The sequence below is a fragment of the Geotrypetes seraphini genome, chromosome 9 (assembly GCF_902459505.1).
Source record: "Geotrypetes seraphini chromosome 9, aGeoSer1.1, whole genome shotgun sequence".
Classification (NCBI taxonomy): domain Eukaryota; kingdom Metazoa; phylum Chordata; class Amphibia; order Gymnophiona; family Dermophiidae; genus Geotrypetes; species Geotrypetes seraphini.
The window spans coordinates 139,288,100-139,360,188 of record NC_047092.1 but is presented as its reverse complement, the minus strand read 5'-3'; positions in this window follow the sequence as shown (position 1 = coordinate 139,360,188).

Here is a 72,089-nt window from a genome sequence, read left to right as displayed (position 1 = left end):
TAGGTGATAAACAAGTGATGAAGATGAGATAAGATGTGAAAGCAGTGAAGGAAAGACTGACAGAGGTTCCCAGGAGAGATTTAGCTCAGTGTAAGAAGAGTAAGATCAGACAGAAAAAGAAAAGGGAAGGAATGAAAAGGAAAGATGCAGAATGAGGGGGATGAGGAAAAAACAGGAAAGGAAGAGAGGGTCTAACAATCCCAATTTTCCTGTATACACCCCTCTCCTGCATTTCTTTCACTGTTCTGTACTACTTCTTTTACCGATCCCTCCTTCAATAAGCATTCCTGCTCTCATACACCTCTCCCCCCCCCCCACACACACACACAATGATACGCCACACCTTATCTTGCACTCACATTCAATACATATCCCAATACTCAAGCATGGCCAACAAACACCTTCAAAGAAAAGGAATAGTGGAAAAGGGGCTGTACACATCAACCTGGGATAATATATTCTTGTGTATTAAAACGTCAATTCAAATTTATTAAGACAAAAAAAAAATCCAGTATTGAAACAGAATTTAAAACTTGTATATTCCTTATTGGATCAAATAGTCCTAAAAAGTGCTGAAACCAATCTGTTTGGTGGATGCAAAGGCATATGTTGTAGATCAGTGTTTTTCAAGCTTTTTACACCTATGGACCGGCAGAAATAAAAGAATTATTCTGTGGACCGGCATCGGTCTGTGGACTGGCGGTTGAAGAACACTGGGCTAAGTCGTGGGCCAGACCCCTCCCATCTCTACCCAATCTCCACCCTAGACCCCGCCCCATAATAGTACTAATTGCACCTTGCACGTCCCATGCCTCATCTGGAAGCCTTCCCTCTGATGTTGCAAAGTCATAGAGAAGGCTTCCGGTTCAGGCGCAGGATGCCCGTAGAAGCCACTGCCTTTGGCTTTGTGCATTGAATCAGTTAGGAAGAGGGAGCTGGCTTGAAAATAACGCCGCATTGATCGCACCGTGGACTGGCGGTTGAAGAACACTGTTTGGGGCCTGATGCACGTGCTGGGCCTATGGACCGGCAGGAAATTTCTGTGGACTGGCACTGGTCCATGGACCGGTGGTTGAAGAACACTGTTGTAGACCACAGGTATGTATTGTAGATCTGGCACGGTCCATGTTTCAGCACAAAGGCCTCTTAGACGCCGAGGAGAGGAGAGAACTTTCATGCACATCCTGAGGTAGCTGATTCTGGTGAAACGCTGGCGATCGTCGATGTAAAATCAAGTCCACATTGGATAAGTATTCCTTTCATTGAATCAAATTCAGAAATGTTTTGATTATATAGTTTTGGATTATCTCTCCCTGCATTGCACAAGGCTTTTTTGGATGTCACCCAGTTAAGAAGGTATTTTTATGCCGACGAGGTAACTAACCCCGGTTGTTTTTCAACACTTTGTTCTATTCAGGTTGGTGTGGGTGGGGTTCTGAGGCTTTTTCCTTCGTTCTGGGTGTTTAATACATCTCTTGAGTCTTGCATTGTCAGAGATTGATATATCAGACTCTGGCTTATTTCCTCTTCTACAGAGTGTGTTATTTTGTTAAAAGGGTGTTGGATAGTTCTAAAATTGTAAGCCAGAATAATTGCTTCAATTTCTAAATGTGAAGACATATGCTAACATATTTCAGAAAGGAAATAAAAAATGTATGTAATAAGACTGCGGTGAAAGATCATCATAAGACCTACCGAAATTACTATAACTATACTGCAATCAGTAATTCTAAATAAAGACAAATCACTACAATAGAAAGCAAATACACAGGATAATGTGTTTAGCAATCCTTTTGGATTGAGGTAGAAGGACAGTTTGTCCTTTGCTAAGTTCCTGCAGGCTTTTCTCAGACCTATTTATCGTTTGGAACCTAACAAGATGTGCTTAGAAGAAAACAGCTTATTAATCACAAGGCCTGATACAGAACTTTATCTGATATGCTGCCATTCATTCTACAGTTTGCAATCCAATGCACTTTAATTTCCTAGAAAGAGAAGCTTTATCTGCATGTTGTTTTCTCCAGCTTGGCTTCCTGTCAACTTGATCTTGGAAATGACAAAAGCACTCCCTTGCTCCACAATAGATCCTGACGCTCAAAGAAGTCATCATTTAAGAGAAGGACCGCTAGAGGCAAATTAACCATAGGGGACCAGTTACATTATCTATGAGTTTGCTGTTGTCTCTTATCCATAGTGCTTCTCTTTCCATGTCTAGAAAATTACTGCTACTACTGTTTATTTTTTTATTTCGTTTTGTATCCCGGTTTCCCCAAAGAGCTCAGAACAAATTACATGTTAAACATACATAAAATACAGTTCACAGGTTACGATTATCCTAATTACAGTATAAGTTTACGACACAAGTTTTTATCCTAACTCGATACATACTATGGGTCTAATATCAATTTGCATAATATATCGTTTATAGGTTACAATTTGCCATAGTTATCCTTACAGTGTAAGTTTTTTCAATACAAGTTATGATTCTAACTTGGCTCGCACTAGGGATCTAATTCCAATATACATGATGTACAATTTACAGGTTAAATTTCTATAGCACTGCTATACGTTCGCAGCGCTGTACATTAAACACGTAAGAGACAGACCCTGATCGATGAGCTTACAATTTAATCAATTGCCTACAATTTAATCAATTGCCTTGGGTGTTTCCTCCCTTTCATATTTCTGGGCATGTAAGAACAGGAAGCTCTGTTTGCTAAAACACCAAGTGCTAAACGTGGAATCTTTTGTAAAACACACATTAATAATAATAATAATTTATTTTTTATATACCACTAAAAATACACACTTAAGAGGGCATAATCAATAGAAACATATAAGTCCAATTTGGACATAGGGTGCTAATTGCCCAAAGTCAACAGCGGCAAAATGTCCATTCTTGAAAAGTACATTCAAATTTAAAAAAAAAAAAAATTGTCTACATCCACGTCCAGCTGTTTAATCATCCAGACTGCCACTACGTCTATCTTTATACCACATTCTCATCCCAAAAACGTCCAAGTCCCAAACGCCCAGAACATGACCTTTTGGATGTGGGAAGGACCAGCAAAATTACATTACATTACATTAGTGTCTTCTATCCCGTCAATATCTTTCAGTTCTAGGCGGTTTACAACAAGAGTTGGTCTGGGCATTTCCAGGGATAATACATGGTTAATAGATGTAGTATGCGTCGGGTGGATGAGGTTTAGTTAGATCATATGATAAATTTCTTGAATAGAAAAATTTTAAGTTCTTTCTTGAATGTTTTGTAGTTGGGCATCATAGTTAGTAGATTGGAGAGGTGGCGGTCTAGTTTCGCTGCTTTGGTGGCTAATAGTCCGTCGTATATTTTTTTGCTTTGTATACCTTTGGGGGGGTGAGTAAAACGTGCATGAGTTCTCTTTGGTCTGGATGTGTTTTTCCTGATTAGGCAGTTGCTCAGATAGCTTGGTCTGTTTCCATTTAGGGCTTTGAATAGGGTGCAGTAGAATTTGTATTGTATGCGTGCTTGTACTGGGAACCAGTGTGAATCTTGGAAAGCAGTGGTGATGTGGTCATATTTTTTCAGCGAGTAAATCAGTCTAAGAGCTGTATTTTGGACTGTTTGTAATTGTTTTAGCATGTTGGTTGGGCATAACAGGTACAGGATGTTACAGTAGTCCAGGAGTCCTTGGATTCGCGCTTGTTCGTTGTTGAAGTATTTTCAGATTTGCCTTAGGTTGCGCATGGTTGCGAATGCCTTCTGGATCATTTTGCTGATTTGAAGTTGCATGATGCAGCCTTTGTCTATCATTATTCCCAGCAGTTTTAGGCTGGGTTGCATGGGGTATATGATGGAGTCTATTTCTAGGTTTGATATGGTTGGGTTTTTTTGGGTTTTTTTAGAACTAAGAATTTGCTTTTGTCTTAATTCAGATTTAATTTGTGGTCTCTCATCCATTTTGAGACTGTTTCTAGTGCACTGTGTAGTTTGTTCATTGTGTTGGGGTTGGTTTGGTCGAAAGGCAGGAGGATGGTGATGTCATCTGCATAGCTGTATGAAGTTGTGCCTATTTCATCTAAGCGTGTGCCAAGTGTGGCTATGTAAAGGTTGAAGAGTGTTGGAGATAGCGGGGAGCCTTGGGGGACTCCGCAGGGGTTGTTCCAGGATTCTGACTGTTCCTTGTTTGCTTTAACTCTGTATTTTCTTGAGCGGAGGAATCCTTCAAACCAATTGTGGACTTTGCCTGTGATTCCTATTTCCTCCAGTGTTTGTAGTAGGATGTTGTAATCTACTAGGTCAAATGCCGCTGTGAGATTGAGTTGTATGAGTAGCATTTTTTTACCTTTACTTAGGTGATGTTTGGCTATGTCTAGGAGGGAGAATAGTAGTGTTTCTGTGCTATAGTTGCCTCTGAAGCCTGATTGTGAGGGGTAGAATATGTTGTGGTTTTCTAAGTATTCAGTGAGAAGTTTTGCTACAAGGCCTTCCATTAGCTTTACGTAAAGCGGTATGGAAGCTATAGGTCTGTATTTGGATGGCTGATCTGTAGTAGAGAATGACACGGGGAAAAATCGGCCCACCATCCTCTGCACCGCCCTGTCACCGCCGTTCCCTTCACTGCCCCGTCACCGTCACTGCCATCCCTTTCACCGCCCCGTCACTGCCATCCCATTCACCGCCCCGTCACCGTCCCCGCAGCATCCATATAAGCCTCAGTACTGCGAAACACCATGAAGACAGAAGAGAGTTCTGCCACTACTACTACTGCACTGAGAATCTGTTTCAGTGCCTCTGCTCTGTAGTAAAAACTGAACATAAAATAAATCAATTAACTTGTCCTCCCTTTCAATGACGTGTACCCCTGAAAGGTCACTTGGACACACAATGTCAGAGGCGTGAAGAAAGTACAAGTTTTATTCACAGCATGCATGCTGGACTCATGAGCTCCAAGCTGGCTCAGAAGTGCCGAAACCAGGAAGTTACAGAGATATTTATTCATTTTTCTGGCTATACAACTGAATTCTAGAAAAAGCTTTTCACGTGTTACTTTTCTTAACACTCATTGGTTCTAAGCTCACACTAGCAGGTCACTAGCAGGACACTTATCTAACTCTTACAGTTAAATGTACAGAAGGGCAGGGTACATCATGGCTCAAACTCTTATCTATTCAGCTTACAATGTGGTAAGGTAGGGACATACATTTTAGGCAGATGAAGTCAATAGATTATACACTGTTTTCAGCTATGTAGACCAGAGCAATATTTTAAACAACAGTTAACCATTTCATGACCCTACACCCCATGTTCACCTATAGCTCGAATCAGGTCAATTGTGCACACTAAAAATGCAGGAGGATCTGGAACGTGAGCGCAGGCAGGCAGTGATACAAAAACAGCAGACACCTGACCAACTGCAGTGTTCCGCCATCTCCCTCCCTCCATCTCACCTTAGATGTAGAGTATGCCAGCTTTCTTTTTCGCCCAGCCATATGTGCGGGTATTCATTTGTTCAATATTCTCCTCTGATGCAACCATAAACAGGAAGTTGCAAGAGAGGAGAAGATTGATCAATGTGAGTGCGGCTTGGCGAAAAAGAAAGCCGGCATACTCTACATCAGTGGTTTTTAACCTTTTTACATCCGTGGACTGGCAGAAATAAAAGAATTATTTTGTGGACCGGCAAACTACTAGGACTAAAATTTTAAAACCCTGTTTCTGCCCCCATCTCCGCAAGCTCGGTCACCTCAGTAACTATAGAAAAATAGACAAATATAGACAGCAGATATAAATTCTCAAAACTGACATATTTTGATCACTAAATTGAAAATAAAATCATTTTTCTACCTTTGCTGTCTGGTGATTGATTTCATGAGTCTCTGGTTGCGTTTCCTTCTGTCTGTGTATCCTTTCTTTCATTTCTTTCTTTCTGCACTCAGGCCCAAGAATTGTCCCTTTCTATTCCCTCCCTCTTTCCTTCCTATGTCCTTAGTGCCCCCGGTGCCTCCTTCCTATGTCTTTAGTGCCCCCGGTGCCTCCCTCCCATGTCCTTAGTGCCCCTTCCTGTCTTTAGTGTCCCCAGTGCCTCCTTCCCATGTCTTTAGTGCCCCATTGCTTCCTTCCCATGTCCTTAGTGCCCCCAGTGCCTCTTTCCCATGTCTTTAGTGCCCCCAGTGCCTCCTTCCCATGTCTTTAGTGCCCCAGTGCTTCCTTCCCATGTCCTTAGTGTCCCTTCCTGTCTTTAGTGCCCCCAGTGCCTCCTTCCCATGTCCTTAAGTGCCCCTTCCTGTCTTTAGTGCCCCCAGTGCCTCCTTCCCATGTCTTTAGTGCCCCCAGTGCCTCCTTCCCATGTCTTTAGTGCCCCCAGTGCCTCCTTCCCATGTCCTTAAGTGCCCCTTCCTGTCTTTAGTGCCCCCAGTGCCTCCTTCCCATGTCTTTAGTGCCCCTAGTGCCCCCTTCCTATGTACCTCTCACTGCCTTCCACAGTTTGTCCCACCCCCACCCCCAAAACTTGCCTGCCTGCCTGCCTGTGCCTGTCTACCTTTCTCCCTCCCTAGCCAAAGCTAGCCTGCTGCCTCCCTGCAGCTCAAAAAAAAAAAGCCTCCGTCCTTTTCCCCTTCTCTTACCGCCATGCTACAGCTGCTAAAGCCGGAAGTCTCAATTCTGAAGATGGAGAGGACGTTCTGGGCCAGCCAGGCAGCGATTGGCTGGCCCAGAACGTCCTCTCCGATGTCAGAATTGGCGTCGGATAGACTTCCTATCGGCTTTAGTAGCTGTAGCATGGCGGTAGGAGCAGGAGAAAAGAAGAGGCTTTTTTTTTTTTTTCTTTGCGCGGACCGGCAGAAATTCAACCAGCGGTGCTCTTCCAATTCAAAGGTGAGGTGGAGGGAGGGAGATGGCGGGGACCGCGTGATCTTGATTGCCTCACTGCGGGGACAAGTCCATTCACCGCTCCACGGGGCGGTGAATGGTCTTGTCCCCGTCCCGCAGAGGCCACTATTTTTTCTTCCCCGTTTTGGTGGGTTACCTGCGGCTAAATGCGGCTAGCCGCGGGTAACTCGCCACCGTGTCATTCTCTAATCTGTAGCTCCCTTTGGGTCTTTCAGGATAGGGGTTATGATGATTTCAGATAGGTCTTGTGGAAATTGGCCCTCTGTTAGCATGTAACTGATCCACCGCAAGAGGTGGGTGCGGAATTTAGTGCTGGCTGCTTTTAACAGATATGGGGGAGCAGTGATTGGGGTTGTAGGCTGCATGGCACCTAAACATGGCAACGCAGCAATGGGGCACCTTATAGGGCTCTACTGTGAACTTCACAAAAAGGGTGCCACATAAACATCTCATCAGAACTCCTCTGCAGGTCATGGTGAGCCCCCCAAAACCCACTTTACCCATTTGTCTATAACCCCAATAGCCCTTATGGCTGCAGGTGGCACCTATATGGCAGTACAGTAGGGGTTTGGTGGGTGCACATTTTCCACCATGAATGTAGTGGTTAGAGTGGCTTATGGGCCTGGGTCCTCCTCCCTATGGTTCAGTATACCCCCTCCCCCAAACTACTTAAGCCACCTCTGTGCAGCTTTACTAGGCTTTCCTATGCCAAGTGCTGATGTTCCAGAGGCAGGTATGTACATTTTTATTCTGAACTTTGTGGGAGTGCAACGAGGTCAGTGAACATGGGTGTTTGTGTGTGTGTGTGGTGGGGGGTCCTTGCAGTGGTTATCTGGTTACTTTGGATATCTTTTGGGCACTTATACCTCATTTTAGATCGCCTAAGTCACAACGTATAAGTTCCGTCTAGGCAGCCTCATCAGACTTTCGATTATCCCTGCAGTACGACTAAGTATAAGTCGGCCCACATCCCGCCCTAACCACTCCTCCAAAAATGCCCCTTTCAGCTCTGGGCGCACAGCAGGATTCAGAGGCCTAAAAAGTCTCCGGATACATCTAAAAACCCATTTCGATTAACGGCACTTAGTCGAACTGTCTTTTAGACATTGTGGCCCAGATTCTCTAAAAGTGCGTCCCGATTTTAAGCAGCTGTAGGCGTCCTACAGCTGTCTAATCAGCCAATCGGGATGCACGTTTTAAAAAAAAAAATGCTCCCCAGGCAGGCCTGAAGGCGCCTCCGGGAGCCTAGGGAGACCCGCAAGATGCCTAAGCTCGTCTAAGGGCCTTAGGCGGGCCTTAGGCTGAACCTAGGTGGCCCTACGCGTCTCCCTAGTAGATGAGAAGCTTAAAAATGTAGGCCAGCAAAATGCTGGTCTACATTGTAAGTAAACGCGGCCGCTATACTTATCGCGGCAAGGGATCTCTCTGCCGCTATAAGTGTAGCGGGCCGTGGCCCCTGACCGATCACTGGCAGGAGGGTGCCCAAACCCTCCTGCCCGAAGACGCACCCCCCCGACACTACCGACCGCCCCCCCCCCGACATTACCGATCCCCCCCCCGACAATATCAGTCGCTGGCAGGAGGGTGCCCAATCCCTCCTGCCCGAAGACGCACCCCCCCGGCGCTAACAACCCCCACTCCACCAAACCTGTTCTTACAGATGGGTCTTGCACGTCGAGCAAGCAGGCACGCCTCGTTGAAATGAGGCGGGCCCGCCCCTTCCCGGCCCATCCCGCCGAAGCCTAAGGTCTGATTGGCCAATCAGACCTTAGACTTAGTAGGGATGGGCGGACCCGCTATTCCTAAGGCCTGATTGGTCCAGGCTTCTAGAGCCTGGGCCAATCAGACCTTAGGCTTCGGCGGGATGGGCCGGGAAGGGGCGGGCCCGCCTCATTTTGACGAGGCGTGCCTGCTTGCTCGACGTGCAAGACCCATCTGTAAGAACAGGTTTGGTGGAGTGGGGGTTGTTAGCGCCGGGGGGGGTGCGTCTTCGGGCAGGAGGGATTGGGCACCCTCCTGCCAGTGATCGGTCAGGGGCCACGGCCCGCTATACTTATAGCGGCAGAGAGATCCCTTGCCGCGATAAGTGTAGCGGGCCGTGTCTAATCTAACCCGATTCTCTAACCCGCGTCTGTAACATGGACGCCGGTTACAGAATCGGGGTTTAGTTTAGGCCGATTCTGAATAGGACGCCTCTCCTGGGCGTCCTATACAGAATCAGGGCCTAGGTGTCTTGCGGGCCTCGCCTTCAATATAGGCGGCCTGCCTGGGGAGCATTTTTTTTAAAAAAAACGTGCATCCCGATTGGCTGATTAGACAGCTGTAGGACGCCTACAGCTACCTAAAATCGGGACGTACTTTTAGAGAATCTGGGCCTGTGTGTCTCCCTTTACACATAATCAAGAAGATGATATTTCACATTTCATCTTTGATATACCACTATTGTTTATTGTGAGCTTCTATACAACTACTAATGACTGGTATTATACTTTTTTGCATATTTCAAGGGAAATCAGCATCATGGAAGAAATCTGTGATTTTCAGTCACTCTCCTATTATTAATAATACATGGATTTGAGATATTTACCTCTATGTATGTTTTACAAAAGTATGCAAATGAATAGACATTTTCAGGGAGACTAGGGGCTCCTTTTATCAAGCTGCGTTAGCGGTTTTAGTACACGCAGCATTTTAGCGCACGCTAAACCCACGCTATGCAGCTAGAACTGATGCCAGCTCAATGCTGGCATTAGCGTCTAGCTCGCGCGCTATTCCACACATTAATGCCCTAACGCGGCTTAGTAAAAGGAACCCTAGATATTGATTTAAATTGATATTTTAAAACTAGTATGATAGAAGTCTATAAAATACTGAATGGAGTGGAACGAGTAGATGTGAATCGCTCGTTTACTCTTTCCAAAATTACTAGGACGATGGAGCATACGATGAAACTACAAGTAGTAGATTTAAAACAAACCGGAGAAAATATTTATTCACTCAATGAGTAATTAAACTATGAAATTCATTGCCAGAGTATGTGGTGAAAATGGTTAGTTTAACAGGGTTTAAAAGGGGTTTAGATAATTTCCTAAAAGAGAAGTCCATAAGCCATTATTAAGGTAACTTGAGGAAATCTACTGCTTGTTCCTAGAATAAGCAGCATAAAGTCTGGTTTTCTCCTTGGGATCTTGCTAGGTACGTGTGACCTGGGTTGGCCACTGTTGGAAACAGAATGCTGAGTTTAATGGACTTTTGGTCTGTCCCAGTATGGCAACTCTTATGTTATAAATGTTATTTACTGGGAAAACGATGTTTCTCCCAGTGAGACTCTCAAGTGTACTATTGTTTTCTGTATCTCTTGACACTCTGTGCGACATCTTGATATCTTGTTATATGTTGTGTTTTTACTTTACTTCATATTAAGTAAATAAAACTTGTTGAACTTTAAAAAAAAATGTTTACTGAAACATGTTACAGTGTGCAATTAATATGTTTTACTTTATGTTCAAATCAGGTGTTACTTTATGTTCAAATCTGTTTTTATTTAACAGAGACAAAATACATAGCAGTAACAACTAGCAATAACAATATCCATAAACAACACAATCCAAAGAACAAAATCCCCCCAACCCACACCCAAGCCCCCCAACGACTTGCCACCCACCCAGAAAAAGAGATAAAGAGTGAGGGAAGGAAAAGATTTAGAACAAAACCAGAAGCGACCAGAAGGCCGTGAGCACTCCAAGGACCCTTACTCTTGTGGACCTTGGGACCTCAAAGCTCCCTCCTCACCCAAAAGAAAAAAAAAAAAGGAAGAAAAGGCAGTGTCCAATCCCAAGGAAAGCAATTAGTCCAGGAGACTCCTTAAGAGATAATATTCAGAAGCAGGCTACGGCCTCAAGGCAATAAGGAAGCTAAATAAGCTCCCCAAAAAAGAAAAAAACCTTTACGCCTACACGCCTCTCACGCCTCCCATGAGGCCAAGGAATGCACTAGTGATATCCAACCCCTAAAGGGTGGAAGCTCTGAAGCAGTCCAAGATTGCATGATACATTTACAAACAAGGAGACACCTTATGAAGGCCTTGAAAAGTACCCAGTAGGTCGAGAACTAATTGCTCTAGTGTACCTGGGAGAGCACAGCAGAAGAGACTTTGTATATAATGCACTATAGACATCCAAAATGATTGAACCATCCAACAATCCCAAAAGGAATGAGCAAAAGTATTAGGGTCCAGGCCACATTTCAAACAGAAAGGAGAAGCCACACCCCTGATTTTATGTAATTGCACTTAAATCCAAAGGAGTAAATTGAGTCTCTTCCTGCAGCCAATCTTTCAAATGATGCAATAAACAGGCTTCATTATAAAGACCAAAGTGAGGGATCCCTAGGCCCCCCTGTAACCAACCGGCCACCAAAAAGTGATATCTGACCCTCGGTCAATGGCGATGCCAGTAGAAACTAGAGAGTAAGCGAGCCAGACGAACAAGGTCCCTTTTCAATAATCTGATGGGGAGCATTTGCAGTACATATAACCACTGGGAAAGATCACCACCCCTATAACAGCAATACAACCCAGTAGGGACAATGGAAGATCCCCCCCAGGCTTCAAGTTGAGATTTAGTATTGGAAAGAAGTTTAGTAACATTAACAGAATAGAGGTCAGTTGTAGTCGCAGGTAAATGCACCCACAGATACCTAAAAGAGCCTGATGCCCACCGCAATGGAAAAGAACCACCCCATTAGGCCCCAACTCTAGCTTTGATGGCAAAGCCTCCAATTTAAGAAGGTTTAAGTGAAAACCAGCAAAGTCCCCTTAGTCCATAATAGTCTCCAAAAGGGCATCCAAAGAGCGGCAAACATCAGTCAGGTGAGCAAAAAGGTCATCCGCAAAAGCAGCAAGTTTGAAATTATGGCCCCCAATCTATATACTAGGTGTTACTTTAAGCATATATGTCTCAAAGATTGATGTGACTGTGTCAGATGCTTCAGTTATTCCCTTGGTAATTATCCCTACTCATTACATTTGGTGGGATAAAATATTTTGCAGAAGACCATAACCTAATTTAACCCCTCACCCCCTTTTAGTAAGCTGCGATAGAGGTTTCTACTGCAGCTCAGAGTGCTAAATGCTGTGACACTCATAGAATTCATATGAGCAACGGAGCATTTAGCACTCCGGGCCGTGATAGATACCTGTACCACAGCTTAGTAAAAGGGGGATTTAGTTGGAGCTTTTCGAGAGCTGCAATTTTAAAACTAATGAGATTGAGCTCCATTTGTACACACGTTCTTATTACAAACACTGTCAGACAAATGGATTTGTGTTGGTTTACATTCCATCAAAGGACTGAGATATTTAGAATTTGTTGGCTGTATTTTCTGAAAATTACAGTAATGAACTCACTTGGTTTGTTCATTTGAATATATGGTAATTTGGATGTTATTCTTTTCATCCTGCCAGGAATTTTGCTTGTTAATGAATACTAAGCAAGGCAGAGAAGTTAACTGTTCATCAGACAAAATTATAGTGTATTTATTTCTGTATTAATGGGCAATTTTCAAACTGTCCACTACACACCAGGTTTACAGAGGGAAAGGTAACCCCATCATTCCTGGATGGAGACAATTTAGAATAATTTATGTGAAGTAAAATAGAGAAAAAAATTCCATCTGTTTAATCTTCTTAAAAATGTAAACACATTTATTAAGCCTTTCTGTATTTATCTATTTATTTACTTATTTATCTAGTGAACAATAAAGTTGGTCACAGTCAATGAAGAGGTGTGCGTAGTTTATTCCCATTTTAGGTAACTGGACATCAGGTCTCAGAGACAGGAGATAGAAAGGTAAGAAAAAGCCTACTTTCCTGAAGAAACAGCAGCCAGAGTCAAGGGAAATACCCAGTGGAAGGGAGTAATGTGATTCCTTGGGGGACGGATTGCTGAAAGAAAATATCAAGAGGCTAATAAGCCTCCAAGGTGGGTGTGGAAGAGAATAGTGCTACTCTGCTAAACTCTGGAAACCTAAGTTAAAACCAAGCAGCACAGAACCTCCCTTTTTGAGAAAATTAGTTGCTCAAATCCTGGAGAAAATCCCATGATACAGAAGTTAGTAAAAGTTCTACCTGAAAAGGCCAGAACCAGGACCTATTGAAAAGGTGTGAATCAGAATAAGGTGAACCTTTATGGAGGTGCAGACAAATTTTGTTTTATTTTTTGTATTTATTCTTTACAAGAACATAAGAATTGCCGCTGCTGGGTCAGACCAGTGGTCCATCCTGCCCAGCAGTCCCCTCACGCGACGGCCCCAAGTTCAAGACCAGTGTTCCAAATGAGTCCAGTCTCACCAGTTTAGTATGAACTTGTCCAACTTTGTCTTGAAACACTGGAGGGTGTTTTCCCCTATAACAGACTCCGGAAGAGCGTTCTAGTTTTCTACCACTCTCTGGGTAAAGAAGAACTTCCTTATGTTTGTACGGAATCTATCCCCTTTTAACTGTAGAGAGTGCCCTCTCGTTCTCCCTACCTTGGAGAGGGTGAACAATCTGTCTTTATCAGCTAAGTCTATTCCCTTCAGTATTTTGAATGTTTCGATCATGTCCCCTCGCAGTCTCATCTTTTCAAGGGAGAAGAGGCCCAGCTTCTCCAATCTCTCACTGTACAGGAACTCCTCCAGCCCTTTAACCATTTTAGTCGCTCTTCTCTGGACCCTATTGAGTAGTACCATGTCCTTCTTCATGTACGGCGACCAGTGCTGGACGCAGTACTCCAGGTGAGGGCACACCATGGCCCTGTATAGCGGCATGATAACCTATTGAATTTTCATTTTTTAATGATAATACAATCATATTCAAAATAAATAGTTTCCACCACAAATCAAATTATGCTGAAATAATTTTTGTAGGACAATAAAATAACATTATTTCAACTGTTTTGTAGTCCAGAATCACTGGAGAATGGATTTCAACAAAATTGAAGATAGTTTACCCAAAGACTTATTAGGGGAAAAAAAAACCAGATACCTGAATTGATCCCAACTTACTAACTTAGAGCTTATTCAGAAACAAAACATCTTTATATATAAAAAAAATCAACTTCAATAACCACTCTCTATCTGAATCTAGAGCAAACTGAACAAACAATGTGGCAAAAGTAATTTGTTCTGAATCTGACTTCTCTAACAAATTAGTCAAGTCCATAACCTCTATAGCTGGTTCCTGGAGTTCTTCTGGAGATTTCTTCTTTTCCAAGGAAATGTAATAAATTTTTGAGCAGACAAATTTTGTCAATGACAAAGACAATCTCAGCCCTTTTGGACAGTGATTGTATAGGCAGGCTGGGAACTATAGTTCCCGGCTCCTGCAATCAATGGAATTTGAGTAGCTCATACATCCTCCTAGGGAACAGAAGATACTGAAGTTCCAAGACAGTCATAAAGAACATTTTCAGGGGAGCAGGAGATAGCTCCTGAAGAAAGATAGAGACTTACACTGAAGTTGACTTAGACTTGATTATCCCTTTTCTAAGGAAATGGAAATTAGATGATAAAAAGACTTCTTTTTTGGAGCATAAGGTCTGAGTGTTTGGCTGCTACTTTCTTTGCAGAGCTGCTGAGGTACCTAGGTCCAGAAGGATAACTTAAATCACAAAGCAGTGTGGGATTTGCAGTGCTGATTCTGCCCCTTGGAATCAGTGTTGCAGGTCTCATAATGCATCAGGATACGGTTGTCTGAAATCTTCTTCTTGGAAGTGGGTAACTTGGAAGCTCTGTGTTTGGGAATACTTTTGGCAGGGGCCATTTGGCCTTTATCTGCCATCATGTTTTTATGTTTCAATGTTTTGGCCAAAGAGGCCGTGTGGGTAGAAACTTCATCTTTGCCTGCTTTCTCACTGAGAGCTAAAGGTATATACAAGGGACATGGCAGAGGCTAGCAGAGTGAAAAGGGTATAATGTTCATACACTGCAGCCTAGCACTATATGCTGAATGCAGCCAGTAATCTGAAGAACTATGAAAAGGCAGAAAGAGTAAAGGCATTTGAAGCTAGCCAAGAACTGCAGGTTGTTTTGAAATTCAATAGGCTTATAGAGAAAGCTCTGCATTTGCAGGAGTGGAGGAGCACCTTAATGGTTAGTGCAGCAGCCTGAAAATCTAGGGAATTGGGTTGATTTCCACCACAGCTCTTTGTGACTCTGGGCAGATCACCTATCCCTCTGTTGCCCTGAGTACAACATTAATACCTATATATAAGTACATGTAAACTGCTTTAACTGTAACCACAAACAGTGGCGTAGTAAGGGGGAAGGGCGGGGGTGGTCTGCCCCAGGCGCCATCTTGGTAGGAGGTGGGGAAGAAGCGTGTGGGGGGTGGGGGGGCAGAGAAGAGGGCGGGGGAGAGACGCCACCACCCCGGGCGTCTCTCACCCTTGCTACACCACTGACCATAAAAAAGGTAGTACATGATATCCTATCCCTTTTTCTATCTCTCTTTTTGAAGCAGTTGTGAGTGTGGGAGAGCACCAGCAGAGACTGAGTTTGAAAAGTACCATAATACCACAGCTTGCAGCATTCAGCTGGAGTAGAATGGGGAACAGAACTTTATCATGTTAAGCACCTTCTAAGTGGGAATGGTGAAGAATAGAAGGATGACTGCAAGTCGGAATGTATTTAAATACAGATGGATAAAAAGGCTGTGCAACATGGATGCTATCCTGACATAGAATGGTGCTTAAGTGAAAATTTTTTAGGAGAAACTATTACATATTAAACTGGGAATTTAACATATTCAGCTTTTCTGTTCAAGACTTAAAATACTATCAGTAGAAGAGCGGTAGAAACAATATACTCTTGAAGAAAAGCATGACTTTCTCACTGAAAAATACCCTGTATTGTGGCAAAACGGGTCTCGTCAGCCATTGGATCGAACCCTGGATCTAATGCATGACCCTCGGATATTTGTGGACTTTCTATTCTAGAATTCTCAACAAAAAATGACAGCAACAAAGAGCTTAACTACAAAAGATAAGTAGAGAGATCTGATGCTCTTGCTTTTTGCTCCTTTCCTGTTATGTTAGCATATAAATGAGAAACTCAGGTTAGCCTTTTTTAGGCGAACATGAAAGAAAAATCAGTTTGATTAAGTGACTTTTGGATTCTATCATGTGAATCACTATTGGGAAAGGCGCAATATATATTTTTTCTTGAGTCAATATTTTTTTTTTAATTTGAAAAACTAAAAAAAAATTTTGTGATTATCGAGTAGATAAATAAGAATTACATTATAGATTGAAGATTTATACAATCACATAAACGGTGAAGGTTTTTGATCAATGAAAGATACCCTTAACCACAATTAACCATAGGAGAAATCAATGATCCTGGGTGCGGTGTTCAGAGATCTTTTCCTTCACTTAGGGCTCCTTTTACTAAGCTGCGTTAGCGTTTTTAGCGCACGCAGCATTTTAGCGCACGCTAAACTCACGCTATGTGGCTAGAACTAATGCCAGCTCAATGCTGGCATTAAGGTCTAGTGCGCGCAACAATTTAGCATGCGCTATTCCACGCATTAAAGCCCTAATACGGCTTAGTAAAAGGAGCCCTTAAGCATGCACATAGAAACCTTAAGCATGCACATAGAAACATAATGACAGATAAAGGCCAAATGGCCCATCCAGTCTGCTCCTCTCCTGTCCCATACTTTCTTGAAAATCTATAAACTACAGAAGGATGCCTGAGCACGCCCCACGGTAATGATTGTTTAACCTGCAGTAAGCACACATTAGAGCTTATCACAGCTCAGTGAAAGGGCCCTCAAATCTTTTTACATTTACCCCCTATATCAATGTTTCGCAAACTTTGCAAAGCCGCGGCACACTAAAGGCGATGGACGTGGCTCAAGGGCATCCAGAAGTGCACAGATATTGATGCAATGTCACATGCATGCACAAAGGCCCTTCCCACAGGGGACCAGCAGGGGGTGCTAGAAGGGAAGAGGTGCAGAGAGAAGGAGAGGTGCTGGCAACCGGCTCACTGCCTACAGGATGTGCCTCTCTCTGCGAGAGACACGTCCTAGAGGCAGTCAGCCGGTGCCAGTGTCTCTCTTCCTCCCCTTCAAACACTTAATAATTATGATGAATCCAAAAAAGTCTGTTCAGTTTCTCAGTGGTGTAGCAGTCTCATATAGTTATTAAAGCTTAATGACTATGGGTTGTCAGACTGACCACATGAGCTGAACTAGTTCAACGGGCCTTTCTATTCTTCATTCATCCCTTCATTTTATTACCTCTAATAAATAATTCATAAATAGCTAGGGTAGCTTCGATAATTTAAATAACTTAGCTTTTTTGCAGTGTACTGAATGTTATTTCATAATTCAGCTAATCTTTTCCAGCACTTCAATAGTTCTCCCCTATACCAACGCGTTTCGTATCTCTTTATCAAGGTTGGGGATAAAGAGATACGAAACGCGTTGGTATAGGGGAGAACTATTGAAGTGCTAGAAAAGATTAGCTGAATTATGAAATAACATTCAGTACACTGCAAAAAAGCTAAGTTATTTAATTATTAAAGCTACCCAAGCTATTTATGAATTATTTATGAATTATTCATTAGAGGTAATAAGATGAAGGGATGAATGAAGAATAGAAAGGCCCGTTGAGCTAGTTCAGCTCTCTTCCTCCCTGGCATCTTGCGGCATACCTGGAATCTCAGGTGGCACACAGTTTGCAATACATTGCCCTATATGGTTAAAGGTATGCATTCTTAATTGGGGCAGGATGTTCCAAGAGTAGGCTCAAAAATGATACAGCTGCTCTCCATCTTAAACTTTCTGCTTGCAAGCTTGAACACAGAAATAACAGAGGAGCTTTAAAAGAGAAGTTATGTATTGTGATGCTTGCAGCATTTCCAGCATTTATACTTGATTGCATAGCCTGGCTGAAAAGCTGCATAAAGCAATAAAGATAAAACATTTCTATTATCTTATACACTGACCATCCCACTGAATATTGACCTCACCATGTTTTCTTTCAAAAGCTGTGTTAATGTTGTATTCATTTTAAAAGAATTACTCAGCTGTGTGGTTACAAGCACCTAAAGTGGATACAGCAATCCCTAGGGCCATCAAAAGAACTACAGTTCCAGTTGTAAGAGAATTCATGTTTAGAAATCCAATGGACTGTAAAGCAGGTATGCCTTCGGGAACATTCTTAAGCAAGAATATTGAGACTTCATTATTGCACATTCCAAATGCATTGGTAAGGAAGCAAGCAATATTGCAGGAGAAATCGCTAGAGCAGGGGTCTCCAAAGTCCCTCCTTGAGGGCCGAATCCAGTTGGATTTTCAGGATTTCCCCAATGAATATGCATGAGGTCTATGTGCATGCAATGCTTTCAATGCATATTCATTGGGGAAATCCTGAAAACCCAACTGGATTCAGCCCTCAAGGAGGTACTTTGGAGACACCCTGCTCTAGAGTATAGCTATTGCAAAACTGTCCACCAGTCGGAGTAACAGCAATTTATGCAATAGATGTTACATATTATTTTTATTATTATCTTCGTCATCATTTGGAAAGTTCTTGATAGATGTAAGTAGTGTTACATAGTGTTGTATAGAACATTTAGGTCAGGAATTCTCTCTCATTACCTAAAACCATTAAAAATGGCACATATATCACCATTATATTTAATTTCTCTTTATTTTTATGCATGTTTTGCTAAGACAACTGTGCCTATTGCTAAGAACCCATCTACCTGTCTCTATATGCATAGGTTTGTTTGCATCAGTGTCCTTTCTAAAATCATGATTACAATTAATGTAAAGATGCAGCATAATTGAAGTACCGAAGATCTACAACTGATACCATGTTAAAAATTTATGGACTTTCAGGACTCTTTTCCTTGTACAGGCTTGTATTTTTATGGACAGTGGTGTAGATGCACTACAGTCGGTAATACTGACTAGATCACTGTTGGCCGATTCTCTGGCCGATTGTGGAACAGTGATGGATGTGCTACCAAGTTTGCATGCAAATGATTTGCATGGAGCAATTGACACATGTGCAGAGCACTAAACAGCAGTGACAGGGGAAGCAGCCTCCTGTCACTGCTATTAGTGTTTCCTTTTTTTTTAATAGCACAGATGTTGTGCGTGTGTTACACACGCACAATCTGCCCCATTAAAAAAAAAGAAAAAAGCACCCCTGTGCTGATGGCCCTCCCCAATGAACCCCCCATGAACCAGCACCACAACCTTCCCCCATGGTAGCAAAAATTGCAGGAGGGATGCCTATTCCCTCCTTCCTGGCTGAATACCCCTGCGCTATACCCCCACCTGGTCCTGGACCCTCGCATCACCAACCCTCCTCCCATACCTTTGCTAGACATTGGGAGCTGAAGGGAAGCATGTGCCTCCAGCTCCAAGCTCTGCCCATGGAAAATGATGAGCCTTCCCCTCCCCAGTGCACTATTTGATGAAAGGAGAGGGGTCTTAGGTGTCTGAGCCAATCAGGGCCTTAGCCTCCTCCCTCTGTATCCCATGTGATGCACATGTAGGGGCCTAAAGTCTGTTGTCTGAACAAATCAGGGCCTTAGGCTCCTCCCTCTGTATCCCAAGGTGCACCAGGGAGGGGAAGGCCTGACATTTTCCATGAGCATGGCTTGGAGCTGAAGAGATGTGCTTCCCTCCAGCTCCCAATATCTAGCAAAGGCACAATGGGGGGGGTATGGGGGTGTTCGGAAGTGTGTGTGTGGTGTGTGGGGCGGTTCAGGGATCATCCGTTGGCAGGAGGGAGTGGGCATCCCTCCTGCTTTTTTTGGGGGTAAGGGGTCTCCATTGACAGGAAGGAGTGGACATTTCTCCTGCCAGTTTTCTCTCATGGGGGGGGGGTTGGATTCCTGATGCTGAGTTTGTCAGGGATCATTGGAGATGACTGTCATCGGCAGTGGGGGACTTTTTTCTTTTTTTTCATGTGTAACACACGCAAAATATCTGTGCCATTAAAATGTTTTTTTTTTAAACAGACATAACTGTCGGTAACTAGACCAGTCATTTTTTTTCCGATAGCAAAAATCCATGTGTTTTTTTTGCATAGCCAAGTGATGTTAGTGCATCAATCACTTGGCTACATTGCATGAGGCTTTAGCTAATTTGCATGGCTGGATTGGAAAATGGGCAATCAAGGGGAAAAACAAGCGGTAAGCATCTCCCGCTTGGCTGGATTGGAAAATGGGCAATCAAGGGGAAAAACAAGCGGTAAGCATCTCCGCATGGGGACGGTGCAAATGACCATTGCTAAAGCTGTGAAAACAGGTTTAGCGACAATTGCTGACTTTAATGCATCTAGCCCAATGTGTGGCCTAGTTTACAAATGATGCATTATAAATAATAATAATGGGATGTTTATGTTTATTAAAATTTGATATCCCAACTAATCTTATGACAGTTCTCAGCAGTCTTACACTAAAAACATTATTAATAAGAGAGAGAGAAAGGAACTCAAAAAAATATAGGAAAGACCTAATCTATTCACTTATTCTTAATTCAGTAACATAATAATAAAACACATTTGTGTACCAGTGAGGGAATCCGTGGGATTATTGGATAATCAAGGAGCAAAAGGGGCACTCAGGGAGGATAAGGCCATAGCAGAGAGACTGAATGAATTCTTTGCTTCAGTCTTTACAGAAGAAGATGTAAGAGATCTACCAGAACTGGAAATGGTATTCAAGGGTGATGATGCAGAGGAACTGAAAGAAATCTCTGTGAATCTGAAAGATATACTAAGCCAAATCAATAAGTTAAAAAGTGATAAATCACCTGGACCAGAAAGTATACATCCCAAGGTACTAAAGGAACTCAAACATGAAATTGCTGACCTGCTGTTAGTGATCTTTAACCTGTTGCTAAAATCGTCTGAAGATTGGAGGGTGGCCAATATTATGCCGATTTTTAAAAAGAGTTCCAGGGGAGATCTCGGAAATTACAGACTAGTAAGCCTGACTTTAGTACCGGGCAAAATGGTAGATACAATTATAAAAAATAAAATTGGGTAACACATAGACAAACATGATTTAATGAGACAGAGTCAACATGGGTTCAGCCAAGGGAAATCTTATCTCACCAATTTGCATTACTTCTTTGAAGGTATGAATACACATGTGGATAAAGGTGAGCCAGTTGATATAGTGCATCTAGATTTTCAGAAAGCTTTTGACAAAGTTCCTCATTAGAGGCTCCTGAGAAAATTAGAGTCATGGGATAAGTTGCTCTTTTTTTTTTTAAGCTTTTTTAGCGCCACTATTTCTTTCTTGAGATAAGGAGTCTAGAATTGAATGCAATACTCCAGGTGAGGTCACACCATGGGAGCGATACAGAGGCATCATTTTGCACTATGACCCCCTTTTACTAAACCGCGATAATGTTTTTTAGCGCAGGGAGCCTATGAGCGCTGGGAGCTGCGAGGGGCATTCAGCGCAGCTCCGTGCACTAAAAACTGCTATCACAGTTTAGTAAAAAGGGGGGGGGGGGTATATTTATCTATTTTTGTATAGTTGTTACTGAGGTGACATTGCATATTTTAAAGTCATCTGCCTTGACCTCTGAAAACCCCCCAAATACAAAATGTAATTAACATTTTATCTGCGTACAGTGTGCTTTGTGTTTTTAAAAATGTTATTGTTGGTAGATCATTTTGACTTAAGAACATAAGAAATGCCTTCTCCGGATCAGACCTAGGTCCATCTAGTCCGGCGATCCGCACACGCGGAGGCCCATTTAGGTACTCCTTTATGGAGACCCGGTTTTCCCGTAACCCTCAATATGATTAGCAAGAAGGTATGCATCCAACTTGCGTTTGAAACCCAGAACAGTAGTCTCCATCACAACCTCCTCCAGGAGAGCATTCCAAGTGTCCACCACTCGATGTACGAAACAGAACTTTCCAATGTTAGTCCTGAACCTGCTGCCACTCAGTTTCAGGCTATGACCTCTTGTCCGTGTCACATCTGAAAATGTTAGTAATGAGGGTTCCTGATCTATTTTGTCAAATCCTTTTAATATTTTAAAAGTCTCTATCATATCTCCTCGCAGTCTTCTCTTCTCGAGGGTGAACAGTCCCAGTTTATTAAGGCGTTCTCTGTAGCTCAAATTCTCCATACCTTTGACTAGTTTCGTGGCTCGCCTCTGCACCCTCTCCAGCAGAGTTATATCCTTCTTAAGGTATGGAGACCAGTGTTGGACACAGTATTCTAAGTGTGGTCTAACCATAGCTCTATAAAGTGACATTATAACTTCTTACGATCTACTTGTGATTCCCTTCTTAATCATACCCAACATCCTGTTTGCCGCCACCGCACATTGGGCCGATGGTTTAAGGGTTCTATCAATCACTACCCCCAGATCCTTTTCTTGTTCGCATTTGGTTAAAGTCACCCCCCACATCCTATATTCATGTTCTTTGTTTTTCTTTCCCAAATGCATCACCTTGCATTTGTCTAAGTTAAAATTCATCTGCCACTTTTTCGCCCACGTCTCCAGCTGGTTGAGATCTTTTTGTAGATTCTCGCAGTCTCTTAAAGTGCTGACCGCCCAACATAATTTTGTATCATCTGCAAACTTGATTATATTGCATGTTGTTTCCTCTTCCAGGTCGTTTATAAAAATATTGAACAAGATAGGCCCAAGAACCGAGCCCTGAGGCACGCCGTTAGTTACTTTCTCCCAGTCCGAAAATTTCCCATTTATGCACACCCTCTGTATTCTGTTTTCCAACCATTTACTGATCCATCTGTGCACTTCTCCTCCTATTCCATGATTTTGTAATTTAGTCATGAGCCTTGCATGCGGGACCTTGTCAAATGCCTTCTGGAAATCCAAGTAAATTATGTCCACTGGTACCCCCTTATCCATCGGTTTGCTCACCTTGTCAAAGAATTGTAGTAAATTTGTCAAACATGACTTCCCTTTCCTGAAGCCGTGTTGACTATCTCTTATCAGGTTGTGATCCTCCAAGTGTTGTACGATGGCATTTTTAATTAGTGCTTCAATTATCTTTCCAGGAACTGAGGTGAGACTCACGGGTCTGTAATTTCCTGGTTCCCCTCTTGTTCCCTTTTTGAAAATTGGGATGACATTTGCTATCTTCCAGTCATCCGGTATTTGCCCTGTTTTTATTGACATGTTAGCCAAGGATTGTAAAAGTTCCCCAATTTCTACCTTAAGTTCCTTTAATACTCTTGGGTGAATTCCATCCGGTCCAGGGGATTTATCACTTTTTAATTTGTCAATCTGGACATATACCATGTCCAGCTCCACATTTACTGTTGTTAGGCTTTCCTCAATGTCTCCGGTGAATAAAATCCCTGTGTCTGGCATTGTTGTTCTGTCCTCGTTCGTGAAGACAGAAGCAAAGAATGAATTTAGCCTATCGGCTACCTGTTTGTCTTCTTTAATTGTCCCTTTTCTTCCTTGGTTGTTGAGAGGGCCCACTGCCTCTCTTGTTGGTTTCTTTCCCTTCACATATCTAAAGAAGGGTTTGAAATTTTTTGCTTCCTGGGCTATCTTTTCTTCATAGACATTTTTTGCTTCTCTTACCACTTTATGACATTTTTTCTGGTCGGTTTTGTGACAGTTCCAGGCGTCCGTTGTTTTTTCCCGTTTCCATTTTTCAAACGAGTTCCTCTTTTCCCTCACTGCATCCTTCACTTCTTTCGACAACCAAGCTGGTTCATCTTTTTTCTTTTGTCGCCTTCCTTTGGTAATCCTTGGTATGTAAAGATTCTGTGCATCTGTGATGGTTTTTTTTCAGCAGAGACCATGCTTGATCTACTGTCTGGATTTCTGTTTTACCTTTCTTCAATCGTTTTCTAACCATGGTTCTCATACTGTCGTAATTTCCTTTTTTAAAATTAAAGGTTGTGGCTTTAGTCCTGATTGGTTTCCCCTTACCGATGCAAATGGTAAAATTGATGATATTGTGATCGCTTGTCCCCAACAGGGCTGTTACCTCTACATCTGCTGTCTTTCCAGTAATGCCATTTATAACCAAGTCCAGGATTGCTCTACCTCTAGTCGGTTCTCCTACAATTTGCTCAAGGAAGCAATCACCCATCAGTTCGAGGAATTTTGTCTCTCTGACGCAGGTTGACATTCCCAGTTTCCAGTTTATCCCCGGAAAGTTGAAGTCCCCCATGATCGTCACATTTCCTGATTTACATCCGTGGTTAATTTCTTCCATCATTGCTATGTCAATTTGCTCAGACTGTTCCGGGGGTCGATAGTAGAGGCCAATTTTTGTGTCTGCTTCTTTTTGTCCAGGAATCTTTATCCAGAGGGACTCTGGTTTATCATCTACTTCTGACTCTCCTTCTCTGTTAGATTCTATGTCTTCCTGGACATATAGGGCAATACCTCCCCCTTTTTGCCCAATCCTATCTCTTCTGTATAGTTTATATCCTTGCAATGCCGTGTCCATTCATTTTCATCATTCCACCATGTTTCCGTTATTCCTATGATATCCAGTTGCTTTCTTTTTGCTAGCTCCTCCAGTTCGCCCATTTTGTTACCTAAGCTTCTGGCATTCGTGTACATACATTTAAGTTCTGATCGTACTAATTTCCTGGATTCATGAGCCTTGCATGCGGGACCTTGTCAAATGCCTTCTGGAAATCCAAGTAAATTATGTCCACTGGTACCCCCTTATCCATCCTGGATTCAGTGGTCCTCATATCCCTTCCTTTATCCATTTGATCTTTTTCATGACCTCCCATAGATTCATTATGTTCCACCTCTATATCTGTTCAGTTGCTTAAAGTTTCCTCATCAGGATATCCTGGTGTCCGGGCCATCGACATGTTGTCGACTGTCGGCTCTCCCCTGACCTTTAGTTTAAAGCCCTCTCAAAGGACTTCTTCATGTTCTCAGCCAGGACTCTCGCTCCCTATTTGATGAGATGTAGGCCGTCCTTTCTATAGTACCTGCTTTTTCCCCAGAATGTTGACCAATTTCGTACGAAGTCAAAACCTTCATTGTCGCACCATTGCCTCATCCAGGCGTTTACTGCTCTCAATTCATCCTGTCTCCTTGCGTCTGCTCTCGGTACCGGAAGGATTTCCGAGAAAGCCGCCTTCACCTCCCTGACCTTCAATCTCATTCCGAGTAGTCGGAGCTGGTCCTTTAACTCTTCCCTGTTGTATTTCCTTCCGCTAACATCGTTGGTTCCCACGTGGATGATTACGGCAGTATCCTTTCCTGTTTCGTCGTCTATGATACTGGTGATCCTGCTGGCCACATCCTTCACTCTTGCACCAGGCAGGCAGGTGACCAGTCTGTCGTCCCTTCCTCCCACAATGTGGCTGTCCACATTTCTTATGATGGAATCCCCGACTATGATCCCAATCTTCTTCAGTTGGAGGTTCCTCGAGGGTCTTAGGACTTGGTCATTTAAAAAGTAGCTCGCAAGCCCAAAAAGTGTGGGCACCTTTGATTTAGAGGTATGACTGTAATTGTTCTCTTTCCCATCAAGTTATTGGCATTCCTGTTTCTATTCTCTTAATATTTTATTCTGTAAGCCACCTTGGCCTCTATCCCATATAACATAGGTTATCACATTTCAAATAAACGATAAACAATTATAAGTTCTGCTCCGCCACTGATCATAACCCATATTCTCTCTGCCATAACTGAATATATAATGATGCAATTTTAACCCAAAAAACCGGAGCATATTGGAGCTGAAAGGCACAGAGCAGCTCTACGGAAGCAGCTCTGAGGTGTCAGATTTCCAAGACTTTTAGCATGAGTGGCAAAGTTCAGTTGTGGATTAGGAATTGGTTATCGGATAAAAAACAGAGGGTAGGATTAAATGGTCATTTTTCTCAATGGAGGAGAGTAAACAGTGGAGTGCTGCAGGGATCTGTACTGGGACCGGTGCTATTTAACTTTTTAAAAAATGATCTGGAAATTGGAACGACGAGTGAGGTTATTAAATTTGCAGATGACACTAAACTGTGTAAAGTTGTTAAAACGCATACAGATTGTGAAACTGCAGGCAGACATTAGGAAATTGGAAGACTGGGTGTCCAAGTGTCAGATGACATTTAATGTGGACAAATTCAAAGTGATGCATATTGGGAAGAATAAGCCAAATATCAGTTACTGGATGCTAGGGTCCACTTTGGGGGTTAGCGCCTAAGAAAGAGGTTTGGGTGTCATTATAGACAATACGATGAAACCTTCCTCCCAATGTGCGGCAGTGGCCAAAAAACCAAACAAGATGCTAGGAATTATTAAAAAAGGGATGGCTAACAAAACTAAAGATATTATGATGCCTCTGTATCGCTCCCATGGTGTGACCTCATCTGGAGTATTGCGTTCAATTCTAGACTCCTTATCTCAAGAAAGAAATAGTGGTGCTAAAAAAGCTTAAAAAAAAAGAGCAACCAAGATGATAAAGGGGATGGAATTCCTCTCATATGATGAGGACAAAAAAGGTTAGAGCTTTACAGCTTGGAAAAGAGACGGCTGAGGGGAGATATGATTGAAATCTACCAAATTCTGAGTGGAGTAGAACGGGTACAAGTGGATCAATTTTTCACTCTGTCAAAAATTACAAAGACAAGGGGATATGTGATGAAGTTACAGGGAAATACTTTTAAAACCAATAGGAGGAATTTTTTTTCACTCAGAGAATAGGTCTGGAACGCGTTGTGATAAGAGCAGATAGCGTAGCTGTTTTTAAGAATGGTTTGGACAATTTCCTGGAGGAAAAGTCTATAATCTGTTATTGAGAAAGGCATGGGAGAAGCCACTGCTTGGCCTGGATCGCTAACATGGAATGTTGCTACTCCTTGAGTTTTGGCCAGGTACTAGTGACCTGGATTGGACACCGTGAGAAAGGGCTACTGGGCTTGATGGACCATTGATCTGACCCAGTAAGGCTATTCTTATGTTAAAATAGCTAGTTTTGAGTTGGGTGTTAACTGGACATTTTCAGCAGAACTGTGAGGGGAACTGCTAATTGCTGTTGAATATGGCTGGTTAACACCAAATAAGCAATTCAACCAGCCAGGGGCTGTTTCTGGTCAGTTAAATTGCTTAGAAAATCGGCCCCTTGGAGTTTCTACAGCAGAAAGAACATAATCAAAAATGTTTGAATAAATAGTACCTTCTAACAAAAGTATACTGAGATAGCTTAAGTTTGTGGTAGTTATCTATGGCCGTTTCTTGTAGATTATGTAATTTTTGTAAACTGCATTGAACTTATGGTTATGCGGTATAGAAATGTAATATTATGTTATGTTATAAATCTTGACTGGACTTAGTGCATTCTGTACATATTTTCCTAGGTGTCAAAAGTTCCCCTCACAGTGTAGGGATTTGAGATGATCAATGTATATGTAGTAGCAAAGGCTACCATCATCAATAATTTAATACATTACAACTTAATAAATCAACTCAGAACAGGTAGTTAGTATTGAATGCACCACATCAACATTTGTATTATCTCACCACCTGCTGTCAATCTGTCACAGGTTTTTTTTTTCTCCTGCCATCTCTCAAAAAATGATTTACTAACTATACATGACGTTCAATATTATCTTTCTCACGTTTTCTAAATCTGTTAACTTAAAACAGAAAGTATCCTGGAAAATCTCAGATGAGAGTAGAGGGATAGCCTAATGATTAGAGCAGCTGGCTGAGAACCACGATCACTCTTCCCTCTAAGCTGAGCGAGAGTCCTCCATTTACAGTCCTGCCAGTGGGGGGTGCTGTTTCACTATCACATTTTCTTTTCTTTTATATTTATGAAACCTTTATCACATACATTCAGAGAAATGCATAAACAGTAATCTGAAATAAGATCACATGTATTAAAGATGAAAACAAAATATTAAACATTATACATTAGCTCACAATTGGTGAGTCAAGATTACTCAAGAATAAAGGAAAAACATATAGGGCTCCTTTTACTAAGCTGCGGTAGCGTTTTTAGCTTGCACTGCAAATTAGCGTGCGCTAACCCCCGCGCTATGCGGGAAAACTAACGCCAGCTCAATGAAGGCGTTAGCATCTAGCGTGCGCGACAATTTAGCTAAAACCGCTAGTGTAACTTAGTAAAAGGAGCCCATAGCCTTTAAAGAGTTGCCCAATGGTTTAGAACAGCTGGTTAAGGTGCGATGGTTAAGCATTAGAAACAACTGGACTTCCAGAAGTTGTTTCGGCTCCAGAAACAAATATGAATTAGTCTCAAAAATTACAAAACAGCATGAAGGAAATTTCAAAATAAATGTTCCAGGTAGAAACAAAACTCTTGGCCTCAAGGCAAAAAAAGTTTCTTCTTCTAACTTGGATCACTCATAACAAGACAAGAAAAATTCTTATAATTGAGCCACAAAAACCCATCTGGTTCATATGCCTGAAGTATTAATTCAGCACCAAGTTACGGTCAGGCTCCAACATAAAAGTGACCTCAAGAGGTGACTTCCCTGATATCAGTTCCATTGATGACTCGAGAAATTCAGTTAAATTCATTTGAAAGCATACAAACTCTGGGTCTGAACCAAATCTCAAGTTATGTAGAAAAATATGCATTGAATTTAGAAAATTGAGAAAACAGTACCAAATAGGGTCTGTCCAGGCTTTAAATTGCTTCCCAAATTAACTTCATTGTTACCTCTGTCAATAGTTTTCCAGAAGGCATCCCTGCTCTGGTAGCCACAACAGAAGCTCCTTGAATAGCTGCCTCAACCAATACATTTGGCAAAGAAATGGCAGCAGGAGTTCCTCTAGCAGAGATAGCTAAATCAGAGGCAGATGACTCCCATTACACAATGCTTCCCGATGATGTTGCACTTCTGGACCATGAGAGTGGCAGACAAATCTCAGGGCTTAACAACACCCTTTCCAAGCTAAGCTCCATGATGTCCATGGAGCCACCCAAAATTCCAGCTGATGTGCCTGGCTGTCCGAGGCCACAATCTCCCAACATTGACTGCCTCAGGTGGGGGGATAGAAGTCCAAACCAGAGGGTATGTTTGGAGTCTTTCTCTTCTCTTCTCCATCGTAGTTAGTGCCACTGGAGAGAGCAGCCATCTTCCTGCTCTCCTCTTCAAGTCACCATATCTTGAATCTCATAGTTTTGGGACACTCTTTGTTTGGTTTCTTCTCAGAGGCCCCTACAGCACAGACCTCCAAGTCAATGAAACCCACAAGCCCCTCCACCACTACAAGGTGGTATTCCTTTGGATGGACAATATCACATTTTTAATTGTGAAGGACAGACAAGTTCTGCAGGACTCCAGGGAACCTGTCTATCCTTAGGGATTGAAAACACAATATTGAAGTACCACTCCCTACTGGTAGCAATGCAGTTGGAAGATAAACATCTGTCTCCAAACTATGCTCTTTGTGACCTTAGGCACCTAATTTCCCCCTTTATTGCTTGAAGTTGAAAGGCACTCATTTACTAAGTTTGTTAATGTACATCATGGGTATTTACTGCATGCTACATAACACAAGCTCCATTATTGTCATAGGGTTTCTTTGTTTCATTGAATCAATGTGTATTTCTGTACATTAAAGCATTAACACCTCTTAGTAAATGAGGGCCTTACATTATTAGCCCTCTGGGGACAGGAAAATAGCTATAGTACCTAAATATAACACATCTATGTATAATTCAAATAAAATTTAAGAAATATGTTGCCTGCAAAATAATTGTACATACCTGTATCCTATATAATAAAACCCAAAGCGCGCATGCGCACTTAGGATTTCGTGTTCCCTGCCGCTGTGTTTTGTGATCCGTGGCCGGATTCTATTTTAGAACGCAGTGGCAGGTAACACTCTGGCCTCCTCCCGCCCTCACTCACCAACCGCTGGAGGAAGCGCAGGCAAGCTCTCTACCTGCCTGCGTCCTGGCCGCCCCAATTGCCCTCCGTGGCTGTATTCGGCTGCTTGAGGCGGTGCGGAGCGGTGCTTCCGGTGGCTGCCGGGAGGAGGGCTTCGAGCCGCTGAAGACTATTCACAAATCGCAGCAGAGGGTCGGGCACTGCTTCCGTGAGGATTGCGTCTGGCTGTACCAAACTTCGCAGGTCGCACAGCACCTCAGTAGAATGTTTCCTCTGATGTACGCGATCGCGTCAGAGGGAACGTGCTACCGAGGTGCAGAGCGGCCTGCAAGGTTTGGAAAAGCCGGCCGCGATGCTCACATGGCTACATACTGGACCGGGGGAGCAGATAAGGGGTGCTGCTGACTGGGGGAGCAGGGAAGAGGGACCAGGGGAGCAGGGAAGAGGTGCTGCTGAGCAGGGGAGCATTGAAGAGGGACCGGGGGAGCAGGGAAGAGGTGCTGAGGACCAGGGGAGCAGGGAAGAGGGACCAGGGGAGCAGGGAAGAGATGCTGCTGGACCAGGTGGGGGTGGGGGGTAAAAATGGGTTTGAAGCTGGGGCTGAAAATAGGGGACATGTGAGGGAAGGAGGCTTTACTAGCACCCGTTAATGTAACGGGCTTAAACACTGTGTATTGTGCTCAGTGTTGTGCAGGTAAGTTATAGAATAGAAGCAGTTAAGTGTTCAAATTAAACACTTTATTAATCCTTAATTGGCGCTAAAGGGCAATAATTAACATAAAGTTACTTTGGAGTCCTTTTACAAAGCTGCTGTAAAAAGTGGCCTTAGCATCATGTTACGCGAGTCTTTTCCACACGCTAAAGCCCTTTTTATCTTGGCCCTAAAATGAACACTTTTCTAATTTTTTGAATGAATGATCATGTGCTAATATTGCAATTAACATGCAGCCATTTTTTCAGCTTGCAAGCAGCATGGAGATTTGGAACTTACTGCAGTCCTGTGTCCCAGTAAGCGCTTATGGCAGCTAAGTAATAAAAAGCCTCACAAATAGAAAATGGAAATAAGGTGACATATTTTCATTAAACTAATTTTATACCTTTCTGACCGTTGGAGACTGAAACCCCCTTCCTCAGTATAACCAAGTTTTCAAGTTTTATTAGGGTTTGATATCCCGCCTATCATAAAATGTCTAAGCAGCTTATTAAAAAAAAATAAATAATCAAAGCACAGGAGTATGTGAAGACATGACATGGATGTGAAGGGGAGAGGGAGAGCTACAATATGAATAGAAAAGCAGGGGAGGGAAACACTCTCCTGAACTGAGGAAGGAGGTTTTGGCTTCTGAATGCTAACTGAAAAATATGTTTAGTCCTATAAAATTGGACTGGTATTGTACTGTGGCTTCTCGGGGATTTAGAAACATGATGGCAGAAGAAGGCCAAAAGCTCATCTAGTCTGCCCATCTGCAGTAACCATTATCTCTTCCTCTCTCTAAGAGATCCCACATGCCTACCCCACTCTTTCTTGAATTCAGACACAGTCTTTGTCTCCACCACCACTTCTGGGAGACTGTTCCATGCATCTAACACCCTTTCTATATTTCCTTAGATTCAGTGGCATACCAAGGGGGGGCGGGGGGGTGGTGCGCCCCAGGTGCCAGCCCTGAGGGGGTGCTCCCGGCCTTGCCGTTCAGTCCCCCCCACCCCCGAAGGACCGCTCGCCCCACTGACCTTCCTGCACCACCTGTGAAGCAGCCCGCAGCAGGATCGCGACATCAGCGATCGCTGAGCTGCTTGGGCGCTGCTTCCTGCACCGCGGTCCTGCCCCTCCTCTAACGTCAGAGGAGGGGCGGGACCGTGGCGCAGGAAGCAGCACCTAAGCAGCGCAGGGATCACTGACATCGCGATCCTGCTGCGGCTGCTTCATAGGTGGTGCGGGGAGGCCAGGGGGGCGAGCGGTCCTTCAGGGTGGGTCGGGGCATTAGGCCTTCAGGGTGGGGCGGGTGGGTAGGCAGGCAGGCTTTCAAGGGGGAGGGGGGTGACAGGCAGGCAGGCAGGCCTTCGGGAGGTGTGCAGACCTTCAAAGGGTGCAGGCCTTCAAGGGGGAGGGACAGGCCTTCAAGGGGGGGGCAGACAGGCCTTCAATGGGGGGCAGGCAGGCCTTCAAGGGGGGGACAGGCCTACAAGTGGGTGGGACAGGCCTTCGGGGGGGGTGCAGGCCTTCGGGGGGGTGCAGGCCTTCGGGGGGAGTGTAGGCCTTTGGGGGGTGCAGACCTTCAAGGGGGTGGAAAGGCAGGCAGGTCTTCAAGGGGGGACAGGCCTACAAGAGGGTGGGACAGGCCTTCAAGGGGGGACAGACCTTCAAGGGGGGGAAAGGCAGGCAGGTCTTCAAGGGGGGGACAGGCCTACAAGGGGGTGGGACAGGCCTTCAAGGGGGGACAGGCCTTCGGGGGGGGGGTGCAGGCCTTCGGGTGGGTGCAGACCTTCAAGGGGGTGCAGGCCTTCAAGGGGGGGGTGCAGGCCTTCAAGGGGGGGACAGGCAGGCAGGCCTTCAAGGGGGGACAGGCCTACAAGGGGGGGACAAGCTACAAGGGGGTGGGACAGGCCTTCAAGGGGGGGACAGGCCTTCAAGTGGGGGACAGGCAGGCAGGCCTACAAGGGGGGAGACAGGCCTTCAAGGGGGGATAGGCAGACCTTTAAGGGGGACAGGCCTTTGGGGGGGACCCTGGTTTAGAAGTACACGGAGGGAAGGGGGGTGTTCAAAGAGACGTGCATATGCCAAACTTTTGGGGGGGAAGAAATAATGGGTCTGAAAATAGAGGAGAGGGAGAGAGATGATGGACCATGGGATTTAGGGAGGGAAGGAACAGAAAGGGAGAGAAATTGGACACAAGAGATGGTGTGGAGGAGGGATAGAGATACTGGATAGGAGGGTAATTAGGAAAAGAAAGGGAGAGATGGTGGACTCTGGGGTGGTGGGGAAGGAGGGAGAGATGCCGGATGAAAGGGTAGTTAAGAAAAGGTGGATCTGTGGAGGGAGATGAAAAAAAGGAAATATACCAGACTTCCTGGGAAGGGAAGGGAAATGGAAAGGGAGGACAGAGTTGGCAGTTGGATGGTTAGCATGCAGAAAGAAGGAGACTCTGGCAAGCAAGTTATCAGAAGAAAACCAGAGCCTTGGACCAACAAGATTTGAAATATAACCAGACAACAAAAGGTAGAAAAATTAATTTTATTTTCTGTTTTGTGATTATAATATGTCAGATTTGAAATGTGTATCCTGCCAGAGCTGGTGTTGGACTGCAAACGTGAGCTAGGATTTAACAGAGAGAGGAAAAGTCCTTTTTGTTTCTTTATTTTATTTACACCACAGTGCCAGTGTGGTTAGGAGAAGCCAAAGGGGGTGAAAAAGCTATAAAACACACCAGGAGTTTTGAAAAAAAATCACCCAGCTGGGCAGGAAAATCGAATTGAAAAACCAATTCAATAGGCTGAATCGAATCGAAATTTTTTTTCCTGAATCTGGCATCATTAGTTTGTGCTACTGTCTTAGACTTTAGGACCTGGGATTGGGGAGAGATGGCATCCTCAGTACTTTATAATGCAAGTGAAACGAGGATTTGGTCAGACTTTTGAAGGGTCTGCAGAAAAAAAATATTGTATAGGCCGGGGACATGAGACAGCAGGAAATGGGAACTTTCTTCCTTCTATTTTTGTGAATGGAAAGGCTGAGGATGTCAGAGAGTTCAGTTAAAATATGTGCTTTATAAGAAAATATAATAATGTGTTTTATAAAGTTTATAGCATAGCTGGTCTACCCAGTGAGGTGTTCCTAGTGGTGATGGTGGCAGCGTGTCAATGTGTTGAGAGGAAGAGGTGGTGTGGGAAATTCTGCTGAGCAAACTCCGGACCCATTTCCACCCCCCAGTTAGTCCACTCCACTCAACTGGTTCACACACTGAGTGGGTCTTTGGGTGTTGTTTTGGGATCTCTTCCAGTGGTTTATCAGTATCTCCTTCTGGTCCAAGGAAGGAAACTTTGTTATCCTTAGCATTGACCTACAGAATATATTTATAACAGCACTGCTTGTGTGGCTTTAGGCTATGTAGTGATCGAAAGAAAAAAACAGACCTTTGCACATTTTTGCACTATATGGTGGGTGTATGAGGAGATTCACATTTCCTGCACAGCTAAGTCCATGTGAAGTTACCTTGTGCTGTATTTGACATCTAGCAAGGTCTCTGTTTGAAAGGAAAGATCTAAACTTAAAAATGAAGTGGCCAGAAGTTATGGTAAAAGCAGATAGTGTAGCTGGTTTTAAGAAAGATTTGGACAAATTCCTGGAGGAAAAGTCCATAATCTGTTATTAAGACATGGGGGAAGTGTCTGCTTGCCCTGGATCGGTAGCATGGAATGTTGCTACTCTTTGGGTTTTGACCAGGTATTAGTGTCCTGGATTGGCTACCATGAGAATAGGCTACTGGGCATGATGGACCATTGGTCTGACCCAGTTAGGCTATTCTTATGTTATGTTCTCATCTGTAGGGGCCTTTGTTTTCACTTCTTATTTTAATGTATTTTTTTTCTGGGAACTTATCAGTGTTTTTTATAATGGGAACAAAAATGGAAGAGAATTAATGTGTGTGGGATGAGGGGGTAACTAATTTCTTCAGCTAAATAATTCAATCCACCTCAAACAGACATAGGAGAACTCGCACACCATTCACACACCCTCCAACCAAAAACGTCAAAAGAAAAAAACTGTTCGACAACCTCCTAGCCATTCGAGCTGCAACACTCGACCCCCAACTCTACAACCAATTGACATCGACCACAGACTGCAAAACCTTCAAAAAGAAATAAAAACCCTTCTATTCAAAAAACACATAAAACCGAACTAACACAATCAGAACTGTCCCAAGTATCACCTGCAACTACTCCATATGTACTTCTGATGTCATGACAATTCAGACATAATTTATGTTATGTTATGTTTGGAATATAAAAAAATTTTCACTGCCTGTTTCTATTCTGACCATTTATTCCGTTTCATGGTCATTACAAAAAATATTTTTTTACATGGGGGGGAGGGGTGTCAAAAAATGATGGGCCCCGGGTGCCACATACCCTAGGTATGCCACTGCTTAGATTACTCCTGAGCCTATCACCTCTTAACTTCATCCTATGCCTTCTCATTCCAGCGCTTCCTTTCAAATGAAAGAGACTCATGCACATTTATGTTACATAAGTATTTAAATGGCTCTCATATCTCCCCTCTCTCATCTTTCTCCAAAGTATACATATTGAGATCTTTAAGTCTGTCCCCATATGCCTTATGACAAAGACCACACACCATTCTAGTAGTCTTCCTCTGGACTGACTTCATCCTTTTTATATCTTTTTGAAGGTGCGGACTCCAGAATTGCACATAATATTTTAAATGAGGTCTCACCAGAGTCTTATACAGGGACATCAATACCTCCTTTTTCCTACTGGCTATATCTCTCCCTATGCATCCTAGCATCCTTCTAGCTTTCACCACCTTTTCAACCTCTTTGGCCACCTTAAGATCATCACATACAATCACACCCAAGTCCCACTCTTCAGCAGGGCAGGATTAATTTCTCAAGGGCCCCAAGGCACACAAGTCAAGTAGGCCCCCTGCCCCACCCTACCCCCTACCCCACCCTATCCCTTCCCTCCACACTGTGCTCCAACCCTGCCCCTCCCCCATTTATTTACCCATTTTCTTATTTACTTCTTTATTTCCACTTTATTTCTTTTATTTTAAAATTCAAAACAAACAACAAAAATTACCATACCATTACCAGTGTACCGTTTTTCTTCTATGCAACCTCCAAACATCTCTGAACAAATCCCCCCTTCCTTCCTAGAGGAATGATTTTCAGCTGGCAGGGCTTTGGGAAGCCCACCAATTTATATTTTGCATTTGGGTAGGAGGCATGGGGCACGAAAATTTAATGCCTGTCATTTTATTGGACTAATACATTTCTCAATTAGATTTCAGAGGCTAAAACCTCTTTCTTCAGGTCAGTAAACCATATTGCTGTTATAGTATCCCATCCTGACCTGAGAAAAGGAATTATGGTCTCTGAATTAGTAAAAAATGTATTAAAATTAGTCCAATAAACAGGTTCACCTTATTTCCATTTTCTATTAATAAACAATTATCAACGCAACTACAATAATATTTTATCCTACAGCAAAAATAAATAAAATATAATTTTTTTTTACCTTTGTTGTCTGGTTTCTGCTTTCCTCATCTTCTCATCATTCTCTTCCTTCCATCCACTGTCTGCCCTCTCTCTGCCTCTTCCATATGGCATCTGCTTTCTTTCTATGCCTCTTCCAGAAACGGTCTTCCTCTCCCTTCAATCTCTCCCTCCCCCCATTGGTGTGGCATTCATCTACTTCTCTCCGCTCCCTCCATGGTGTGGCATCTGTCTTCTTCCCTTCCATCTCTCCCTCCTTCTCTCCCAGCAGATTTTAGTAAGTTTATTCAAATTTATTGACTTTTTAATATACCGACCATCAACAAGTATCTGGCCGGTTAACAGTAAAATTTTAAAAAGAGAGAGAAAAAAAGAAAATAAAATAATAAATATTTAAAATAATTAGAGTGAACATCAAAGACATTAACTGGACAGACTTGAAAGTGAGGGGAAAAGGGAAAGGAGGGGAAAAAGTTACATATTTTGAGAAGAGAAGGAGAAAGTGGGTGTGGGGTGAAACATATTGGATAGGGTCGCTTTTTTAAAGAAGTTGGTTGCATAAGAGAGGAAAAGAAAAATGGAAGAAAAGAAAAAAAGAAAGAAAGAAAAAAAAAGGACAAGAAGAAGAGAAGATAACTCTAGACACAAGCGAAGGCGTCACGAAATAAAAAAGTCTTCAGGCTTATCTTAAATTTATCTAGATGTTGTTCATCTCGGAGCAGCTGTGGCAGAGCATTCCACAACGTTGGGGCGACTACTCTCAGATTTGGTATCTGTCTCCTTCCTCCTCCTCTCAGGTCTGGTATCTGTCTCCTCTCCTTCACCACTGCTCTGGCATCTCTCTCTCCACTCCCTTCCTCCTATTCTTCCCTGGTCTTCCTTCTCAATTTATTTTCTGCCTCTGTCTAAATTATTTCTTACTATTCAGTCCCTCTTTCATTGTGTCTACCTTGCCACCTTTTCCTCACCCCTTTCAGTATCTAATTCTATCCTCTTCAACCAATCCAGCATGTGCCCTTTTTTCTTTCTCCTCCCTACTTTCTTCCAGTATCTGTTCCCCTCACCCGCCTTCCATTCAATGTCTGCCCCCTCCCCCACACTTCCATTCAGTGTCTGTCCCACTCTCTCTACCCCTTCCATATACTGTTCACCCTGTCTCGCCTCTTCCATCCACTGCCCTCTCTGCCCTTTCCATCCAGTGTCCGCCCACTCTCTCTCTTCCATATGGCATCTTCCCTCTTTCTATGTCCCTTCAATAAATTGTCTGTCCTGTGCCTTCTCTCCTTTGTACATGATTCATTTCAGCTTCATCCCCTCTCCATTTTTCTGGCATCTCTCTCTTCTTTCCTTCTTTCTCACTCAACCCCATGGCCTGACATCACTCTCCTTTTCTTCTCTTCTATCTCTCCCTCCCCCTTCATGCTCTGGCATCCTCCTTTCCTTCCTTTCCCTCTGGACTGGCATCTGTCTCCTTAGTTTCCCTTCCCTACTCCCATGCCCTCACATCTTTCTGCTCTCCTTCCCTTCTATCTCCCCCTCCCCCTCCATTATTTGGCATTTTCTCTTCTTCCTTTCTCTCCCTCCTTCCTTGCCTCTGGTCTGGAATCTATCTCCTTCCCTTCCTTCTCTATCCATGGTCTGGTATCTCCTTTCCTTCCCCTCCCGCCCATAGTCTTAGCATCTCTCTTTCTTGTCCTCTCCTTTTCTTGGTCTTCCTTCTCCCTCCTTACCTCGCTCTCCCCAATTGGGTACATCAGCATTTCAACCCCCGCACCTTGCCCCCATTAGGTGCATAAGCATTTCTCTCTCCCCCTCCCCCCATTGGGTGCATCAGCATTCCCCCGACTACATCAGCATTTCTCTCCCCATCCACCCACCATTTGGTGCATCAGCATTCCCCCCTCCCCCGACTGCCTGCCTGCCTACCTGGTAAGTTCAGCTTCCCTCACTGCTCTCTCACCGGTAAGAAACTGAACCTAGGCTGCGGGACTCTAAACCGCACGTGCAGGCTTGCCTTCTCCTCCAAAACAGGAATGATGTAACTTCCTGTTTTGGAGGAGAAAGGAAGCTGGCACACCAGTGTTAAGAGTCTTCCCGGGTTCAGGGGGGCCCAGGGCCAGCGTTAGGGGAGAAACAAACAGGGTAGGGGGGCTCTGACTGCCTGAAGGTCAGCTTCTCCCTCCTATTCCCTCTCTGCTCTCTCTCCCACAACGCAAGGAAACTTAACTCAAGTCGCTGGGCTCTAACTGCACGTGGCAGCTTCCCTTCTTCGAAACAGAAAGTTAAGTCATGTTTCGGAGGTGAAGGGAAGGCGGCGCGCGCAATGTTAGACCTCCCCCCAGTTTGCTCTAACACTGCATGCGCCGCCTTCCCTTCACCTCCAAAACAGGATGTAACTTTCAGTTTCAAAGAAGGGAAGCTGCCATGCGCAGTTAGAGCCCCACGACTTGAGTTAAGTTTCATTGCGTTGCGGGACAGAGAGCAGAGAGGGAGTAGGAGGAAGAAGCTGACCTTCAGGCAGTCGGGGCCCCCCTGCCCTGTTTGCTTCCACCCTAATGCCGACCCTGGGCCCCCCTGATATTTTCAGGCCCTAGGCACGTGCCTACTGGGCCTATCCTTTAATCCAGCCCTGCTCTTCAGTTGTGCATATAAGTTCTTCACCCTCTAAACTATACGGTTCCTTTGGGTTTTTGCAGCCCAGAAGTATGACCTTGAATTTCTTAATATTTAAATTAAGTTGCCAAATTTCAGACCATTCTTCAAGCTTTGCTAGGTCTTTCATCATATTATTCACAGCATCTGGGATGTCTACTCTATTGCAAATTTTGATATCCGCAAAGAGGCAAATCTTACCTGACAGCCCTTCAGCAATATCTCATATAAAAATGTTAAAAAGAACAGGCCCAAGAACAGAATGTTGAGACATAACACTGGTAACATCAGTTTCCTCAAAGTGATCTCCATTGACCTCTGTTGCTTTCCACTTAACCAGTTCATGACCCAGCCCGTCACTTTGAGGCCCATTCCGACGGCACTCAGTTTATTTATTTGATGCCTATGGAACAAGTTACTATCCTTGGTCAGTGAGTCTTGTAGATCATATTTCTTCCCTAATTATTATCTTCACTGCATCTAGGTCATATGAGTATGAACCCTCCAAGCTGGATCATAGCAACATGGCAACAGGGCTCAAGGGTCTCTCATACGAAGAGAGGCTGAACAAATTACAGCTCTACACTCTCGAAGAACGTAGGGAGAGGGGAGACATGATTGAGACATTTAAGTACATCACAGGACGTGTAGGGGTAAAAGACGATATTTTCTGTCTCAAAGGACCCTCGGCCACAAGAGGACATCCGGTCAAACTCAAGGGTGGGAAATTTCATGGCGATTCCAGAAAGTATTTCTTCACGGAGAGAGTGGTGGATCATTAGAACAAGCTTCCAGTGCAGGTGATCGAGGCAAGCAGCGTGCCAGACTTTAAGAATAAATGGGATGCCTATGTCGGATCCCTACGAAGGTTGAGTTAAGGAATTGGGTTATTAGGGCATAGACTATGGGGATGGGTCAGTAGAGTGGGCAGACTTGATGGGCTATAGCCCTTTTCTGCCATCTTTCTATGTTTCTATATATGGCTGGATATAAAGATGCCTGCTTGGAACACTGTCAAAGGCTTTGTTAAAATCTAAATACATCACATCTAGCGCACTCTATCCAATTCTCTGGTCACCCAGTGAAAGAAATTGATCAGAATTTTTTGACATAGACCTACCTCTAGTGATTCCATGTTGCCTCTGGTCCTGTAATTTACCGGATTCCAGAAACTTCACCATTTTCTGTTTTAAAAGTGTTTCCATTAATTTGCTTTCCACTGAAATCAGACTTACTGGCCTGTAATTTCCTTTACTTCCATCTTCTTTACTTCCACTTTTGTGTAGAGGGACCACATCTACCGCTCTCCAGTCCTCCGGTACCACTCCCAACTCAGAGAAACATTGAAAAGGTCCAGAACTTCTCTAAGTTCCTTCAGCACCTTCGGATGTACACCATCCAGCCCCATCACTTTGCCTACTTTCAACTTAGCCAGCTCCTCATGAACACAACCCTCTGAAAATCAATCAGGGTCTACCAGTCCTCCATCCCTATTCGTATTTGTCTTCTGTGGTCTCACTCTCATGAACACAGAACGGAAACATTTGTTAAACAATTCAGCCTTTTCTTTATCAGCTTCTACATATTTTTCTCCTTCACTTTTGAGTCTCATAATGCCACTTTTGCACTTCTTCCTATTACTGATATATCTAAAAAGTATCTTGTCTCCCCATTTTACTATCGGCTATTTTTTCTTCCATTTGCATCTTTGCTTTCCTGACTATTCGACCAGCCCCTCAACTTTTCCAGATATTTTTGGCTGTCTTCCTCTTTCTATGATCTTTTGTAGCTTATGAAAGCTAACCTCTTATTCCTTACCTTCTCAGCTACTACTTTTGAGAACCAAAGTGGCCTTCTTTTCCTCTTACTTTTACATAATTGCCTCACAAAAAGGTCTATTGCCCTTATAATAACTCCTGTCAGTCTTGCCCACAGCATTTCCACTCCTTCCAAATGTTCCCATCCAGACAACAATTCCCATTCAAACAAAGTTTTAGTTTTTTAAAAGTCTAGAACCTTTATTTTTGAATGAGCCTTCTCTATACCCATCTTAATATTAAACCGTACCATGTAGTGATCACTGGATGCCAGATGATCACCCACTGTAACATCAGAATCACTTTCTCTGTTTTAAGCACTAATTTCAGTATGACCCCCCATCCTGCATGAGTTCCATTACCAACTACTGGAACAGTTCTCCTTGTAGAGAATCCAGGATCTCTCTATTTCTAGAAGTCCCCACAATAGGGATACCCCAATCAACATCTGGCATGTTAAAATCACCTATTAGTAAAACTTCCCATTTTTTTAGATAAATTCTGAATGTCTAATATTAAATCTCTAATATTCCATCTATGTAGGAGGCCTATATATCACACTAATGTAAATATATTTACCATTCCTTCTTTCCAAATTGATCCACAGTGCCTCTTCCTTGCCCTGCAGATCCAGCAATGGTATGGCTTTAATATGATGTTTGTGGAACACACCAAAATCATTCAGTAAAAGGCTGACGTTTGAGCCAGAAAACCATATAAATACAAGGAAATTCAGTAAAAAGATTATTATAAGAATCTCAAGTGTTCGCTGTTTTCTTGCTAATTGAACAAGTCACGGCATATAACTGGCTTGCGAACTATCACCGGTCCTTTAATCTCCTAATTTTACATTTACTTTTTACTTTTTTCTTTGCAATATGTCATACTATACTAGTGCTTCAATAATAACATTATTTTGTTAATATTATAATTCTTAGCTCGGGAATAGATGTTTAGACCATCCATTATCACTACTCACCCTCCTTTTCTTCTACCCTGTCATGGGTCCCTGTGAACCATGTCTTCGTGTTCACCACTATATCCAACTCATCTTCTTCCATCACAGCTTCTAGATCCAGAATCTTGTTTCCCATACTTCGAGCATTAGTATATACTTCTTTCCAGACATTGTCCTCTTCTCCCATCCATGTAGAAGTATTCAGTGATTTACTTATGTATTCAGTGATTTATGAGGAGTGATTTATGAGGAGTGTGTGGCGCAGTGGTTGGATCTACAGCCTCAGCACCCTGGGGTTGTGGGTTCAAACCCCGCGCTGCTCCTTGTGACCCTGGGCAAGTCACTTACCGTAATCCTCCATAGCCCCAGGTACGTTAGATAGATTGTGAGCCCACCGGGACAGAGAGGGAAAAATGCTTGAGTACCTGATTGTAAAAACCGCTTAGATAACCTTGATAGGCGGTATATAAAATCCTAATAAACTTACTTATCTGAGGGCTTATATTCACCCAGGAGCTTTGATCACCCTGCCCCATCGCTTCTAGTTTAAAGTCCTCTTCAGTAGATTAGTTAGCCTGCTGCCAAAGACACTTCTTCCCTTCTTTGATAGATTCATACTATCCCTGCTCAGCAGACCTTGGAAAATCATCCCATGGTTCAGGAAGCCAAAACGCTCTCGATGAGACCATACATGTAGCCATGCATTCATCTCTAGGATTTCAGATTCTCTGTCCTAGCCTTTACCCTCGACAGGGAACATAGACGAGAATACCACCTGTGCATCTGACTGCTTCACCTTCTTTCCCAGAGCCATAAAATCACTTTTGACACATTTGCAGGGGTACCTTGCAGTATCATTATTGCCAACATGGATGATCAAAATTGGATAATAGTCACCAGGCTTGATGAATCTCAGAAAGCTGTCTGTAACATCTTAGATTTTGGCACTAGGTAGACAGAATACCTCCTGGGACATTAGTTTAATTTTTGTCTACATATTTCTGTTTTTAATCTGTGGTTATTGATGTTATACTGGGCAAGGATCTGTTTGTGTTATGTGTATGTGAAAGATACACAGTTTTCTATTTAGCATTGACTATGCAGGATCAATTTGCACTAATCTGCTTATTTAGTTTCCTAATAGATTTACTAATGTTCTAATGTCCGCTGAAGTGTTTGTGGTGCTGTCTTTTCCCAGATAAGTCCTTGTTGTGTGACTCATGGATATTATAGTATAATAGAATTGCTCTGCAGGTCCTAAATGGCATTTGTGGTATTTTGTATTACTTCACATTGTGCTGATTCAGTAATAGCTCAAGGCAACTTTAGATACAGCTGGTATTTTCCTGTTCCTGGAGGCTTACAATTTAAGTTTTGTATATGAAGCAATGGTGGGTTAAGTGACTTCTTCAAGATCTCAAGAAGAAGCTGTGAAATCTGAACGCTAGTTTCCCTAGTTCCTACCCCCTAGTTCCTTCCCTAGTTCCTACCCCCCTAGTACCTACCCTAGCCTGGGGTGGGGGTGGGGGGTAAGAATGGAGAGAAGAACTGGAGACCATGAGAGAGAAGACAAATGCTAGGTACCACAGAAGATGGGAGGGGTTTTATAGATATGCAGTGGTGTAGTAAGGGTGTGGGGGGGATGGACTGCCCCAGGCGCCAAGTCGGTGGGGGCGCTGACACTTCTCCGCCCCACCCTGCCACACCATGCCACCCTCGTATCATCTTTCCACCACCCCGTACCTTCATATTATCTTTGCTAGCACGAGCAACTTCTGTCTGTTACTTGCACCAGCCTGGTTCCCCTCTGAATCACTTCCAGGTCACAGGGCCAGAAGTGATGTCAGAGGGAATCGAATGTTGGCACGAGGAGCATGCTTCCAGAAGCCACTCGTGCTGGCAAAGATTAAGAGGTTCAGGGGAGAGGGAGAGTGCAAGTGTGGAATGGGGGCAGAAAGGAGTGGGGAGGGGGCATGGAAGGAGGGCATGGGGGCACAGGGGGCATCTTCCCTGGGCACCTCCTACCCTTACTATGCCACTGGAGATAGAAAACATAGAAACATAGAAGATGACGGCAGATAAGGGCCATAGCCCATCAGGTCTGCCCACTCTACTGACCCAGCCCCAAGTCTACTATCCTAGGGATCCCACTCCTGGTGTCAGGTTCCCTTGGCTTAACCCTCTAAGGGATCCCACATGGGCATCCCATTTGCTCTTAAATTCTTGCATGCTCTTTGCCTCGATCACCTGCACTGGGAGCTCGTTCCAAGGATCAACCACTCTCTCGGTGAAGAAATATTTCCTGGTGTCACCATGAAATTTCCCGCCCCTGAGTTTGAGCAGATGCCCTCTTGTGGCTGAGGGTCCTTTGAGAAAGAGAATCTCTTCTTCCATCTTGATACAGCCGGTAATATACTTAAACGTCTCGATCATGTCTCCTCTCTCCCTACGTTCCTCGAGTGAGTACAGCCGCAAATTTTTCAGCCTTTCCTCGTACAATAGATCCTTGAGGGATAGGGATATAAAGAAATGCTGGACACTATGGGAAGTGTGGAGGCACTGAAAAATGTTTGTCATTGTGGTAGAGGGTTTGGAGGTAGAGAAGGATACTGGGCACCATGTGTGGGAGGGGGGCTGGGGGATGGTAGGAAAGGGAAGGGGAAGATGCTGGAGCTGGGGATAGAGTTTGGCTAGGGCTGGGGGGCAGAACGTATCCCCCAAACAAAAAGGTATTCCACTGCCCCTGAGTGGAGGAACACTCACTCTCTACCCCCCTGACCTATCCCTTATATAAAAAATATTTTTAGTGCACTAACTTGCACAAATTTGACAGTTATTACAGGATGCCTAAGTGTATCCCACAGTATGCCATTTTAAGTTGCATTAGGTGTGCATTAGCTCCTAAAACAGCTTAGTGAAAGGGCCCCTTTAATTGGCACTAATTGGCTTAAATTTGGACTTACACGTATAGCTGCAATAAGCTAGTATTCTATAAAGTTAGGCCCAGATTCTATAAATGATGTCTAAAGTTAGGTGCCTAGATAAACGCACCTAGCCAATCTAGGTGTCTGTCTTAGGGCCCTTATTCAAGCTGCGGTGGGGTTTTTTAACCCAGGCCGTGACGGTAAAAGCTCCTACGCTCATAGGAATTCTAAGAGCATCAGAGCTTTTACTGCCATGGCCTGAAATAAAAAACCCTAATGCAGCTTGATAAAAATGGGGCCTTATTTAAAAAGGCTTAATCAGTAACGATATTGGCAATTAACAAATCATAACTGGCATTAATTGCACTAGGTAGCTTAGTAGACATGGTTAGGGGGCAGGTCGTGGGCATGGTTTTTATGTAGGCATCTGTTTTGGACTTAGGTACACTCATTTAGGCAAAAAAACCCTTAAGGTGCACCTTAGGTTAGGCGACACGAATCACAAGTCTATAAAGTGCAGCTATCTTTTATAGAATTATGCTTAGCACCTTACTACTCCACACTTAACGTTTAGGCGCCATTAATAAAATCAGGCCTTATGTGCCTAAATTCTGTATGTGGCAGTTTTATACATAGATTATGGAGCCCTGTTACTTAGCAGTGCTAAAAAGTAGCCTTTGGTACTAGTAGCACAGGACTTTTTCATGCTCTGAGGTCACTGTTAGCAGAGCTGTAAAGTGGCTGCATGTCTTATTTCCCAAATTAATGGCTACTCACTAATTTCCCAAATAGCACATGGCCATTAGTACATGAGTCCTTTCCAACACCTATTTGCTAGGCAATAAGGGATCCCTTGCTAAACAATGTGCTAAGGAAGAGCATAGTTCCCCTAACCTTTTGTGCTACCCTCCTTCTTTCTTTCCTAAAAATGATTGTAGTTCCACCCCTCTTCCCTTTTGTCTCTTTTTTTTTTAAATCTTTATTGATTTTTAAACTTTAATAGTCGATTTGTCTTGTATCTACCCAAAGTACTAATGGTATGTCATTGATTTTATAATTTTAATGTATTGTACACCGCTTTGACAGTTTTAAGGCAGTATATCAGCAGGAGACCTGAGGTTATGATGCCGTTGTACAGAGCCATGGTGAGGCCTCACTTGGAGTACTGTGTTCAGTTTTGGAGCCCACACTACCGAAAGGACGTGCTGAGGATCGAGTCAGTTCAGCGAACGGCCACCAGGATGGTCATGGGGCTCAAGGATCTCACGTATGAAGAAAGACTAAAGAAGTTGCGGCTGTACTCACTTGAGGAAAGAAGAGAACGGGGAGATATGATTGAAACGTATAAGTACATCACGGGACGCATCGAGTCAGAAGATGATGTCTTCTGGCTCATGGGACCCTCAACCACCAGAGGGCATCCGCTGAAAATCAGGGGAGGGAAGTTTCATGGCGATCCCAGGAAGTACTTCTTCACCGAAAGAGTGGTGGATCATTGGAACAGACTCCCACCCCAGGTGATAAAGGCCAGCAGTGTAACGGATTTTAAGAAAAAATGGGATACTCATGTGGGATCTTTAAGGGAGTAAATTCAGGGGGGGGATACTTGGAATGGACAGACTTGGTGGGCTATAGCCCTTTTCTGCCGCTTTTTCTATGTTTCTATGTTTCTATATCAAATTTTAATAAACATGGAAACTTGGAAATTTGCACTCACCAATTAGCACTGGACACGCCTATTCCCTGCCCCCCCAAACACAGCTCCCCACAGCTAAGCAATATTTTCTATTTTTTTTAGCACGTGGGTAGCATGATTGTGCTGAACACAAAACTATAGCAAGATGCCTGAGCATGCCCTGTGGTAGTGTATTTTTACCTATGGTAAGCACACATTTGTGCTTTCTGCAGCTTAGTAAAAGGGCCCCTATTGCTGTGCTTTCATTAATACCTTCTTTTCAAGTGCCACAGCAATATAGTGACCAAATTTCACCATTCATATGTATAGATTATTTATATTTCAGGGTTGCTCCCAGAAGGCCCCAAGTCCACCCACTGTCTGTACGCATAACTCCAGATTTGCAATGGATTGTAAATCCAGAATTATAAGTACGACAGCAATTTTCTTTTAATAAAAAGCTTATAATTGCTGCAACAAAGTCAAACTTATACTGTGTTTTTGAATATAGTGTCCATGATATTGTTCTCTCCAAACTTATTCATCTAGTTAAGATAGTAACTTTTCAAACAACTTAGGGCTAGATTCACTAAGCAAACCGATTGTGTACCGATCGGTTTGCAACCCGATTTTACTTCGGCCCAATTCACTTACCTCTGTGCCGATCCGATAACGATCTGCGCATGGAAATGAGAGGAACAGCATGCAAAGCAGGCAGGGACACGATTCACTAAAGACATTTTTGAAAACCGATCGGGTTGGCCGATCAACACAAAAAGCGACTGCTGGGGACCAGTCTTACAAGCATACTTTCCAACTGTCCTCGGGCCAGAAATCCCAGCCCTGCAGCCCATCTCTGCCGCTCTGCTCTCTGCTCTTATGCGAACGACCAAACGTGACTAAACCGAACTCTTGTAAATGTTCCAGAAATGGCCAACATTTCTTGATCACCAGACTCTACCTACTTAACACCATCAGAATAAAAGGATGAAATTCTACCTGCTCACTGACTTTTTTTAGTATTTATGAAAGAAGCATCTGTGATGGAAACTACTCCTTGACAGGTAGATGTGATATTTGCCCTGTATATATTTAGTATTCCCTTATGCCAGTATCTCAGAGCAAGTGAAGAGGCTGCCAAGAGACATAATTGAAAATCAGGAAGCTCTATATTCTTTCTCTCCCTCTTGGCCATAATCAGTCTTGCCAACTTAATCATTTTCATTTATCATTTCAAATAAAAGAAAGCATCATTCTGTCTTTTTTCTTTGAACTATCTTTTGGTTATATTCAGGGGAAATGAATTATATAAAATACGGTAGGATAGCTCAACACTTTCATTATTGCAGAAACCACTCAAAGGTCAAATCAAATTTGGAGGGTGACTTCAATTTGCTTTAGATATTGAATATACTGAAATTAACCTTGCACAAATACTCTTGATCTAATGTCAGATACAAATCCACATACTTGGAAGTTAATATACCAGGGGCTGCTGAGAAGTGCTCAGCCCAACCAAGAAGAGAATGATATGAAGCCATGAAACTTACGTGTTATTCCACACTTTTCTTGACACGTCATTTTATTTCATATCATTGAAACAAAAAAGGTGTCGAGAAAAGTGTGGAATAACGTGTAAGTTTCATGGTTCCACATCATTCTCTTCTTAGTTGGGCTGAGATCTTTTCAGCGGCCCTTCGTATATTTGCTAGTTGAAATGGACAGTCCTAGGGAAGGTATGTTTTTATCAGACCTCTAACTGGTCTGGCAAGTGTGCACATAAGTTACTCAAATTTAGGAGCCCTTTCACTACACTGTGTTAGGCACTAACATGCAGTAAAAAATGGTCTAACATGGGATGTGCTAAACTGTTGCACCTTAGGGCTCCTTTTATCAAGCCTCGCTAGCGGGGTTAATGTGTGTGACTTTTCATCACGCGTTAACCCCTGTGCAGGCCAAAAACTAGCGCCTGCTTAAGAGGAGGCAGTAGCGGCTAGCACGGCTGGCAGTTTAGCACACGCTATTACATGCGTTAAACCACTAGCATGGCCCTTACTTTTTACTTTGCTTTAAGCATCAATAATAATAAAATGCTAGAGGCGCATGCACTCTTGAAAATTTGTGAGCGGTGGCGCCGTGAGGTGTGCTTCTGTGCCAGTCCTCACGGCGCCTGTGCGTGACTGTGCAGAAGACACCAGCGACTCCTCCCTCCAGCTCTTCTTCAAAGCGGCCTGCTGAGGTTCTCCAGCCGCTGTAGCGAACCTCGCAAGCCGCTCTCCACCTCCGTGCAGAAGAAGGAGTCGCCGTGTCACCTCCCGCCCTCACTCGCCACTGCCGCTGCTGATCCTCCTCTTCAGAGCAGCCTGCGATCGTGGCCGGCTTTAAAGAACCTCGCAGGCCGCTCTCCAGCTTCAGTAGCACGCTCCCTCTGATGCACGGGATCGAGTCAGAGGGAACGTGCTACCAAGTTGGACAGCAGCCTGCAAGGTTTGCTAAAGCCGGCCACCACGATCGCAGGCTGCTTTGGTGAAGAGGAGCAGGCCAGAAGACGCCTGGATGTTGGGAGGGTAAGAAGGGAATCAATACCGGGAGCCATGGAGAAAGGGAAAGGGGGCTGCTTTGGGGGGAGGGGTGTGCTGGGGGGAGACAGAAGGGGGCATGGATAGGGAGAGGGAAAGGGGGAGGTATGCTTTGGGGGGAGGTATGCTGGGGACAGACAGCTTTGCTCGGGGGGGGGAACAGAAGAGGGCCATGGAGAGACAGTTAGGGAGAGGGAAAGGGGCCTGCTTTGGGGGGGAGGTGTGTCCTGTGGGCAGACAGCTTTGCTCGGGGGGGGGGGGGGGAGAGACAGAAGGATACAGACAGCGGCCAAGGAGAGAGAGAGATAAAGAAACACAGACAGACAGACAGACATATCTATTCTAGCACCCGTTAATGTAACGGGCTTAAAGACTAGTTAATTATATTCTTCTTACACCACTACAGGTTTGAAGCTGATTACAAAAGGATAAGACTAGATAAAATTTGATCTGGAATATAGAAAAGTACAGTTACATTGAATATTGTATACATAGCTTAGTCCTGTTTCATTTCAAAAAAAATAAATATTTAGTACTAATACTGTATATTTACGAAACAAAACAGCCTTAATGGTCTTATGAAAACTGACATAGCTTAAGTATATAGGTCATTATAGGTTCATAGTTTAATGTTATAATAGGAGAATAACATGGGAAAAAAGTGTTTTAGATTTAACACCCTTATAAGGTGGAATTTGTTTTAATTGAGTTACGAGTCCCATGTATAGGAGGAAAAAATTTGATAAGATGGTACAGATAAGGAGGAGCAATCCCATGAAAGATCTTAAATGCAGTTTAAATTCTATCTTAGCTTTAACTGGTAGCCTTTGAAAATGTATAAACCAAGATGTAACTCTCTCAAATTTTTTCAGTGAGCAATTCAATCAAACACAATTCACAATTCAATCAAACACAGTTCACAATTCAATCAAACACAGTTCACAATTTCCTCAGCAGGAATTCAGAGCAACCCAAATAAATGATGTTGCGATAGTCTATTTTTGACAGGATCAATGCTTGTACTTCAACTTGAGCTGATTTTTGAATTCTTCTAAGATTTTTTTCTAAGAATTGTTCTTAGTTTTGCCACCTGTGTGTGCTAAGTACATTAAAATTAGCTTTTACATTTTTGAGTGGAAGGGGGTATGTCAGGGGCAAAGCTACGGTAGCAATGCTGACACGGTAAAATGCACTGAGGACTATATGCTGAAACCAGAGTTGCTTTTTGTATTGCAGGTATTAAGCTATAGAACGCATTGATGGGACAGTTACAGCTATGTTCTGACCAGTTAAGATTTTAAAAATTATTAAAAACACAACTGTTCATCCTGGTGTTTTTGTGAAATGTCCAAAGTTCGCAGTGGCACAGTGGGTTTATTTTAAGAGTAGTTATTTTTAAGATTTTACTTTGTGATGTTTATTCCTAAGTTTTTTATGTTTGTATTTTGTAAACCGTCTAGTTGTAGATGGTATACAAATTTTAAAAATAAATAATAAATACATTTATCACGGCAGCATTGCTACTGTGGCTTTGTAAAAGGGGCCTTTAGGGACAGATTCTATAAATCGTGGACGCCTAACTAACCCCCTCCTTTACAAAGTCACACTAGCAATTTTAGCGCCGGCTTTGGCGGTAACAGCTCCACCACTCATAAAATTCCTATGAGCATCTAAGCTGTTACCACCGCAGCAGGTGCTAAAAACACTAGCACGGCTTTGTAAAGGAGGGGTTAAATTCCACATGCAACCCAAACTGATGTAACCAGCTTAATTGACAAGGTAATTTACCATGCTATTGATCTTTAATTAAAAATTATATATATTTTTAAAATTCTTTATTGATTTTACAAATATTAACAGTGCAATACACAAGTATATAAACATATAATAAATCAAGAAAAGCACATTCATCTTACAGACATACATGAGCAACCATTATAATTAAAAGTTGTGCTCAGAATTCCATGTGGCGGCTAGGAAAGCCTAAGCCAAGCTGCCTTCTGATGCTTAATGATGCCTACCTGAAAGGAAGCAAGGTTAGGAGTGGAGAATAGAAATGGTAGACCACTACTTCTATTACTATTTATTTATATAGCACTACCAGACATATGCAGTGCTATACATTAAACACACAAGAGACGATCCCTGCTCAAAAGAGCTTACAGACTGGATGGACCATTTGGGTCTTTATCTGCCATCATTGACTATGTTACTACGTATATACTGGACAAAAATGCTCATGTAGGGAATACAAAGGGTGAAGAGGTAGAGAAGGTAGACTCAGGCATCCGAGATAGGTGCCGGTAAAACCTGACCTAATATATAGGCAACTGCATCTAGGACGCCTAGTGATGCCTTTGTCTGCTTAGGTGCCACTAGGCATGATTATATAAAGGACGCCTAGAAGATGATTGGCAACCATGTGGACCACTACCTAAAAGTTAGATGCGGTTAGGCACCATCTATAGCAGGGGTATCAAAGTCCCTCCTCGAGGGCCGCAATCCAGTCGGGTTTTCAGGATTTACCCAATGACTATGCATGAGATCTATGTGCATGCACTGCTTTCAATGCATATTCATTGGGGAAATCCTGAAAACCCGACTGGATTGCGGCCCTCGAGGAGGGACTTTGAGATCCCTGGTCTATAGAATCTGGCCCTTTGTGTAATAACATCACCGCTTTGCTAACTAGTTAGCACGTTCATACTGTGGGAGCATTAGAACCTGTTAAATAGGAGAGACTAAGCGCAATAATATTTTTCAGTGGTCGTGTGCTAATGCTAACATTATTTAAGGAATGGAAAATAGCTCTTTTGATAGCTGCACTAAAAATAGCTTTAATATGCTAGAAATTCCCACATAAGGATGTGCTAAGCCTATTTCTTAGTGCAGCTTAGTAAAAGAGCCCCTTGGGGAATTAATGGAAGAGTATGAGTTCCCTAGAGAGATCATAAGCAATTGTATATGGTTACCGCAGTATTCCTGCAGATTGTTTTAATCCCTTCCTATTACAATTGTAATTACCGCGGTAACCTTTCTCATGTCACTCTCTAATCTAGCGCTTCACCAAGACTTGCAAAGCAATGACAGTCAGAAATGTTTCATTTTGTAACATTTGAAATAAAATGTTTTAATTAAATTGTAAAAAAAAGAGAAAGAAATGAAAAACAAACAAAAAATATATTAAGTCCTAACTACTAACTACTGCTGGCCCAAGAAAAAACCTTCCCAGGTCCTTCCCTGCTTCTCTCAGCATCTCTTACTATAGCAATTTCTCTTCACAGGGCAGAAATGATCCCCAGTTCTCATGCAATGTCAATGTAGTTATTGCAGATGACGCTAGAAAACTTACAATAGCATCATTGTTAATTTATTTTCTACCATACAAAATAGGCACAACAAATTTACCTTTATGGCCTCCACAATTATTTCCAATCATTAAATAACCACTGTTGAATTCAATAGAATCATATACTTAACTGTGTCTTTCTATATATCCATACGAGGGCTAGTCACCGCCGTTCTTACTTAAAATTTTGATGCAATAATAATACTTTTAGTTATTTTTATACTTTTATAACTTTTATAATTTTTATATGTGTGGACCTTCAGAATGCCCGATGTAGCTCCGTGAAACGTTCCCTCGACCCTGATGAAATGTTTCAATCTGAAACATGCATGTCGGGAGAGGTGATTCCAGGATAAAGACAAGATCACTATAAGCTAAGTGACGGTCTTTTGATTTTACAAAAAAAGTTTACTTTCACTAAATTATAAGAAAAAATTACTATATCACATTATGAGTGGTGTTTTGAAAAAAATTAATAAAGGCTGGACCGACGAAGACTGACAGTAGCTGGGAGTACAGTGCCCAGGGGCGTTCTGTAGGTCCACACATATAAAAATTATAAAAAGTATAAAAATAACTAAAAGTATTATTATTGCATCAAAATTTTAAGTAAGAACGGCGGTGACTAGTCCTTGTATGGATATATAGAAAGACACAGTTAAGTATATGACTCCACAATTATTTGCATAGATAGACTCACAAATGGAAATGGTTTAAAAAAAATGTAATTAGTGGTGATGGCTAATCAGTGAGGGGGCATTGACACCTGCTGCATGGCCTTCAGTCAGATTCTAGAAACAACACACCATTCTGAGATTTTTATTATATGTGCAGGAAAATAATTCAAAGGTTATTTCAGAATGCACCTAAATTGCAAATATGTTCTGTAGTAAAATATTATTCTTTCCAAGTTTGTTTCAATTCCTTAATTTGAACTTCTCAAAACATTCCTTATCCTAATCAGAAGTGGGTTTTCAGACCTCTGATGTTCAAATCTTGTTTTGGGTTGCTTTCTTGGTGTTTCTAATACTGGAGGTGTTGTTATCTGCAATATTAAGGAAGACATTATGCATTTTAGATAATACTACAATTTTGTTATAAAAAAAAGTCTGTGATATTTTCAATTCAGCTTTCTCACATATACAGTTAGATGTTTCTACAGAATATAAATACTGATATAAATTGAACATTTTATATTGAGCTGCCAGAACCTATGTACTTAAAGCACTGGAGTCTAATAAGACTAATAAGTTTTAAATAGAAACTTGTCTTCAAATAATTTTCTAGGGATGTGCATTTGATTTTGGACAAACCATAAAATGTGATGACTGAAGAGAAAATTTTCAGTTCATATATCTTTAAACAAACTACGGTAAATGGCTGAGGATGCAGTATGAACACAATCCCTATTTGTGCAGTTCATTTTTTACAGTAATGTTGCTGGAGGCACAGTGAAGTCAATTTGGGAAGGGATAAAGGCAGAAGGATGAGGCACTCCTCCAATCATGTTGAAGTGTTTCCACATCAGCTAAATGAACCTATATAAGCCTTTCCTCTTCAAAATCCCATGGGTTGATTACATCAGTCGCTCAGTACTAAACTGAAACAAATCACCAGACTCTTCATTCAGAGAAAGAATGATTGCAAATTGCTGATTCACAAATTTATTATGATAAAGTGCAAAAGATCATAAAATACAGAAATCATTCAAAGATCAAAATAATGCTCTAACAAACAACTAGACAGAACCATGTCAGCCTCAGAAACAGAGAGAAGTGAGTTGAACATCTCTCAGGCTTTCTAGGTCCAGTACCAAGAGAGACTGTGTAATCAGAAACCAATAGCAGAGAAATGGCTCAGAGACAGTCAAGAAGCACTAGATCTTGGAACTAGAGAGTTGCGCAGGGACAGAAATCTCATCCGTCTCCACCAAAATCCCACCCGTCTCCACCCATCCCCATGAGGAATCCCACCCATCCCCGCGAAGAATCCCTCCGTCCCCACCCGTCCCTATAAACTACAGAAATAGTTATTTCATTTAATTATGCTACTGAATTAAAGGTTCTGGTAGAAACCCATTTACAAATAAGCAAAAAGACTTTATTAATTTGGAAATATTAATTGGGAAGAATACATACTTTGTAAACGGGTTTCTACCAGAGCCTCTAATGTTTATACATTTTTATCAACACAACTAATATACTACTTTCTCCTAAAGCAAAAAAAATAAAAAAGAAATAGAATTTTTTTCCTACCTTTATTGCCTGGTTTCTGCTTTCCTCATGTTCTCATTCAATTCCTTCCATCCATTATCTCTCTTCACTCTGCGTCTTCCATTTGCTCAGTTACTGTGCCTCTCCCTTTCTCCCCCCTTCAAAATTGGTCTGGCACCCATCTTCTTCCCTCCGCTCCCCCCATAGTCTGGCATCTCTGTCTTCTTCCCTGCCAGCATCTTCTCCCTACTCTCTCTTCCCCATTTCCTTTCAGCGTCCTTCTCCCCCCATCTTCCCCATGTTCTGTCAGCGTCCTTCTCCCCCCTCTGTCTTCCCCATGTGCTTTCAGTGTCCTTCTCCCCCTCTGTCCTCCCCATGTGCTTTTAGTGTCTTCTCCCCCTCTGTCTTCCCCATGTCCTTTCAGCGTCCTTCTCCCCCCGTCTTCCCCATGTCCTTTCAGCATCCTTCTCCACCTCTCTGTCTTCCCCATGTCCTTTCAGCGTCCTTCTCCACCTCTCTGTCTTCCCCATGTCCTTTCAGCGTCCTTCTCCACCTCTCTGTCTTCCCCATGTCCTTTCAGCATCCTTCTCCACCTCTCTGTCTTCCCCATGTCCCTTCAGCGTCCTTCTCCACCTCTCTGTCTTCCCCATGTCCTTTCAGCGTCCTTCTCCCCTTCTGTCTTCCCCATGTCCTTTCAGCGTCCTTCTCCCCCTCTGTCTTCCCCATGTCCTTTCAGTGTCCTTCTTCCCCCGTCTTCCCCATGTCCTTTCAGCGTCCTTCTCCCCCGTCTTCCCCATGTGCTTTCAGCGTCCCTCTCCACCCCTTTGTCTTCCCCATGTCCTTTCAGCGTCCTTCTTCCCCCCTCTTCCCCATGTCCTTTCAGCGTCCTTCTCCACCCCTTTGTCTTCCCCAGTTCCTTCAGCGTCCTTCTCCACCCCTTTGTCTTCCCCATGTCCTTTCAGTGTCCTTCTCCACCCCTTTGCGTTCCCCAGTGCTTTCAGCGTCCTTCTCCCCCCTCAGTTTTACCTTAAGCGTCTTTTCCTCTCCACTTCACCTTTCCTCCCTTTCTCCCTCCCTGCCCCTTATCTTTGTGGCGCTTCCTCCGACCGACCGACAACAGGCCCGGTCCGACAAATCTCCCTGCCCTGTAGCCGCGAATCTAAATTACCTTCTTACAGCAGTTGGAGTATTGAAGCTGCTGTAAGAAATAATTTAGATTTGCGGCTACAGGGCAGGGAAATTTGTCAGACCAGGCCTGTTGTCGGTCGGTCGGAGGAAGCGCCACAAAGGTAAGGGGACCTGGCCGGCTGTGCACCCCCCCCATGGCTGCACCCGGTGCGGACTGCCCTCCCAGCCCCCCTTAGTACGCCACTGCCGATCGCAGCACACAGCCGATCGGAACGGAAGTCTTCCCGATGTCAGCGCTGATATCAGAGGGAGGGAGGGCTTTGCTTAAGCCCTCCCTCCGACGTCAGCGCTGACATCATGGAAGACTTCCGTTCCGATCGGCTGTATGCTGCGGCAGGGCAGGTAGGGAGAAGACGAGCCTCGCATCCAACCCCGCAGGAACCCCGCGACCCTCGAAGGCGTCCCCACGGGATCTCTGAGACCCTAGGGGGTGTCCCCACGGGATCCCCGTGACCTGAAGGGGGAACCCGCGGGATCCCCGCAGGTCCCGCGGGATTCCCGTCATCCCTGTTCCCGTGCAGCTCTCTACTTGGAACTTCTATTTAGATGCCCTGAGGTCATATGGTAGCTGTCTACAATGGAACCTAAACACCCAGATTCCATTATAGAATACAAGCATAACCTTGCATTGACACACCTAACATAAAGGCACCCACACTTTCACCAGCCATAAAGATATGTATAACTTACAGTATCCTTTAAGTTACATGCATAAGTTGGAACCCTGCCTATGTCACACCCATACATACACACTATGTAAGTTACATGGATATTTGCAGAATAGTGTTTAGATGCCCTACTAGCATTTACACAGTTACATAAACATATAAATGCTGGTATGCTATTATTATATTACCCTGTAAGTTACCATGAATATGAGAACCCTGTCCATGCCCACATATACTCCCTTAAATGCCCACATATACTCCCTTAATTGCCCATTACTACATATGCTCCCTTACAGAATTGCTTTGTCCCCTGAATTCTGCAAATGGCACTTTGAGTTGCACATGCAAATTTGTGTGTGTTCCCAATTTGTACATGCAACTCAATAACATGTCAATTAGAACTGACAATTGGCTTCTTAGCAAACAATTATTAGTGTTAATTGATTTTAATTTTAAAATATGCATGTAAATTCAGGTGCGGGATCTGTGGCTAAAATTTACACATGGTGTCAGAAAGGGGGTGCAGAAATAATAATAATAATAACTTTATTTTTCTATACCGCCATAGTCAAACTGACTTCTAGGCGGTTCACATAGAAAGAAGGCTGGACAATCAGCGAATTACACAATAAAAGAAGAAGGAAGTTACATAATAATTAGGGAAGCATAGGGAAGGAATACATGAGAGAAAGAAATTACATAATACATTGGGGTTATAAGGGGAAAGAATATCTGAGAGAGGTCATCTGATTAGGCAAGGAATTTGTCAAATAGAGCGGTTTTAATTGATTTTCGGAATGTGATGTAGGTCTGTCTGGCTTTATTTATGTGATTTCCCAGCCAGGATTGCTGTCTGTTTGCTTGGAACATGAAGATTCTGTCTAGGAAGGATTTGTATTTGCAGCCTGTGATCTTTGGGTATGCAAAGATGTTTTTGTTTCTGGTTGTATGTGTGGGGCTGTGCAGAGTGAAGTGTGTTTGCAGGTAGGAAGGTGCTAGGCCCCAGACTTGTTTGTAACAGTTGCATGCAAATTTGAACAGTATTCGCGCCTCCATTGGTAGCCAGTGTAATTTTTTGTAATAGGGGCTGATGTGGTCTTTTTTCTTCAGTCCGAAGATCAAGCGAACTGCAGTGTTTTGCATTAATCTTAATTTTTGTACTGTTTTTTGGGGGATACCCAGGTAGGCGATGTTGCAGTAATCTAGGGTAGATAGGATCAGCGATTGCACCAGTAATCTAAAGGATGTTGTGTCAAAGCATTTTTTGATAGTCCTTAGCTTCCACATCATGTAAAAGCATTTCTTCACCAATACGTTTGTGTGGTCAGCCATGGTTAGGTGAGTATCTAGAGTGATACCCAGTATTTTTATGGTTTTGGAGATTGGGTATTCATGGTCGTTTATTTTTAACGATGTTTTTGTTATTTTGTCGTTGGGGGATTATAAGCAGATCAGAGGTGCTCCTCAAAGTTATGCGCATAATTATAGAATAAGAGACATCTGCTATTAGCTTTAGGCATGAGGCTTTGTACCTCATTTCCATTGGTTCAGATGGCCACACCTAAAGGTAGGCACAGTTCCCAGGCATATGCACTGTTCTATAAACTGCACCTAATTGTAAGCACTATTTATAGAATAATGTTTAGGCTAGGGGGGGGGGGGTTATTGTTGTTTTATACATTTTTACATATTTGATACTACTTTGATGGCTGCCTTTTATCACATTTATTATGTTGGAATGCTGCCTTTTTCTTTGTGTACTGGTAAAATACCTGAACACTGATCTACTGTTATTTGGTGTTTTGAAATAGGAAAATATCCTACATTGCAAATACCTACTTTTAGAGCATGCATTATTCATCAAATAAAGTACAATTCAGTGAACAGTAAAAGACTTTTACCTTAAGCACTTCACTCCAGTCACCTTTGCCAGATATGTTCACCGCACGGACTCGGAAGAGGTACTCCGCACTGGGACTCAGATTGTGTAACTCCATGCTTTGTTGTTTAATTCCAGACATCCTCCCAGTGAAATCTCCTACGCAACAATCTTCAGGTGCATTAGGTAAAACTTCATGGAATTCAGCATCATAAGATTCCACGTCATCATCTGGAGGAGTCCAGAAGACCTAAGTAAAACAAATACATGAGAAAAATGCGGTAGTTTTATGTCTGTGGTGTCCTAAACGTGTGCCTATATTTTATAAACTATACAGGAGACTGCAGAGTTTATAAAATAGTGCAATACAAAAAAAAAAAAAAGGGAGACCTAATGATCCACAGTAAAAACAATCCAAAGATAAAAAGAACAGACTGTGGATGTGAATGTCCTGAAAGATGATTTTTATTCGCTCTTTACAATAAAAATACATTTTCAGGTTTTATGCTCAAAGAGACATACATTGTTTTGCTCATATTTCTATCTTTGTACCCTACATCATCCGGACCACTGAGGAAGGCGGTCTCGCTGAAACATGGACCGTGTAGGGTCTGTCAAGACAATCATACGTGTATTACTAATTCAGACTTTTATTTGTATTTTTATTGTGAAGAGCAAATAAAAATCATCTTTCAGAACATCCACATCCACAGTCTGTTTTTTTTAATCTTTGAGTTTATAAAATACACATATCTCCATTCCTTAATGAGCACATGAACTGACAAAAAATATACATGTACAATGTGCACATACAAATTTATTCACCTACTTTTTACAAGACATCCATACTGTTGTACAGATACAAGGACACCCACAAAGTGGCTCTAAGAACTATAAATCTAATCAGTCCCTGACTGCTCAACTAGTGGATCAGAGAGGTCATTTCTTGTGACTGGTGAGAGGAGAGACATAGAGAGGATGAGAAAGTACAGATGTTTCAAGAGGAGCTCTTCCTAACCCCAAGAGCTTAGTACCTAGATGATTATGCACTCAAGTACCACAAAGAAAATGGGAAGGGATCTGGGGATGAAGGGTTTTTAGAGAATATTGGTAGAATGTTAGAGTCATGGGATTCTGTGCTACTAAGGGTTTACATAATAATAATAATAATTTATTTTCTAATATACTGTCCTACCAGTAGTTTGGGCAGTTCACTTTAGGAAAAAGTTGAGACATTTCAGCACATAAGACAATTTCAAAACACACATACTGCATACTTCAATCTAGTATTACATGAAGTCACTCTCCTATTACGGTACACAACTCTCATATGATCACCCTATTTCCTTGCCTTGACTGGTACCAGTCTCAAAAGACAATAGATGATCTGGATAGCATAGAGCTCATAGAGGAACAGATGGCAACACACAATACCTACAGTATATGAGGTGCTCAGATCAAAGCAGGGGTAGGCTATGTTTACATAAGGATCCCTAAGGATATGGGCTATAGAGTCACCGAAAGCACAGGAAAAGCATACACCTGTGTAGAGATTATACACCACACATCTACAGAAGTCTAGGTTTCATACAACACATGGCAGGAAAACCCACTGGATTGGGTCCATACTATCAGCATATTCTACTTTCATTCAAAATACTTCCTCTCTTTTTCTGTAAAGAACGAGGACCTGAAGAATAAGGAAGATTCTTCCACCTATATCATAGGCATGTACATTCATTTGAAACAACATTCCCCCTGTCATTTTATGCCATTTTTACTTCAAAAAGATCCCCAGCCAACATTTTGGGTTTTGACTATCTTGTAAATATTGCATACTCTTCACACATGTGCACTATTGGGAAAGGGAATGATCTTTTGGGAAAGACTGCACACTCTTTGAGACATTGTTCATAAAACAACAAAAAACACAAATAAATCAATTTTTTTAAAAGGAAATTGATATAAATGCTGCAGAAGGCCATTTTGGATTGGACATCTAAGACCAACTCAAAACATCCAAAGTATTGGGCCATAATAATAAAAAAAAAATCCAGAAAGACAAAACAAGTCAAAAATAAAATAAGTAGATGTTTACAAAATCGCCATGCAAAACATGCTTTCCTGGACATCCAAGAGTATCGATTATTCAACCCCTAAAACATCTAAGTTAGATATTCCATAAGTTTTGATTATACGGCTCACAAGACATCCAAAGTAGAAATCCCTTAAGTTTAAAACATCTCCAATGATGTCAGAACATTGCTGCAGTAGTAACAGTAAAACCTTAGAAACTTGGCTAAAGTACAAGACACCATTACCTACAACAGGTAATATAGAGAGATATCAGGGATCTCAAGCGCTCACAGTTAAAAGCCCGATGTATGTTTCAAGGCTAATAACTACAATGTGAGATATCATTGGTCCCATTCACTCTCTAAGTTTTTTATATTATTTTGTATGATTTAATAATTTCCTATGCCATGCTTTCTCATTGTAAGATTCAATATAGAAGTATTTAACTTCAATGTATAATCTTGGCTTATGAGATTCAATATAGTACATTGAAGTACTTAGCTTCAATGTATGATAGCTCACATTGTAGTTATTAGCCTTGAAACATACATCGGGCTTTTAACTGTGAGCGCTTGAGATCCCTGATACCTCTCTATATTACCTGTTGTAGGTAATGGTGTCTTGTACTTTAGCCAAGTTTCTAAGGTTTTAGTATGTCTCACAATATTTTTGGACTGTTTGCAGTAGTAACAGGACATTCCCGACTTCCTACATGTGTATATATAGCTCTGCACATGGAATAAAGATTCTTTGTAGGTGTAGTTAGGAGTTAATAGTGTAGAGAGAATAGTTAGTGGTATAAGAGGAGTTAGTGGTATAAGAGGAGTGGAAAAAAGAGTCTGAGAGAGTGACAGTAAGAGAGACTGAGAGTGCTAGTGTGAGAATAACAAGAGATTATGAGAGGGAGAGTTGCAGTGAGAAAGCGTTTGATAGAGTGACCCCAAGAGTGTATGAGTGAGACAGTGTGTGAGTAAGTGAAAAAGGATATGATGGGGAAAGAAAGGAGCCCAATTACTTTTCATGAGAGATGAGGCTCTCATGCAGCAGTTCCTCCATAGGATGTACCTTTTTGACTACTATGACTGCAGCCCCCCCCCTCTCCCCTGCACTGTCTCCCTGATGGCTCATCAGGAGCACCCTCCAGAGTTGAGTGACATCCAGTTGTTTCCATTATCTAAGTCCTAGACATAGGTAGGCTGTGCTCCTTATGGCCTCAGGAGCTGTCAGGAAGCCAGTGGCATGCAATGAGGGCTTTCAGGGGATTCAATGAATCCCCAGCTTTACAGCCCTGTTTTGTTTTTGTTCTTTTTACTTGATGCGGTAGGCAGCCTATTCAACCAGTCAAACTGCATCAAACAAATAGTAAACAAACACACAAATAAAAAATAAAGCAGGGCTCTTGGGCTGGGGATTCTCCAAACCCCTCTAAAGGACCCGACAGCAATGATCTGAATTTGTCTGAGCAGCACCTGCCTGTTGCCTGCTCTACCAATAAAATTCAGAGAAGTGTCCTCAGGGCCTTTAAGGGGTAGCGTAAATCCCCTGAAGGCCCTAACCACATGCCACTGCAGGAGGCCCACATAAAACCAATGGCCTCCTAATATGAGGAGCCACAATGATGTCAGCCCCCACTAGCTCCCCCAACCCTCCCAGCAAGCAACATTGCACAACATGTTACAAGTAACAATATTGTATGTGAAACCAAGGAGGTCCATCACCTGACCCAATTCTCCACCAACATGTGTCTTGCAGGCATTTCAGCATCCATAGGAAAACTAAAATCCCTTAGTCACCACTATAGGTGGATGCACCAGGAGAACCTCACCCTTATCTGGCTGAGGAGACGGCAGCTCAGAGTTCAACGTACAAGGGGTGTTAAATAATTTATCTGTCTCAGTAAGAAAGAAAAGAGTTTTCAAAATTTTTGTTTTAGCACTTCATCCACATTTGCTGCAATGACTTTAACTCCTTTGAAAATAATTATTCTTTTTTTTTTAATCTTCAAATCAGGGCATCATAGCTGCCTTGGCTTCTTCATCACTTGAAAACCACTGTCCACGGAGAGATGTCTTCAAAACTTGGAACAGGAAATAATCCAAGGGAGCTAGGTCAAGGCGATAGGGTGGAAGGTTCAGCTGCTAAAACCTACATTCTTGGATGGCAGCCTGGGATTGTCATGACATGTGCACCGGTACATTGTCATGAAGAAACAGCACATCTGCTGTTTTTCCTAATCTTTTCTCTTTGACTGACTCCCATAAAATGATCATTGTGTTAGCATAACTCTCCCCGGTGATGGTTGTCTTGTGTGGCATGAACTCCAGAAGCAAGAACCCTTCATCATCCTAGAAAACAGTTGCCATGATTTTGCTTGCAGATTTTTCTGTCTTGAACTTTTTTTGGGGTGGGGATGACTTATGCTTCCAAAGCATTGACTCCACTTTGGACTCAGGATCTCTGTGATAGACCCAAGTCTCATTCCCAGTCACCAAACAATGAAAAAAATTCACTTGGTCTTCACGGAGCATCTCCAAGTTCTCCTGACAACACTGGAGCCTTGTGGTCTTCTGACTTGGTGCCAGCATACTTGGAACCTGTCTTGTACTAACCTTAATTCATCTGTCTGACAAAATTAAATTCTGAACTTTCTTGACATTTCTGTGGCAGTTGCTTCTAAAGGCCGTCCAGTATGAGGGTCATCTTCAATGGATTCTCTACCCCACTTAAACTGCTTGCCCCAAATATTTATTTTGTAGGAAGATGGAGCAGACTCACCATAAACTGCAATCATGTGTTCATGGATCTTCTTTGGCTTTTTTCCATCTTTGGTGAGAAATTTTATCATTGAACGGTGCTCAAAATCTAGCATTTTCTTACTTGATTTGCATGGGGACTCTCCTGACATCTTATCTCTTGGAATGTTAGACTCACACTGACCCACAACTGTGCATGAGTAACCTTGAGATATGGCACAACAAGCACAGACTTGTTTCAACATGCTTGCTACTTTCTTTAATACTTAGGTAGAAAAATTATTTAACGCTCCTCATAAGAACCTCATCCCCAAAGAGTAACCCTATAACCTTCCTGATTTCCCATAATCTCTTTTTTTTTAATTGAAATGTATTAATGTATCCAAACAAGTATACAGGATATGGGAATATACATAAAAAATATAGAAATATTATTTCTTAATACAACTTAAATCAGTCATAGAAAATCAGAAATCCCATCAAGTCCCCATCATTGAGGAGAAAGAATTACATTACATAACAACATAAAATTTAGTAATCAATAAGAAATAACATCCTTAATTTTATAGAGGCATTTAACTATTTAAACTCCTATTTTCATTGAAATTATCATAACCAAGAAAGGAAAATTCTACCCCAACTTACAAAAAGGAGGTTCAAGAAAATACTTTAATTGAATAGGATCAAAAAATACGTAATCCTTATCATGAAAGGTTACCAAACACTTACACGGAAATTTCAGAAAAAATGTGGCACCAGATTCCACTACCTTAGATTTCAAAGCTAAAAAAGCTTTTCGTCTAAGTTGGGTTACTCTTGCCACATCTGTAAATATTTGGATTCTAGCCCCACAAAATATTGCCTGTTTATTTTTAAAATATAGTTTCATTATCAGTACCTTATCACTCTCATTTGTACATGAAACTAAAAGGATAGACCTGGTTTGTATTGTATCTTGTGAGTCTTCAAGAAATTCCGTCAAATTCATATCAATAGAAGCCAATTGGTCTAGTCCTTGTTCTATAGTAATTTTTTTGTTTCTTAGGAATATAATAGAGTGTTGAAATAGGTACTGATTCAGAGTTATAGTCAGCCCCAAAACCTCTCTGAGATACTTACGAAAAAGAATCTCAGGAGAGATCAAACGTGTTTCAGGAAAATTAATCAATCACAAGTTTCTTGCCCTTGTAGCATTTTTCATTATTTCTAGTTTAACATGTATAGAATGTGAATCCTTTATTGCTGACATGGAAGATGCTTGTAGGTTAGAAACTTGCTTCTCTATCTTAATTGTGCGTTCATCCAAAACTTAAATATTAGAATCAACATTCACTAGTTTTCCTACCACCTCCTTTGAAAAATCTTGAGACTAAGTCATGACTAATTTCAACATTTTCTCCATCCTAATATTAATTTGCCACAAGTCTTTTAGAGTCACTTCCTGTTTATTTTCTTCAGAGCCTTCCAGATCTTCAACCAATGGTATGATTTGAGGCATTTTTTCATAGGATATTAACTGGGCAGTCTGGGGCTCTGAGGCTTCCTTAGAAGCACTAGTACCAACTTCGGGTGCCAGTTGAACAGGATTTACAGGAGGGAGAGGAGGAGTTCTTTCAGGAGAGCTAAGTGAGGCTCCTGAAAATTGTTCTGATCTCTTAGTCTGTTTAGTATTAACCTCAATAGATATCAAATGCTTATCCATTGGGCCTGATGATACAGGAGTCAAGACTTTAACTTTTGCTTTACGTTTCCTCATTAGAAGAAAATGTTTGCAATATCATTATACAGACATAAATCAAAGGGGACACCACTCACTAACCTCTCCAACTGTCTCCAAGTGGCTTCAAGGAGCTCCCAAGGAGCCTTGCGTACACCTTAGCGCACGCCCCTTGGAGCCACGCCCTGTGGCTGCGCTTCTGTGGCCGCGTGCCACAGAGGCTGCAGCGTTTTTAAGTCAGATGGCAGGAACCTCGCTGATGGTGTAGGTGCCCCTCTCAGTGCCTGCCCGATTTGCAACACTGTTTGGATCTTTAAAATGCTGAGAAGACAGGGAAGCAGCAGGTAATAGGCAAGAAAAGCCCCTCTCTCCAGCAGCAGACACTTCAGATGTGTCTCCCCCTCCCATAATTTCATAGATGTGATGCACTCACCTCTTCATTTCACCTGCTACCCCCAGGACCTCAACCAATGAGATGATATGGGAAAAATCGGGGCGGGGGAAGGATCGGGCAGGGGCAGAAAGTATATATGCACCAGTACCCATCAGTTATAAAGGATGCATTCTCCCACATACTCATATTGTTCATTGCTGCAGCTAGAGAAAAAAAAAAAAAAAAAGAAACAGTCATCACAAACACCAACAGTGAGAATCAAATCCCCAAACCTTGGCACTGCAGCATCTCAGCCCAAACCACTATGCCACATAATCAGCTGACAGTGGGCACTCACTATATCCCTGGACCCTCAACCAACTAACCCCCTCATACTTCATTCATTAAATATATCACAATCAGTTCCACAAGTTGGAATGCAGCCTTGCAAGACATACTGAAAGTCTAAAACCAGCAGCCCAGTACATATTCTCAACATAAGGCCTTCCCTAGAACCACTCTCTCTCTCCCCCTCTCCCACAGAACTCCACCTATATCCATATGTGCTCCTCCCCCTCCCTATGCACCTCCATAGATTTCTCAGTAAGGGGCTATATTGCCAATCCAAACACCACTCAGCTGGCCAACAGCATGACTCACACACACAGACAGGTAACCAAAGATCACATCCCCTTCTCTCAAACCACTCCCCATGCCATCTCTGAGAGGGGGAGGGTCCACAGTTGGGGCAATGCTCAGAAGGTAGGGTTTCAGACAGCATTGGAATATATAATATCTCCAACAATCTGTTTTATTATTTGGGATCTAGCTAGGTACTTGGGATCTGCGTTGGCTGCTGTTGGAAACAGGATACTGGGCTTGGTGGACCTTCGATCTGTCCCAGTATGGCAATGTTCCCACAGCCCTATTTACACACAATGGGCCCATCCATGTATCATTGCTCAACCATTCCACTCTCTGTCACACACTGCCAGGCAACCTTCAGGGTTCTATGCTATGTCATCTCATTGGTGCCATCCTTTAAATCCGACTCCCTGGTGCCAGAAAAAAACATACCTGTGCCATTCCCTGCTTCCTGACCCTCATCAGCACTACTATGTAGCCCATGTATAATGTGGTCACCTTAATTCTTATGTCTTTACCACACACAGACCAACATCAGCAGGTTGAGATAGCCCAAGAGGCATGCCAAGAAGGTAGGATATGAGGGAGAGGCAGACCAGGAGGTGGACCAGGAGGGTCATAAGGTGAGCCAAGAGGAGGAGGAGGTGGATGTGAACCATGGGGCCTGAGAGGTGATACTCCAGGATACCAAGGACTACTGGACAGATATGCCACCCCTGAAGGGGGATGAGGAGGAGGAGGGGCCTTAGGGGCCACCCTTCCAGCCACAAGGACCAGATTCTGTAGCAGTACCCACTACACACCGCAGGTTATTGAACAAGATGAGTTTATTGGGACTAGGAGAAACATTGACTGCATGGGTTAAAGACTGGCTCAGTGGCAGACTCCAGAGGGTGGTGGTCAATGGTACTCCCTCCGAAACATTGGAAATGATCAGTGGAGTGCTGCAGGACTCAGTCTTGGGTCCAATCCTATTTAACATCTTTGTACAGGACCTGCCTCATGGACTTCGAGGTAAAATTATTTGCTGATGACGCTAAACTGTGCAACATAGTGGGCAAAAGCACCGTACCAGACACTATGACGCAGGACTACACTTACTAGAACAATGATCCGCAACTTGGCAACTGAGTTTTAATGCCAAAAAGTGTAAGGTTATACACCTTGGCAGCGAAAATCCACGCAGAACTTATACCCTGAATGGTGAGACCTTAGCAAGAACTGTTGCAGAACGGGACCTAGGAATAATCATCAGTGAAGATATGAAGACTGCCAATCAAGTAGAGAAAGCATCATCCAAGGCTATACAAATGCTGGGTTGCATCCATAGAAATTTTGTCAGCCGGAAGCCCGAAGTTATAATGCCATTGTACAGGTCCATGGTAAGACCTCATCTGGAATATTGTGTTCAGCTTTGGAGGCCACATTATCAATAGGATGTGTTGAGAATGGAGTCGGTTCAACGAATGGCCATTAGGATGGTCTCAGGCCTCAAGGATCTTCCATATAAAGAACGTCTAGGTAAGTTGCAGCTATACTCTCTCGAGGAACGCAGAGAGAGGAGAGACATAATAGAGACGTTCAAATATGTGACTGGCCGTATTGAGGTGGAAGAAGACATCTTTTTCCTTACAAGTCCTACGATATTAAAAATCAAGAGTGGGAGATTTAATGGTGACACTAGGAAGTATTTCTTCACCGAAAGGGTGGTTGATCATTGGAATAATCTTCCACTTCAGCTAATTGAGGCCAGCAACATGCTTGATTTTAAGAAAAAATGGGATAAGCATGTGGGTAACTTTGAGGAAGTGCTTAGGGGGGAGGGTTCTTAGAGTGGGCAGACTTGTTGGGCCGATGGCCCTTTTCTGCCATCATATTCTATGTTTCTATGTTTCTACAGTGCCTACTCCCCCCTGAGTCTCATATACAACTCCTGTAGTGTGAGCTGCAAGAGTTACAACAGAACAGGCTGGTCCTTCTTCAAATTGTGGGGCTCCTGCAGGAGATGCTGGAGATATTCTAGCAGCCTCTTTGGCCTAGGGTCACAATAGTGGGCAGATTGGACAGGCCAACAATCCATCAAGGGTTAGATCCTGTTTCCAACTGTGGCCAATCTAGTTCACAAGTAGTTGACAACAACCCAATGACTGAATAGGACATTATGAGGCCTATCCTTCCCATATCCAGGGCCAGATTTTCCTATAGGCTAACTAGGCTAATTAGGTTTCAGCCTAGGGCCTCAAGATCCGTGTCACATTTTTTATAAAGGTTAGTACCAATAACAACATGTTTCATTTAACATATTGATATATATCACAGTAATGATGTATTTTATTATCTCTCATGTAATTTACAAACTTAAAAATGGGAGGTGAAAGGGCCTCATAAGTGGAATAGGGCCTCTTTTCATCTAAATCCGGCCCTGCCCATATCCTGTAGACTTTACCAACTGCATTTCATCAGGACATATGGATGTGTGATGGGATATTATCAGCCTACTTGATGTTACTAGAGGCTATGCTAAATGTAGTCACCACATTCCCTGCCAATAATTGCAAAGGTAGATGTCTAATGTTGAAAATCTAATTACAAGGTGATATTTAAAGTGACTGCAGTTTTCAATGTTTAAAAACAAAACAAAACATGTGTGTCCCTATTCTGTGACTACAGTAGAGAGATCTGGATTAGCTGGGACTATGTTCCCCACAAAGGAAGTGTACCTTCCCCTGAGGTATGAAACAGAGTTGTATAGTACAATAGGCTATTAACAGTTCTTAAATCTCCCCCAAACATTAAAGATTATTCAGTACTTCATAGAATGGAATGTGATGAGGATTGATTAATTAATGACACTTTGAGAAAATGGGAATGGTACTTGTATACTGCCTTTTTGTAGTTACACATTCAAAGTGGTTTACATATATCCAAGTACTTATTTTGTACTTGGGACAGTGGAGGATTAAAAGAGTTGACCATGGTCACAAGCACCAGTGTTGAGATTTGATCTCACAATCTCTGGATGCAGAGGCAGAAGCTCTACCACTAGGCTACTCGTTATAGAATATTGCCAGAGTATGAGAACAACTATTTAAGGGTCAGAAAGGAAATTCTTCTTTGAACAGGTTGGACACTGTTAAACATGTTGCTTCATTGAGCAGACCTGTGTTGATTTACTTAGCAAATTACAAAAAATTGGTATTAATGGTGAGAATCTGTCCTTGAGTGGCCCTGGAGGTGATGAAGAAAAATGTGCTTCCCCAAATTGGAATTAAAGAAAACAAAATGAATAAAATAAAAGGATCAATCAGTATGGGCCCAGTACCCTCGTTTCAACCATTGGCCCGCTTTAAGGCGGCGATTCCGATAGGCCAATTCTTACGGGCCAGAAGGATTTGCACTAATCTACATGATTTCCAAACTGAAGCCAGGATTCTAAAAGAGAAATTTTTGAACAGAGGCTATCCTGAATCTGTAATTCGGAAAGCATATTTGCATGCTCGTCATGCTAACAGAGACCTCCTTCTCATTCAAAAAAACAAAGAGACATCCACCAATTAAATTTGTGTCATCTCCCATTCAACTCAATCTACTCTGGTAGCCCAGAGTTTACACAAACACTGGCATGTTCTACAACTACATCCGGCTTTCAAAGATCACCCATGCATCGCCTTCACCAGAGGCAGAAACTTAGCTGAACATCTTGTTTCCTCGGACTTCACCATCTACCACTCTCCTTCGACAATAGAAGGCAGTCATGGTCCATGTGGTCGTTGCTCAGTGTGTAACACTTCTCATCAAGGCAATTCATGGACACACCCCAAAACTCTGCGGAGTTATCAGTTAAGAGCAATTACATCGTGTGTTTCTACATATGTAGTCTACGTGATCTCCTGCCCTTGTGGTTTAATTTATGTAGGCTGCACCAGTCGGGCTATCAGAGTTAGATTAATTGAACATCGGAGTTGTCTTAAAACTGAAAAACTATCTGCCCCTATGGTGGCTCATAATTTAAAACACCACCATACATTTGTCCAACTTAGGTGGTGCGTATTGGAACAAATTCCTATTACTTTCAAGGGAGATAGATAAAATCATTTATTGGTCAGAGAGAATTTTTGGATCTTTAATTTACGAGCATTCTCTCCTTATGGCCTGAATGAGAATGTTGACAAATGTTTCACATGAAGGTTTATTTTCTTATTACTTTGTTTCTTTTGCATTGCTGACATCTCTCCTACGTCATCACGTATGCGTTGTTCCAGGTGGGGCTCTTTAAAGCATTGTATAAGAACTCCTTGGTTCAGACATTCATTTGTCTAAGCAGCTTGATTGTGCCACTGCTAGGGATTATTCCGTCCTTTATATTCCAGGACTTGGCGTTTTGAAAAAATTCTTCAGTCATTCAATTAATTTTCTTGCTCCCTCCTGATGAGGACATTGAAACAGGACCTGTCGAGCGAGCAAAAAGAGCAGTGAACAATATTGAAGTGAACAATATTGAAGAACGAGTTAAATTTACAGCGAATTTTATTGAACAGCCCTTTTGATTGTATAGGACTGAGCGATTTAACTGTTACGGCGAACGGACCGACAGCTATGACTCTTCAATGAGCACTTTTCACACGAGCGGGACTGATTCACGAGAGGAACTGAATAGCCATGATTGGCGAACTTTAAACTTTGTCCCGTGTTACTATCACCAAGCTAAGTATCTTTCACCGTTTTTCACTATTTACTACTATTTTCACGAACTATTAGTGACAGGTGCACAGGGCTTTTGGCGCTGTGGTTTGTCGAAATTTACTGAGGACATCACATTGTCATTTATATATTTTTTATATTTTTTTCTTTGGTTTATTGACGATTCTTTGCCATTTTTTATATTTTGGTTTTTTTACTTTTCACACCTTGTGTTTTTTCATATTAGGTTTCAGGGAGGTTTTCTTTGGGGTGATTTTCTCTCCTGTTGCTTTAATCTGGAGATGATCGTGCTTCCAATTACTTGGTAATATATATTTATTCTTTTTATACTAATCATACATATAAAAGGGAAAATATGATGTACGGGGCAGGGTTTATTTAGATTCATTTCTAAGTGCTTGTCACTGCATAAACACCTGCCCCGGGCCAATGGTTGAAACGAGGGTACTGGGCCCGTACTGATTGATCCTTTTATTTTATTCATTTTGTTTTCTTTAATTCCAATTTGGGGAAGCACATTTTTCTTCATCACCTCCAGGGCCACTCAAGGACAGATTCTCACCATTAATACCAATTTTTTGTAATTTGCATTATTGCCGGTATTGGTATTCGTTTTTGATTTACTTAGACCAGGGGTAGGTAATTCCGGTCCTCGAGAACCACATGCAGGTCAGGTTTTCAGGATATCCACAACAAATATGCATGAGATAGATTTGCATCTCAAGGAGGCAGTGCATGCAAATCCGTCTCATATATATTCATTGTGGATATCCTGAAAACCTGACCTGCCTGTGGCTCTCGAGGACCGGAATTGCCTACTCCTGACTTAGACTAATGTGACATCATTTTTGCGTTAAGAAGCAAGTTTTTTCTATGCCTATACTTGTATTAATATTTTACTAACAAGTATTCTAGCATGTCTATATTAATGTGCATTTCCCCAAAATAGGGATGCATTATTATTGTATACTTAACAAGAAAATGGTAAAATAAACATGATTATTATTATTATTAATAAAAACTTGGAGTTTCAACATTCTTGACAGACCATTTTTCTTCATGTTGTTTCAGTGACCTGGACCTGAGACTACAGCGCAGGTCAGTGAAACAGCATAGTGGCCAAAGAAGAAGAGCAGTATGCTATGTAGCTATGTTACAGAAGTGACATGTTTTAAGAATGTTTATTAATCCGAACATAACAAATGTCATGTTGTGGAAAACAGATTATCAACAGCAGTTAGATGGAACATCAAGATGGCACCTAGTTTAAATAGCTAAATAGAGTATGTATCAGATTTTTCTAAGTAACCCATCTTTAAATATTATTTAGATATACCATAAACTTAAATGTTCTTAACTTATGTTGAAACAACAATTTGAACAAGCTTGTTGAGTCATTGCCATATATGTACACAAACCTTCTAAAATCCTTATAACACATACTACTATTCAGTTTGGAAAATGAAGAATAAATTATGAGATCACAATAGCCTTTCATTTCATGGAAAACAAAGCGTGTAAGATGGAGAAAATAGATTTAAAGTGTAACCTTATCAAACTTTCTAGCTCCATAAATTAGTTGCGATACTGCATTTTGTAAAATCTGCATTTTATAACTCAACTGTTTATTAATACTTAGGTGCATTAAGTTACAGTAATCTGTGTAATCATTAATGCCTGAACCAATATCCTAAAATATACCCTGGTAACTAGGGCCAAATTAGAGTCAGATATATAGGGAACCATTCTATAATTTGGTGCTAGAAGTAGGTACCACAATGGGGTATGCTTAGAGCCAACTCTATATTGGTACTTATATGTGCAGAAGTCATTATCCCCTCCTCTTATGAAGCCACATTAGGCTTTTTTATCACCATATCCGCAGCAGTTTTAGTTCCTGCACTTATAGGAATTCTTTGAGCATTGGAGCTTTTACCGCCACTGCCAGCAATAACAAAGCCTAA